General features: G+C 33.5%; 2 protein-coding genes and 1 long non-coding RNA gene across 3 annotated transcripts in view; 1 reads left to right on the forward strand and 2 right to left on the reverse strand.

The window, feature by feature from the left end:
* Positions 1-27,739: 27,739 nt before the first annotated feature.
* Positions 27,740-28,498, reverse strand: LOC128210674 (carbonyl reductase [NADPH] 2-like). The gene has a single exon (XM_052915024.1). It carries the CDS (start codon positions 28,496-28,498, stop codon positions 27,740-27,742), a length of 759 nt encoding a protein of 252 aa, XP_052770984.1.
* A 715-nt stretch (positions 28,499-29,213) lies between these two features.
* LOC128212530 (uncharacterized) lies at positions 29,214-44,973 on the forward strand. Its single transcript, XR_008257471.1, has 4 exons — positions 29,214-29,288; positions 41,573-42,005; positions 44,233-44,364; positions 44,545-44,973. It is a non-coding gene; the product is annotated as an uncharacterized LOC128212530 (long non-coding RNA).
* Positions 44,974-71,444: 26,471 nt separating this feature from the next.
* LOC128210675 (L-xylulose reductase-like) overlaps positions 71,445-72,089 on the reverse strand; it is a 760-nt gene continuing 115 nt past the window's right edge. Inside the window, exons 1-2 of the mRNA XM_052915025.1 lie at positions 71,799-72,089; positions 71,445-71,644 (exon numbers count right to left, since the gene is read on the reverse strand). The exon at positions 71,799-72,089 is cut by the window's right edge and continues 115 nt beyond it. Of these exons, the coding sequence (XP_052770985.1) occupies positions 71,445-71,644; positions 71,799-72,089 (491 nt within the window). The remainder of the gene's footprint in view (positions 71,645-71,798) is intronic.

Genomic DNA, 72,089 nt, shown 5'->3' on the forward strand with positions numbered 1-72,089 from the left:
TACCCAGCAGTAGGATGTTGCAGGATACCATAACTTTGTACAAACTTTTCTGTATCCAACAGTAGGATGTTGCAGGATACCATTTCCATGTACACACCTATCTGTATCTTGCAGTAAGATGTTGCAGGATACCATTTCTATGTACACACTGTTCTGTATCCAGCAGAAGGATGTTGCAGGATACTAGTTCTATGTACACACTTTACTCGACCCAGGGGAACGATGTTGCAGGATACCATTTCTATGAACACATTTTTCTGGACCCAGCAGTGGGATCTTGCAGGATACCGTTTCTACGTATACACTTTTCTGTACCCAGCAGAAGGATGCTTCAGGATACCATTTCTATGTACACACTTTTCTGTATCCAGCAGAATAATGTTGAAGGAAAACATATCTATGTACACACTTTTCTGTATCTAGCAGAAGGATAATGCAGGATACCATTTCTATGTATACACTTTTCTGTTTTTAGCAGTAGTATGTTGCAGGATACCATTTGCTTAACGCTTTCTTGTGGTCTAAAGCTCCTTATCATATTAAATGTTTAAATAAGTTTCCCTTCAAGATGTCGACACATTTTTAAAGTTGACATTCATTTGGATAAACTAGCAACAGGGCTGTATTCATAAAGTATTGCAAGTCATTTATTAACTTAAGTCAGTTTCTTTTCAAGGTCTATGTAAACAATGTAAAATTGTTTTAACATGAAAATATGCATTTGAATCAATCTAATTATATAAAGTAAAATAATCAGGTATTTTGAAGTTATTACATTAAACAATATGATTAGTGAGATACTCAACTGAAAAAATAAGTTAGTTAATGACTTAAGATGTTTTAATAAATACAAGCCCTGTAATATAAAAACGATTTTTAGAAATACCAAATGCTTTCCATAAAATAACATAAATATTACTGCGTAATGAGCTTTTTTGCATTTCTTCTAACATGTACATGTATGTACAATTAGGATTCATGTATGCAAGAGAGTGCTTCCATTCTTATTGCAGGTCAGTAATAAAAACTTTCAATATACATATATATATATATATATGGACACAAATGCTGAACAGATTTTTTTTTAATCATGTTTGTGCAGATCATACAAAATATCGTTTAAACAAGGTATTTATGAAATTAGATGTATGTGTCAACTGCATTTCACAACAGATGAAGTAAACAGATCGCCGTTGCAGATGTTTTGTCGCAAAGAGCAAAAACAAAGGCCGAACAATTTGTGTTACGTTGAGATAAGGGTTGATGCATAAATTTTATAAATTTTATTGATAGCTAGTTCATTCATACTCAGCTAATGAGTCAAATTCGATTTTTGTTGTGCTGACAAGTTAAAGATGATGCCAATATTCGGATTCTGTCTGTCATAAATGTCATGCCATCAATAGCAGTTCATCAACAGCATATTATTGAAAATCATGCTAAAAATGAACTAAAAAATTAACGCAGAGTAGCTTTTTCTTCCATTATTGAAAAGGCAGTCTAATAGCACTAATCAAACAAGATGACTGTAAAAGGTTATGGAAAGGCGCGAATAAGTGAAAAATTTAACATTTTGTACATAGCCTAAGCTGGATAATGCGCCACGCTTGGACATTGCCAATGAGATCGCCGTGGCAAGTTTACTCGGTAAGTGGATCCACATACGTATGGAAAACGGCAACACGAAGAGACATATATAGTTGCAGAAAATGACTATAAGTAAAAGGACTTAAAAAGATAAACGTCTAAAGCTAGTATAAAAAGATAATTGGTGGGAAACAAAAAATGCCATTTTCACGCTTTGTGTCGCCAAGGTTTTATTTTCAACGCATATTGAAGCTGATGGTCTTAAGGCGAATGTTACGACCAGAAAGGTCATATTGTTCTTTTTCCATGCTGCTTAAAAGGACAAATTGACCGATAAATCAAAACCGTTAACCGGGAAAGATATGCTTATTGACTGTACGTCTTAATACTTCAATTTGAGACATAGCAGGCCTCGTTGTTCCAATATGCCAGCATCCGTTTATCGTCATTAATCCCTCGATACAGCCTATTATTGGCTCGTACTACCATCACGCTATTTCCGACGCAGACGGGTGTTTTAAGACGTTTTAAGTGTTTATGCCCACGTCTTACACCATAATTGAGAGCAGTTAAAAACAGTAAGTGCACTTTTAATCATTCCACACTCGTATGTGAAATTGCCATCAACCATCTCATTTTACTGTAAATAAACTCGCTTCATGCTACCTTGTGATAATAATCCTACTCAGCCGTTGAATTCAATTTTCTCACTACTGCCATAATGCTACTTTGACCATCTTTGAAACTGTTTTTGTATAATTATATGTCAAACGAAATTATCAAAATGACAATGGCGCCTATGTCAAAAGACGCCTTTATTAACAGAAATATATAGTCCTCACACTAATTCTGAATTTTGTTCCCCTGCGTACTAGCTTTGAAAAGTCTTTTTACGAAACATATATTGCTGTCTTCTACAACATTGTTCAAAAGCGGTTTGAACCATTGAAATATTTAGGCACTGCTCATATAAATGCACATGTTATTATAGCAGTGTTATGTTATCAAAACAAACGATACAATACTCGTACGTGTGGTCATTTAGCTTAGCCAATATTGAGTCTATTTACTGTTATTATCATTTGTCTCGCTATGAAACTTGACCTTAAACAGACGCATCCCGTGGTTGTCTTTATATGGCGCTAAGTATAGTTGATTCGATGTCCACTGCGTTTTGCATTTGTAATATTTCGCCATATACCTCGACGAAATTGAAATTAATCCTGTTTTGTCCATTGGGATCCTTAAATTTGTCAAAAAGAGATTTTGGAAAATAGACGAAAACCGCTCTAAGTGGTGATATGGAGCGTGAACCTACCATTGCTGTTGCAGTACACAAACTTAATCAAACCGACACTGAAGCTGTTCTCATACATTTGGATGACTTTTATGCACCCGGGAGATCTCTCTCCTAGAAATAATTGATTTTGCACCACAAAAATATTTCATATGTTGAAAGAAACTAGATCAATCAACTTCCATAATTAGAACATTATTAACTGGATAAAAGGTGTTGATTCGCTCGGTCTTTTAAAAAAGAGCGTATCCGTATTGCTGTCTGGCTTTACTATACCGTTCAGTGCGTACACACGTCATCTTAAGCTAAGGTTAAGATATTCTGAAACGGCATACATATAATTATTCAAAATTCTTTTATTCTTCCATGTGTAAATCAAACGTGTTTTTTGGCAAAGCACAACATATTACCACAAACTATCCTACCGTTAAGATTATAATGAACATTGTTGGTCTATTGCAAACTCTGAAAATTGTAGACAGTTTGTTTTCTAGAAGCAAAAATGTTTTTGTAGAAGATCCTGCAATTAGCATTTTATGGACATAGTTGGCTTAGTTCAAACTTAAACATGAAACAATAATCGTTCAAAGCTTGTATTTCTTTTTTGCGAACAAAATGTTAGTTAGAAACACATTTTTATGGACACGTTCAATGATAGTATTTCCTGAAAAACATCCGGTAGTATAGAAACTGGTAATTAATACTCGGTTTGGCACATAACAAAATGCAACACGAGTGTGTTATCAGCAACAAAATACGCATCAGATCAACAACAACATGGATACTGTATTGAATTGCGAATTATTTGTCAGGTCAAAACTCAATTATTTTATTTTGTACATATGATACTGTAATTTGTTGTTGACACATGAAAGCCTTTAAAAATAAATTAGTATAAATACAGATAAAGCGGGAACTTGAAAATAGTGTCAATAAAACAATGAAGTGAAACATTTTATTACAATGAGGAGTTGATAGAAAAAGGTTCCTTCTTGGTAATGTATTGTTTAGTGGAGGTTATTTTCTGATGCTGCACACAACTAAGTATACAACAAGTATAAACCTATTTGGTATTACTAGAGTCAAAGTCATATATGTTATAATAATATGATATTGAAAGATTTCTCTGATTTGTTTGTTTCATCTGTTTTATATTTTGTTGGTGGTGTTTGGGACTCTTGTAAAGCTAAACATATTAAAAGTGTTGCAAAAAAAGTTACTGAATAAGTTCAGTGTAATAAAATATGTACTAGTACGGTACAATCATATTGGGAAAAGGTTCGATATCCGCTATATATTTATAGAAATGTAAGAAGGGTTAAATATTTCTTACATTTCCCACGCATTGTTATGCACACGATATGATATAGCAAATATACTGAACTCTATGTGTTGGTGTTCTAATAAACATACTACAAAATGCCGAATTTCAAGAAGAATGGTTGTTCCTGAAATCTGAAGTTTTTTATTCCTATATCTAAAACGGGATTATTTGACATATTCATTGGACATTTGAAAAGCAATATTAGCTCAGTGACTTCATTTGTATTGTATAAAAATTTCATCCAGGTGTCATTTATATATCATACCTCGCATGCTGGATTTTGAGAAAGGTAGATATGTTACTTAGAAAGAAATAAACGTTATTGCGTTTTATGTACAAACACTGGTGTGGGAGATGAATATCATTTTGTTGTTTAAAAACGTATGAGAAAACATAGCATTAATGAATTCTATTATGAACGCCGAAGTATGTTTTAAATGAACAGAAATAATACCACCTGGGTGGTGATGTCATTTTTGTTTTCCAGAAACTGAAGACAAATATGCCTCAGTAAGAACTCTTAATCGCTGTAGGTATTTCATTGACATTATACTTATTAGAGAAGGGATAAGTTTCTTAAGTATTTAGGCGGCATGGTATCATATCATATTACACGTGTAAATGTATTTCAGGTGTAGATCCTCCATCGAAAGTTGCATAAACTTATATACAACCATTTCATCTAAATGGTTTTATTTATGTTGAAATCTCTTTAGGATGCTGATGGGATATATTAGGGAATTAACGCATACAGCATCTGTTTCTAATTTGGTTATTGATATGACTTAATTTGAACATTTGTTATAATGTTCAACAGTGTTTGTATATCACGTGATAAATTGCGTCATAAATGCTACTTGGGAAGAAAACATTTTTCTTCGAATGAAGACTTTAAACAAAGATAACTTTACTATTTCTGCACCATTTTAAATGAAGCATAGCGCAGTCTACACCACTTACAGGAGCCCCGCCTTTGGTATTTTACCAAAGTTTGAGTGAGAGTTTAGTTTCTTGAAACATTTCGATTAACCTCTTCCCAATACGGCCGTCTGGCGGAGCACTGTCAAAACATTATTTTGGAAACAGGTTTGTCGAAGTGTCTGATAAAACTTCTCACCTTATTAAACTCCGGTAATAAAACGAAGGCTGGGCTCCTTGTTCAATTTAGTATGAAGTAGTAAAAGAAAAGTTACTTGAAGTTGTTTTAAGTGTTCATTTTAAGCAAAATATTGCCTTCCGACGAAGCATATATGACATGATTCATCACGATGTATACACAAGCTGTCCAAGCACATTATAATGAAAGATTGGTTCTTTTTCCTCATTCCAGCTTTTTCTTTCCTGTTGTATTTTCATAACTAGAAAACATAACTTCATGCATTTGAGTAATGTCCACTTAGCAATTCATTCAACTGGGCTGGACCTCTTCCTGTTGTTTTAGTGCCCCAGACATCTCGAACATAATTTCTCTCAAACTATTGTCTTGAACTTTACTGTTTGAAACAAAAAACTGAAGTTGACAACCCTGATACTGTCAAACTGTGATACTAAAAAGGCCACATTTTTTAGTTTCTGCCTCCAGAACAATAGGTGACATGTCATATTCAACTACCTGTGTTGCCTTTTGTTACAGACACACATGTGTTGTTATGTCACTATTATGATGCATCAATAGTTCGAAATCCATTTCATATTCTCAGTCAATTACGAACTCTGCATTGATGACCTCTACCCGGATATTCTACATAATTTTAATTTATTCAAGTTTAAAACAGGTAAACGTAAACTATTTTCCATTGGAACAAACTTGTTTTCTGACATTTTGATGGTTTTATATGTGTTAATATTATTTCTTATGTTTTAGTATCTTTTGTGTAAAGCGTTCACGTCTCCTTGTGATGTTCATCTATGAATTTCGTACACTTGGTTGACCAAAATTGTTTCGCCTGCTTTTATGTATTTTTTTCTTATTTATAGCCATGGTGAATATCAAATCAAATTAAATGTCAATATATTAAACAATAACCTACAACACTTTTAACTCAGAAACAGGCTTAGACAATTAAATTGATATAAAGGTTTGTTTTGGAGACTGTTTCCTTTGGCCCTCATACTTTTTCTTCTCGACACGTCATTACCAATAACTTTTACATTTGTTTACCGTGTTTACTAACAACACTTGCCAAAAGTTTGAGTGTTTACTACACGATTTTATTACTGATTTTTCATTGAATCGTTCTACAATGACATATTTATGAACGAAAATAGAAACAAAAATGCTAATTAGCATAACTTACCAGTCATAATTCAGTTATAAAGTAAATGTTTTTCAATTGAACGTTTACTTTTGGCACAGAAAGACAACCGGAAGGAAGAACGTACGCAATGCAAATAAATCCTACATAACATATTGAGAATAAAAGGACGGTGCATTTTTGATAAATTTCGGTGTCATTAAATATTATATGTTTGGTATGTTTACATTATTAACTGATTGATTTTAACGTTAATAAGAAAGATTTATAACTTTTCTGGTTTACTCTTGGAGCGTCAGACATAAATAATACGGTCGAATGTACGCGTACCTTTCTATTCGCGTATTGATATCTTACTGATTTGACTGTCACGAAAAAATGACTGAATGCGATAAGATTAATCTTCAACTTCAAACACACGTTCCTTGTTTATTAAAAACGTTTAGCTTACCCCGTTATAACAGTCACTACACAAATAGTTTTCAGTTTAAGGTTGCGATTATTTTATTCGCGATCACCTCCTTATATCAGTTAAAACATGTTAAACGTAAATGTTTACGTTATTTGTTTACATTTTGTTTTATGAATTAACAAAACATGTCGGTTGAAAAATATTACCACATACTTTTTCATTGACTCATATCTTTAAAAATACGTCAGTTAGAACTTCAACCTCGCATGACATTCCAATTCTTTATGCTAACTAATATGTATATTTTCATTTTTAGGATAACCAAATATCTGGGCAATGGGGAAAAATGCAAATAGAATGTGTTGCGAAAATATATATAATTTTTTAACATTTACAAGGTATCGTATTATAATTTATATTCCCATTTAATGAGCTTCGTGGCAAACTCTCAATAATCAATTGAATCGATCTAAAAGGATCGGTTCCCTAAAGCTGAATGCCTTTACATTAATATGCGCACGAATTCCTCGTGCTTATTAATTACCACCTGGCGGTTATTTCATTATTAAACTTAGGAAATTACAAGGTTTTGCTTATGGCAAAAAAAAATCCAACTCGTAAACAGCTTGTTTCGGTTGACTGAACTAGTCGAGATTCATTGACTAATATGCAATTTAATTGTTATTAATATTTTGTTTTAGCCTCCGTTGTTATCGGCACAGCGTGCCTTTTTACATAATTTGCACAAATTATTGACATAAATCCATGTTAACGTTACAATTTAGGAAGAATGTTTCTCATTACAAGTGTGATCATTTTAAAAGCGAGCAATTCATTTTAATCTCATACGCAGGGAAACATTTTAGTAATGTCATAAGACAAGCGGGCGGCATGTTTTATTAACTCATGATCAATACATCTTCTAATAAAGCTATTTAAGGAATGCTTGCTTGTTTTTGATTTTTAATGAAACCGCACATAAAGGTTTACAGCAAAAACAGCATCAGTTTTTCTTGTCAGGAACGCTGTTAAAAAAACAACACACATATCTGTTCAATTAAGCCTATAGGTAGCTTGACCCCCAAGGAAAAGAACTACTTGCGCTGTTATTTATAATCATTTACAGAAGACAAACATTCCAGATATACATAGAGTAAAAAAGAGAGTTACACACAAGTAATACAGATTTGTGTGATGAACTTACCAAGTGAAGGCGTTGGGGTACATCGTGTTTAAAAGGTCATGACGCATTTGTCGCAGCTCTGTGGAAATACTGTTTCTGAATTACCCGGATCTGAGAACAGAGAGCCAGTATTTCTATGCACAAATATATGAACAGATGGGAGAGGAAAACACAACTACACAGCTTTACAATCAAATGAAACTCGCAAACATGGGGATTGCAATGAAGTCTTTGCAGTACATGATTCAACAGATAGAGAATGGGTATTAGGATTAAAAGAAATAAAAATATGAATGTTTCGACTATTGTCTTCAAACGCTTCAAGTGACATAAATAACTGTATCTCAACAACTGTGGGAAATATAAAGAAATGTCAGAAGTTGATTAAAAAATACCATGTCAGGTTTGCTAAAGTATTTACCTAAAAAGGTGAGATCAGCAGTGATGGACTGGTCCGAATTGTGTGCTAGTGTTTACCCGGATGGGGAGATGAAAAAAGTGGATGTTTCTTTAATTTTATAACCTATAGAAATAAAACAGAAGATACTCTTGTTCTTTAATGCTGAGATGGTTTTCGATTTGCCTTATTGCATTTGTCAATTATTCAATTAAATAAATAAACCACCTCATATACTTCAGCAATCTGTGAACTATAATATCATGGAAAATCTACATATGGCAGTCCTTCCAGCATAAGCATAGCTAATCACATCACCTTTTGGAGGACCTTAGAGAAAAAAGAATGCTTTTTGAAAAGAAACTAATCAGATAAGCTGTGTGAAGTTAGTTAAACATTCGACTTTCATTTTTCAATGTCAAATGTCGTGACAGATGAAAGCACGTCTTTCATTGTTGAATGTCTAATGTCGAATATCTAGTTAACGTTCACAGCTAATCAGATATACCAGTCTTTGTACAGATTTCTAGAAAAAAGAAGACGTTAGTGATGTTTTATGCCGTTTGGACGTAGCCCTTCAAAACATTGTGAAGAAGGATGCTGTATATGAAAGACTGATGAAGGCAGATGACTATTTACATACAGCGAGAATTCCAATTGATGACATATTGCTCCATGGACACTGGCAATATCCTAAAACTGTTAATAACCAGTAAATAAACAATTTAGTCGGAATCGAAGAAGAAGGCACTCACATGCCAGCTGCACTTCCGAAAAAGCGTATAAGAACAAGAAGGAGATGAAAGGTTGTTTATATACTGAGAAAAGGGGGTGAAATATTCATAAGTGAAGTTGACTGAAAGTGTCAAAGCATTGATAGCGTCCTCTTTTAGTGTTAACAAGGACAAATTAGAATCACGCTTTCTGGGGAAAAGAGTGATCCACTACCAGTTTGTCAGTGGTTATCGAACACCATTTAAAAGCAAAATTATTTCGATTATGCTAATTTCATGAACGGCATAATGTAATTTATTATGATGATTCTGCCTTTTATGGTTGTATAAAACTGTCGGAAGACTATGTAGCAGAGGATCTAGAGTTTGTATCAATCACTGTCTATATGTTACAAACTTATTTCAGTGCTTAAACGATAATGAATATATCCAGTTGATAGTATGATTGTTTTCAGGTTTCTAAATTCCCACTGCAATTAGCTACTCAAAGTTTTTTGAAAACCTAAATTTAGCATGACAGTTCATTGTTTATTCAATTAATAATAATATTGAGCTAACATTAAACAAGTCTCTATCTTGTAAATTAATATCAAGTTAACGTTATGTATCTTTTCTGAAAGATTGACATCACAAACCCCGAATTCAAACGATATCCGTCCGATAAAACAAACTAAAACAGTAACTTGAATTACAAGATAGCATTACAAACATGGTTTCTGTAAGCATGAAATTCCAAACACAGTCAATTATATTAGAGAAGTGTTGCATTCCTGACAAAATTGCCAATTCAATGCGTTTATCTTGCTAACAATATCGGACCTAGTGCCTATTAGACAATAAATCGAGGGGCATACTGTCATATCACAACAATATATTATAATCGGTTAAAAGAATTCCAGACATCTGGAGTTACAACGTTTCTTTTGTCATTGTGTTATGATACAGTATTTGTAGCAGTTAGCTGCACATATTGTGAGTTTAGTGTTCAAGTTCTGAGTATGTCGTCTGCGATAATGATCTGTGGGGACTCGATGACTGATAAGCAATAAGTGGTTCAGCATTATGTTTTTGCATGTTGTTCGAAGTCTGAGTATATTCTATATTATTGTAACGACTGTTCTTCTAGACATGTATTTAAGAAATTCCTATCAGTGTGGGTGTCTGGTAATAATTGTTGTATGTTAAGACATCACGACAAGATATATATAAATATCCATTTTAAAACCAGTCTTTCTTGATATGTAACTTGTAAAATTAGTCTTAAAAATGTTGTTTTATTGTTATTTCAGCGAAATTTGCAACCGGTTTGATTGAAAACTAGATCACACCACAAATCGTTGTTTTATACTATTTTGAGGAAATATATATAACAGCGCATGCTTCTAAAATTTACTTTATATGTTTTTTTAATCATTTAATACAACGAAGCATCAATTCTAGTAAAGACGTGTGCAGATGACCCAGTTTCAATGTTTTTTATACTTTAATGAATTCTAATTTTCTCTCATACGGAAACAAATTAAGTTTGCGTCGCTAATATACTTTTTATTAAGATGATACCATTACAAACTGCAGGTTTAGTTTGTTATATTTCTAAGAGGTATTAACGCAACAAAACCAATTATGCCGAATGAACATAAATAAACATTTTGATGAAGCATCCATCAAGGGGCGAAATCAACAAACAAAGAATAATAACTGCTCATGAAATCTGAGTGAAATTAATAATTGAAAGTTAAAGTGATTGTTACAGAAAGAAAAATTGCAACACTGTTAACTGAAGTCCTATTTGAAGTATATATCTTATTTTGCAAACCATTTTAAATTTATAAATTAATCGTTTCGAATAGTTATTTTATTCTGTTTGACGCATTTACGTATAGTGAAAATAATGTTTGCGAGAACTTCCCTTTACTAGACGGTGGGAGGCATTCTTGAATGACTTTATGGAATGTTTGCAGTTATTTGTATCATGGCTTTCCCCCGTAGATCCCTTTGAAGGTGACCTGAGCGTGAACTACAATATACGTTAATAAATTGTTGAATATATTATTAATGTTATGAACTGTGAGGAAAACCAATCCGTAATGATTATATTAAACAAATCTTATGAATATCAATGACAGAAGCAAGGACGAGACACTGCACTGACTTGATCTGACTTATCAATGACTTTGTATGCTTTAGTTAGGTACATAATCGTAAATCCCCATCCACTTTAAGTTTAGTTTTCATAATACGTTTAAATTCTAAATCATTCTTATGCCTTCGAAATTTATAACTTATATACATATCCCGCTATTTTTATTTGCTCCTTCTGACTTTACCATTTTTAGTTTTTTATATTTATCACACAACTATTTGCTGGGTCAAGCGCAAAATTCTTTAACTAGCACGCTGACGATATCGCAAATCATCAGTTCCGGCTTGATATTGCCTCTTTTTTGTGGACTTATATTCCTATGCATACAGGAAACCTATGAGCTACCAATCATTCTCCATTGTTTTTGCTTAAAATATCTGGTTGCTGAACATTTTACTCCAGCATTGTGTCCGTCCTGAAATTGAATTAAGTATCGATCAGCTCTTCAAAGACAATGTTTTCGTGTAATACGTTTCATAAAAGCTTCTTATTTGTAACTTATAAATATTAGTTCCTATGGCAAAAAATAGACTATTTTACTATTTTCTGACTTTGTACTTAATATTTTAATACTGAATTAAGTTGCATTAGCAAAAAGTGAAAGAAAATCATTTGGTAGTAATCAATGTCACTTTACGTGTACTCTAATTCAATAAGCGGACTTATGCTGCGTTTCTATTGTGTAACGGGTCGTTTATATCATCCCTATATGAAACCTCATGTTTGCTATTATAGTTGAATCAGTGTTTGCCTTACATTTATATGAAACTTTAGTTAGAAATGCGGCTCAATACCACGGTTCGGATCTTCTAACGCGGTCTATGCTAGCCGATTGCACATACGTTCATATCTGGTCGGGATGACATTATTGTGGTAAACATATCATTGGTTCGCTGAATCATGATGCGCAGCTTCCGGTCTGATATGCGACATTGACAATATGATGATCTACGGAATTGCCGAATTACGAAACCTGAACACGCGCTGCCAAATCAGGACAATCGTACCATCGATTTAGTTATCATGATAGTAATGTAATTTAACGCATTAACATGTAATTGACATTTGAATAACATATTACAATTTTATTTATATGAAAAGTCCATCTATACCTCATGTTTCTTGAATAGTGCATGAGCTTGATACCATATGATTTCAAAATCGGCAAATTTAGTATTTCCTGAAAGCAAGTCTTGAATTATCAATCCGAAGTAGTATGAGGCCGACAACACATCATTTTCCACATCACTTCCCGTCTCAGCTGGGTTTACCTATTTAAAAAAACGAATATTGGTTTAACACTTTATAATGTGTATATTTAGCATGTGAAGTCACTTGATTAGTACAGATAATGAACCGACGTTATTTTGAAATTGAACAAGATGTTGGTGGTAGACAAACCCAGTAAATTTAGAATTGGAAGAAATGAAAATAAATCTGCAAAAGGTACTTGTCGTAAGTAATGTCATGCAGAAGTATATACTATTCAAAGATTTTCTTGCAATGGTATCATCTGGTGTCTAGTTCCATAAGCATGTTTGTAATATGGTATTGACTCGAAAGAGCTAATAATTCTTTACAAAATGTCTCCTTTAGAAATCAATAACTTTGATAATCTTATATTTACTTCACACATACAACTGACATAAATATCCTTTAGTAAATAAATACATATTTAATTATACAACTTAGCTGGTTTCAATTTCTGCTTCATCCAAGTTAAATGCCAATACTGCTGGTACTGAAAATTTTATTAGTGTTTATATTGTCAATGATAAATGGTTAATACTGGCCTTGCGCATTCAAGTTATACTTAATTCTAAAGCGAAGACCCCACAGCATATAAGTAATAAGTCGAAAGAAAACACTTGATTAATTCGCACATTGGTGCCATTGTTTGATTGTGTTAATAAGTACAGTGTGCAACATGCGTCTTTTAATGTAGGACATATTGCGCCTTTTGTTACCGTCTCATCCCTGGTTATTGTCATAGCGTATCACTTTAAATGAAAAACCTTTCTCCCATGATGAGAGCATGGCATCATGTTTACGGATAGTCTAAAATAAAGATTCAAGTGGCCTACCTGCAAGCCTTTTGTTCTAGTAAAATGATGAGGAAAGTTGTTAAATTTTATTACTGTTTGACATTTGTGCAATCATTAACATTCATTTTTATAAAAAGTTTGGTATTTAAATGATTCTTTGAAAAATGATAATTTGTCTAGACTTGGACTTGAGTTTGTACGTAATCATGAGCCAAGATAATCGTTTAATTGGATAACAATGTTTTTTATCCATATAATATAAATAAGATAAAATATGTACTCTTAAATGATAACATTTAATGATGTAAACATTTTGTTCAGATACTTTCAGTATAAGTGATAGTGCTTTTGTCAGAATTTAAATTTACATTGGTTAAAGAACTGATTGGTACAAAATAATTCGTCTCATAATTTTCTGTTATGCAGTATTTTTAAAGTCGGTTAAAAAAAGAAAGATTATTAAAAAACACCAAGGTTACTTTTATAACTATTCATGCTAACATTTATTTCTTTTTCATAGTAATTAACTTCCTTACCAAATACTGCTATTAATAAATCAAAGATTAAATACAGATATATGACAATTCTACTGTATCTTCAGCTTAGCTGACATTGGCATTTATCGACAGCTGATCCAATTTCCCGCCTTTATTGCATCATTTTATTAATTATTTTGAAATACGACGTTCGTTGATGTTAATCTCTGTTTGTTTGTTTGTTTTTTTCCAAATTCAGATTGTACTTTAGCCTGTAGATCTTCCGCTCTCCTCAATTATTAAACAACCTGGAATTAATTTGAAATACTAGTTGTTTAAGTGTTTCTAAACATTATTGCTGAATCATAATAATAAAGGTTAGCAAATAAACATTAGCATAGTTTGTGAATCGTTTTGAAAGTCGTTCTTTGTTTATTAAGAGTTCAATTTGCTTTCATATTGAAGTAATCAAATAAGATAGAAAAGTCATACAATATATCCGGCATCAGGTATCGTTCCTGGGACCTTTGGATTGCTAGTCGAGATCTTTACTGCTGGATGATTAAGACATCGATGTGTAACAGGTGCTATGTTGCATTAATAAACAGAGTAAGTTGAAAGTTGGCAACATTGAAATGTTTATTTTCATAATGTACAGGTTAAGTGAATATTCTTTTGATCAAAGTTTTGGATATTTCGACACTGTCCGCTAACAGACAGATGGTTAATGAGAAGAGGTCTAATGTCGGCAGTGTATTGATTCTACTTTCATGAATATAAAGTAGTAGAGTGTCCAGAGCTTTAAAAAAATACATTTAAAACAACATTAACCCTATTAATATGAGGACAAAATCAATATCAAATTCAATTAAATTGTAAGTAAAACGACATTGATTTGTGGTCGACAGTGTATATGTGTAAGATAAAGGGAAGTAATCATTCGCAATTTTATCTTTGATAATAACTCTTTTCTCGATAATTCTAACTGTAAAACAGTTTTTGTTTATATTAATAGTTGCATAATTTTATAATTGGTTTACGAAATGTTGGGGTTCACATGCTAGCTGGTCTTTTTTCGAAAGAAATATTGATCGCATCCAAGAGTTCAAGGGTTAACACACTTGTTCTATTTTCAGATATGTTTTTCGTTAGAGAGTGTCTGTTAATCACGTAGGTTCATTGAATATATATATTGACTTGCTCAAAATAAAAAGACAGAGCAAGTGTAATTGGTATACACTGTAGCATATTAATAAAGGGTTTGCGAAATTCTTGCATTTGAGTAAAACAGTCGTTTGCGAAATTTAACTTGAAACCTTTACTTGTAGACTCGCTAATATTCGCTTAAATCGCTTCTCTGTATGTCATCGTTTATGTCAATATAAACGTATACAATGTATTTTCATGGATGATATAGTGTACGTACCGGTACAAGTATTGTTTTGCATTTTCCCTTAAGGAACCAGCACAAAGCGGTTCTGAAATAGTGGAAAATTTTAAAGTGAAAATGGAATATCATTAAGACCGTAAGACTCTGTTGAAACTATTTATTGTTTTGTTTTCAAGGATTTATAGCGAAATGGTTTGAATGACACGTTTAAACTCTTTAAATTGCTATATATAACTGTGTTCGTTGATAATAACTTTCTGAGTAATATTGTATATTATCGTAAAATTTTCATGAAAGCGGTTTCCGGAGAGAGCTACCAATCGATGGAAATCCCCCACATTAACATGCACTGTACACTGAGTATTAATTTACAATTCTTTTATCTCAAAATAATAAAGCAGAACGATGCAAATTGCATGGATACTTTCTATAAAAATATCATATCAAAGCTAACAGTCTAGATTTGATGGCAACTATCAATTGAACTTTTTAACCACTTTTGACTATCTACAGTAAATGCAAGCGCCCCCAAGCACCACTTAAGCAGTATTTCTACTAACAGCAATCAGTATTTTAATTAACAAAAATCGGAATATCTGCCACCGAGGACCGGAAAATAAATACCTGCACTGTAAGTCAAGAGATAAAACACCACAAAAATATGTTTACACGACATTGTTGGTTCTACAGATTAAAATGCCATGAACGACCTCGAAGGAAAGATAATCTAAACAACTGTGAATTATAGTATTCCCTACATACTCATTATTTTTGAATGTTGGAATGATTATCTTTTCATATATAAACATTATAAAAAGTATCCGGTAAACATGACAATTTTTTCACCAAAGGTGAAAATAAATAAGTGATATCCGGATATGTATATTTTTGATGATGATGTTAAACATGCATATCTAATTGAATGACCCCATATATTTGCTAGATCAACTCCTCACGCGCATTCTAATAAACTAAAGGGTGTGTTAATATTAATATAAATAACAATAACCCACCGGTTGAAACATATCATTGTCACGTGATTATAAGGGAGGATTTTGCACCAATGCAAACAAGAACGGTGTTATTTCAAATAATCTTATATGACATGTGATTTTGTAAATAATCACATCTCCAAAACTTGATGTATGATTCCACCAACATAAATTATGACCTTAACCACCGATTTTAATGAACAGTTATCACGTTTTAAACACGTCGTACGAGGTTTGTTACATTCACTGAACTCCTGAAACAGATAAAGACATTGCGTGATATTTCTAGCCGAATAAAACGTGTTTAATATCATTAAAACGTTAAAGAGTCATAAATAGAAACAATAAAACATCAGTTTACATGACGCTAACCATGTTCAGATTGCACATTTTGAAATGTTCTGTTTGCATACTCGTTTTCAAGACCGAAAAGCTTGTTGATAATATTTTTTTCAGTAGAGAAATAACATATTATTTTTCTTCACACAAAATCTATCAAATACTACCACAATAACGTGGGGTCATCAAGCATGATCCACAAAGCACATACTTGTAACTCTCATATCGTATTGCCGTCTTAGTTTGAATAGAGAAATTTGAACACTGTCCGATTAATTAAGATAACTGTGAAATCATTGATGTTCGTGGGGCATTAATGTTCGTAGTTTTTGTGGGTGAGGGGATCCACGAATTTGAGATGCGACGAAATATAGTCCCTTTATTAACTTTTTCAATTGCCTTGTTATGTACATACTCTAGTATATTCTTCTCAGTATACAGCGTATAATTGTTTTTTGCCGAATTTGGTTTACAGATCCTTCGTTATTAACATACATATGATAATTTGTTTTCGAATGTTTACTTAATACATATTCTTTTAATGTTGTTTTCTGTGATGATTTTACGGCAATTAAATAGTAAAACGTAAATGCCAGTAGTTTAACCATGTCAAGACAATAACTTTCGACATTAAGTGTTTATTTTCTTGCATGTTAACGGTGTTATTTTCGCATATGTCAGTTCAATTTTTTTGCGAATATTGATAGGATATTTTTTATTATCATACGTCCTGATAAAATCTTTACTTAGTGCAACATTCAATCAAAGCATTCCTAATCCCAGCAGAAATGAAATATGATTGTTCTGCTTTTATTGCTAAGCGGACATTGAATGTCTACAATCAGTTTTGCAGACGACATTATCGAAATGGATACAATTAAATATCAGTGGCGATATTCTTATCATGTTTCATACTCGAATGTCACGTTTGAATCAACATATAAGTGACAGGATAACCTTGAGTATTGTTGTTTGTTTGTTAAAAGGTTTCATAACCATATTTCCTTTTTGTTCATATGTCCATAACTATAATAGCCCTTCAAAGTGTGTGCTACTTAATATTCATAATTGAGACTTAAAATCAATCTTAACTTGACCTTTAAAATAATTTATTATATAACCAGAAATGGAACTTAGAGTTGACCATCATACAACTGAGATCAGTAAATATAAACAGTACACAATTGGTCGAAAGAAGTATATTATGGCATGGCTTGATATTTGAATTACGAAACCACGTTCATAATTCAAAATGTACATATTTCATTTTTGGTAATGGTAATATACTCTAACCTTTTACTGCAAAAATGGCCAAAAAAGCTAAGATTGTTTTAGCGCAGTATCACAATGAACGCTTGAAATGCCATACAATTCTTGTAAATGTGTGTTTAAAATGAATACTGATGTGAAAAACTATCGAAACAAGCTCAGTAGCCAAAGGTTGAAACATAAACCCCGTTTTTAATAATAACAATAATAATAATAATAAATCAACCTCATTGGAATATAATAAAACAAATATGTTCTAAAGGTTGTTGTTACATATGACGATCTGGATTTGTACACTTTCTACTACTAATACAACAACTGTCTATTAAAAACAAATATTTCGGGAACAAATAAAGCGTCCAATGTTATTTAACATCATTGTTTATGTTTATCTAGGGCATATTATAAAGATCAATTAAGATATAAACGCAAGGTTAATTCCGTACTTAACCGCCGGTTAAATCAAATTTTAATGATTTCCGATGATGGTTTATGAAAGCATTATTTTATGTTATTATTTTTATTTCTACTCCTTATATTTATCAAAATTTCTATGAAAGATATGTTTTTTTATGAGGTTTACATAATTGCTTTGCATGCTTTTGATAAAACTAAACAAACTGTGTCACTAACAGAACCGTAATGGTAAGAATTAAGTGCTATTATCTAGAAACACATACATTTGGAAACAATCAAACTGTTATTTTTGTTAACAGACGGGTTCATATTCTCGCTCCTGTTTTATTGAAAAATGAAACACATCAGCAAGTTCTCTTCATCTTCAAACATGCCAATTACGAATATTTATGATCCGATTTGTGTTTGTATTTCAACCAACCTGCCTATGCTTGATTTTTTATCACGGTTACAATAACTGCCAATTAGCAGTTTCAATAAAGCAGAAACAGCGATATCGCACTTTATACTTTATTTATGAGCTTATTGCTATATCTTCCAGAAGGGTTTTACTTTTTCTTTACAGCTTTTAGGGGCTTTACTAAGTGTTCAAAGTGTAGTTAATCTCTTGTCTAGTCTTTGGGTATAATCTATTATGCCTAAATGTTCCTTGAAAATATAACACTATTCAAGCCAATGTTTCAAATAATCCATAACATAACTGCAGTTATAATACTTTGAAAGCACTCGTGCTTCCGATTGATCTCCATTACGGAATAATTTTTCTAATAGATACACACCGAACCAAGAGAAAACATTTAGATTACATTATAAAAGTATGAACATTATTGGATGTCGGTTTTCTTCATAAATCATATTAAATAGTTGCATAGTGCTTCTCAATAATATGGACGAAAATGAAAAACGAAATATAACAAGATTGTGAACACGCGTATTCATATATGTTGTCTCACAGCATAAGCCAACAACGTTTATTATTTAGTCCTTTGCAGAGGTTCTACAGAAAGTAAAACCATTAACAAATAAACTCATTTTCAGAATGTTCGTAGATTTAAAAGGTATGTCTGGAATTTGTTTTAGTTTGCGGCTTTTCTATGCATTAAACTAGAATAATTACAAACATAAATAGGATCTCGGTTAAATATTCGTATGTCCGATAAAACAGTCGGCACAATGAAAGATATACTCAGACGAAGGTAAAAAAGATCTTTTTTTAACTAGTAATTGCGAAAGGGACTCTAATTCCCATTGCTCATGATAACCGACTAATCGGAGCTGCAACAACAACAACTATGGAAATGTGTGTGTGTCCATTGTTGGTAGCGTTAAAGACGTTGGAATCGATGTTAAGTAAAAAGAAATGTCCTAAATTGGCATTTATATCAGGAATGCATCTGTACTCTAAGATAAAAGACAGGATTGACCCTACAAAAATGCATTGTAAGTAGGCAAACCTTTCATAAAGATTGTTCAATCATCATCGTTCGTATGTTGGGTTTGTATTGTAAATATTTTAAAATATAGATAACACATGGTTGTATTGTAAATATAAACATTAAGATAACACATGATTGTATTGTAAGTATTTTAAAATATAGATAACCCATGTTTGGATTGTAAATATTAAACAATATGTACGAAACAAATTCATTTTGCTACCGTTTTAGTAGTCAAAAAACTGTATTGTTGTCTCTTTGCTTGGTACTCTTCGTTTTTAACAAACAAATTACCAAGTCAAAGTCAAAAATTAGATGTAAATGTGGCAGCTAATAAATTCGAACTCCTGTGCATTGGAATATAAGTGGGAATCTTATTGAACGAAAGCCCCAAAAGAGAAATGAAGGTAATTTGAACTAGGCAATAAGACATCTTACATGTATCAACTGTCTAAATTTGGTTAGTAATAGTGTTTGTGGTTTCTGTAAATGTTATCAGTTGGTTGTTTATACGGGCTTCTACCCACACTTTTTTACCGCCTCAGACCTCTTGATATAGTAATTCAAATTGTAGAGGACATGTAATTATTTATTTAAAATGCCTGTGATGTTTCCATTCATTTGCCATGTTCAAAAGAACAAACCCGTTTAAACTAGTTCCGTCAATATGGCTGTGATTAGAGGTCTAGTTGTACCCTTATATCAATGACCCGATACCCTCTTCCCCCGTTTATTGTGGTATTACAAAAGTTTTGGAGTCTAATGTGTATTTGTCTCTTGTGTCTAATACCATCGATCAGATCTCGGATAATTGAATGTGGATTACTAAAAGCATAATCGGTGCAGCCCTTTTTCTTTGAACAAAGCCCTAAATGACAATTAGCCAATATATATAATACGGAGGGAATTCGGCTTCTTGCTGCGGTTTCAGGCCCATAAAATTTGTCAAATGGGCACTTACTAGTATTTCTTTAAGACTTGTTCAGTTACCAATTAAAAAAATGGTCTTTTACAATCAAACATTATTTCATGTGCAGTCAGTATGATTAAGCCTCCCCGTGGTAGCATGAACCAATGATTTAAAAATATCAATATTTTCTACAAAGCACGCATATTATACAAATTTAAGACTATTTCAAAACAGTTGTTTCATTTTTTTAACGATTTTTTTCAAGATTAGCTCTAACATTTGTTTAAAAAAGCCAATTTTTCTACCCGAAAAATGATAAAATGGTTTCAAACGGCTCTCTTTCATTTTTAACCAACTTATGTTTACATTTTTAGCTATACTTTACTATATTTCACGATAAAAGTTCATATATAGCTATTTTACAAAGGATTCTCACAAAAACAAACGTATTTTAACATCAATGAAATGATGCAATAAAGGCAGAACATTAGATCAATGGATGCCAATGTTAGCCAAGCTAAACTTCACAGGGTCCTTGTAGTGTATTGCTTTTCTTTCTTTGTCTCCTGCTCTTTTACACGGTCTGAAACAACATCGGAACTGATATAAGATCTGTATTAAATACTTGATTTCTTTAACCATATATCGTTAAGGAAGTAATTTAGGATAACTAAAACATGCTATCATAACCTATACTAAATCACAACTTAGTATCTGTATAATTTAAAAACAAATAATTGTAAACATCAACATCACTAATAGATACTGCACCCTCTTTTAACTGTATTCGAGCAAACTTCATCTTCTTCTTGTCCTTTAAGCATTTTCCGGAACTGCAGCGTGCATTTAAGTGCAATCTTCTCAAAAAACTTTATTGCTATTTTACTGTTTTTCAACAGTTTCAGGATATTGCCCGAGTCCATATGACATTTAATTCATTAGCTGTAGATAATTTTTGTTTTAGTTAATTTCATTTGCTTCTCTATTTATTTCGAAGACCCACTCTTATTGAAGTTTCTATCTGTTTAATACGTATGTCAAAAACTACAGAAACAAGCTCAGTAGCCAAACATATAAGACAGTCTTTATTATCCTTCCTTATATCAATGCCAGTGAACAGAAATCTAATGTTTTTAGGACTGATATATGTAGAGTTATCCGGATATCATAGTTCACAAACTGCTAAAGACTATTAGATGGTTCTTTCACTTTATCGAAGAATTCACAAATGTCATAAGCCAAATCGAACACCAACTCATCTTCAGCGTTTTTATTCATATAGGTCCCAAAATGAAAGAAACATCCAACTCTGGAATTATCGTCTCTAGCCATGATTCCACATTCCTGCCTTTTCAATATGTTCTTCAAGCATTTTTATTTAAAGTTTTATTTCCGTCTTCTGTCAATACATGTTTACTTTTCAATAATGCAACTTGTTCTTCAAGGGATATAATGTCAGCCTAACATGAAGTTTTCAGTGTCTGTGTCCGACTCGGTTTGCAAATAGATTTTGGTGAATAGTGTACCTTCAGTGAACAGTGTGTCAAGTAGTTGCTGCTTTTTATTTGTACATGTGCCGTTGTCAATTTCTTTTGGAGCTTTAACACATTTATTCTTAGCAATGAACAATCATATTTAATGAAAATGATAACTCGCAAAGAACCAAAATGTATTTCCTAAATCTTCAGCAGACATTTTACCCGACTTGTATTCGCTAAAAACCTTAATCCCTTATATACCGCCAGTAATCGATTTTTGAGTAGACACACCAATCCTTCGTATTATCTCCTGTATTTTTTTTCAGATAATGATTAATAGGGATACTTAATAACTACAAATATATTATTGTAATGTGAAAATAATATGCAATGTATGATAATTGCACACTTCGCTATTTTTTTAATAAGTTATGTTAATCTAAAGCAAATATCAAGAAATGCTTATAAGTACGCAGTAGTGACATGTCCAAAACAAAGTGATAACATATGAAAATATGAAGATAGTTTATATAAAAACCAGAAAAAAATACGTGATATTAAACTAGTTTATTATTACTAAAACATGATTTTCTGTATACCTTGCTGGAGGGAGGACTTGTATTGACTATATTGGGCGTGGATGGTCGCTTACCGGCTCGTCTTTGATCGACATGGGTGGCTTCAATGTCTTAAGGAATGGTGACCCCCATATATGAAGCCTGCAATTCACAAACTGGACATTTGGACATGAAATGAACGATTGCTTGCATGTATGAACATGCAGTTACTTTGTTAATTGATTTATTATAATGGTTTACTAGAAAGGTTTTGCTTATTATGTCAATAAAAACGTTTGAACATGTTGGTTGAGTTTTTTGGTTATGAAAAACCATTTTTATATATGAAACAGTAAGCCCTGAACTGGATTGGGTGTTTGTTTTTTTACTCAGTAAGGTTCCTTCTGAAGCCTGTGTATCAGGAGGCAGGGTTGGTCAAAGTAAATTCTGAGCCAATATAAACTTTTCACTAGGGCGCTGTTGCGGCAGATTTAGTCCCTATTGAAACATCATCTGTGTCAATACATCCCAGATTAAGTTGAGGAAACTGTGGCTACTACGTTTCAAAGTCACTGGTCGGGGATGGAGGCTGAGTAAAATCAGAGTCATTAGGCTAAAAAAAGATTTGATTTGACTTTTAAATTAGTACCTGTTATTTTAACTCAATACAAGTAAACTTGTATTAAAAGATATTAGTCAAACATGTTTATAATTACAAGACAGTATTATTCAGATATATCGAAATCTCGATGAGCAAACTATTTCAGTTTGCGTCCGAATACTTGTTCGCCGCAAAATACATTCCGTGTTTCTTGCTTTTCTTGCGACAATACTGTAATAAATGTGAAATTTTAAAAGGCAAGTTCGTTATACATATTGACCTTTTGACAGTGATAAGAAATCGGCTAAATTCTACATTGTAACGCGGTTTGTAAAATTAATTCAGCATTAAAGATTTGGTATTGAAACATTCTTTTCAACATCTATGCATTGGTGCGGAACGTCTTTAACAAAGTTGCAAGTTTTGCGAAACCTCGTTTACTGTAAATTTATGCACAATACATCGCGGGAATGTCTTTCCCCTAGGAAAAAGCCGATAATATTGACGTAGAAGTAGATTGGCTAAAGCATTAATTTTTGTGGGGTGTTTTTAGATCTGTTCAGTGAAAATAGATCAAAGTCTTACTCTTAAATGAACAGATAAGAGTTTTTTTAGTTCTAGTTTATATACAGAAACACATGATTATTAGTAGTTTTTGCTGTAAAACGTTTTAATGTTTGTTTTCAAAACCCCAAGCAAATTATAGCTTTATTATAAAATGTATTGATCATTTTTTAATAACATGCCGCCCGCTCGTCTTTTGACAAAAACATTCAGTTCAGTAATCCCGGTAAAAGGCGAATCAGCAGAACCTGAAATGAAATATATAAAAAAGCGTTCATGACAAGGGAAAATGAAGCTGTTTTGCTGTGAATTTTATGAACGGTTTCTTTTAAAAACCAAAGCAAACATTCCCTAAATAGATTATTAGAAAATGAATTGATCATTTTTGAATAACATGCCGCCCGCTTGTCTTTTAACATAACTAAAACGTTTCCATGCGTATGAGATTAAACTGATTGATGAATACAATTGCAATGTGAAACATAATTCATCAATTGTAACGTTAACATTATGGACTTGTGTCAATAATTTTGTGCAATTTATGTTAAAGGGCACGCTGTTCCGATCACAACGGAGGGCGGAAACAAACTATCAATAGCGTTTAAACTGAATACAAATCAATGTAAACTCCACTAGTTCTGTCAACCGAAACAGGCTATTTACGAGTTTGATTTTTTGCCATAAGCAAAACCATATAATTTCCTAAGTTTGGGTTATACGAATTAGAAGGGAATTATTTTCCCTTGTTTAAAATGAAATAATCGCCAAGTGGCGATTTGTAAGCACGAGGAATTTTGGCACATAATTATGAATGTAAAGGCAATCAGCTCTAGGGAACCGATCCATTCACATCGATTCAATTGTTTGTTAAGGGTTTGCCACGAAGCTCCCAGAGGTAATTAGCAAAATATTGAAAATTACAAAATAAACATTTTGGCCAGAAAGATTGTATGTTAAGGTTACCTACATAGCAGACATGGGCAATTTCATTAAATAGGAATATAAATAATAAAATAATACTGTGGAGATGTTGAGAAATGATATAATTATAGCAAAATATTTATAATTCCATTTGCATATTTCCAAATCCCCAGATATTTGGTTATCCTAAAACTAACAATAAACATAAAGTTGGCACATTGAACTTGAATGTCTTGCGAGATTGAAGTGATAACTAACGTATTTTCAAAGATATGAGACCAAGAAAACGCATGTGGTTATATTTGTTTTAATGTTCTGATTATTAAGCAAATAAGACAATTGCTCAGCTCGTGAGTTGATCATGTTTATTTCTTAAAACCGGAACTAGCATGGCATAATATTATAGCATCGTGAAAATCAGTAAGCAAACATATAATTAAGCAAGGCATCGATTGCGTCCCTTGGATAAACACTACATTTGTCAACCGACATTTTGTTCATTCATAAGAAGTGTTAACAAATAACGCAAACAAGATACGTTTGACAAGTTTGAACTGATAAAAGGAGGTGATCGCGAATAAATTTATCGCAATCTTAAACTGAACACCTTTTGTTTAGTGACAGGTTTAACAGGGTAAGTCAAACGTCTTTATATACCATGTAACGTGTGTTTGAATTTGAAGATTTACCATGTATCTTATCGCATTCAGTCATTTTTTTCGTGACAGCCGAATCACTAAGATATCAATACGCGAATAGAAAGGCATGCGTACATTCGACCGTATTATTCATGTCTGAAAATCCAAACGTAAACCAGTCAAGTTTTATAAAAAAAATCTAAACGTTGAAACCAATCAGTTATTAATAAGAAAATACCGAAAGTATCCTTTTAATAATTCAACGAGAAGTTTTGGTTAAAGGCGAATACACGTGCAAGCATATAAACAATTTATTCGTAAGTTATACTCTCTCTTTAAATGTGTGACTATAATATAATCAGATTTTTTCCTTCAAGAATTTAAAGGGAATGTCGGAATATTTTTCGGCAGTTAGTGTATGATCAAATGGCTGTTGCAAAAGAATAGTACTTATATTTATAAGTGTAGGGTACAAATGTGGTAAAATATACATGTATATGTTTATGAAATAACATACACAATCTATACCAAACTGCTCTAAAATTTATAGAGTGTTCAAGTATTGAAAAGTGTTTTAGAGTTGCAATATCTATCAATATGTGATTGTAATAGAATTGGAAAATTATGGACCACATGTGATACCTCACATTATCAGGGTTGAAGTGCTAAGATTTAATTTATAAGTTTATTTGTTTTGTTTTACCTCCTGCTGCTTGGGCTTGTTTGTTCAATTGATAACATCTGAGTCAATTGTTAGGATGAGTAGCCATGAACTAGCTAAAATGCCTAGTGTAGACCTGTTTTGCTACCCATCCAAAACATTTATTATCCCAGATATTCTTATGAGTATTTAATCCAGTTTTGTTTTAATTGTGACGTTCTGTTATCCTTGTTTAGCAAAAACTGAATTTTAAATTGCACCACGTTTTTCGCAGTGATCTCCTACATCTAAGCCATTATGAGCGAGTAGTAGCCTATAAACGTTTGTGTAAAAGGTTTATTTTCTTCTCTCTTTTTTGGATGTTTTATATAAACCTTCAATCATTCAATGTGCATTCAAAATTTAAGTTATCCTTTAGCAAATGATAATACAACACTGACTTTTATCTATTTCAAGCGTACCTGTACCTTTTTTGTATCAAGGTAGTTTATAGGTTTACTTATTTTAAAGTAATTTGTGAAATAGTAAGTATAAAACAATGATCGAGTTTAACTTAAAATGAATTGTCTGATTTTGCCAATAATAAATTGCTATTTCATTGAATCCACCATTAATTTAAGGAATGATTTGCGGGGTTGATGTCATTATTGGGGTATGAACGCAATTGGGTTGGTCAATGTGTGTGGAGTCCGAAGGACTCCACGCGTACTTTGACCAACCCAATTGCGTTCATATCCCCGATAATGACATCAACCCCGCAATTCATTCCTTATATTTACACCAATAGTTCATTATTTCATTCAAGAATTGTTAAAAAATTCTTCATTTCATTTAAGAAAACCTTTAAGTAATCCGGTCTTACCCATTCTGTAAATAGAACGACCCGACTATAACCGGAAACATTTTTTTTCAAATGACGTCACAATAACGCGGGAAAAGATCAACCACTTGAAATCACTTTAAAACGTAAAATTGAAACACTTCTGGTACCATTATATTTAAAATATAATAAACTTACACTTTTAAAAATGTTGATCTATATTTTACGGGACCTGCAGACACAATACAACCAATAACAAGATCAATAGCTTTCATGTATATTGTTATGCAATGAATTACGATCCGAACATATCCGAAGATGTTGCGTTCATCGATTGATGAACGCAATTGCCGAAAGGCAGTTCATTTAAGGAATGGAAGTTGAGGTGTAAATATATGAAGATGAAATGAAAAGGAGTGCAATATAACAGTATCAATCTATTTGTATGTAACCCAATGTGTCAAATTATTATGAGAACTAATTCAAAATCAACAAAAACTCAGCATCGTATTGTGCTTTTAGGTTTATTCAGTGAAACATTTCCATTTGCAGAATTATACTCTCCACCTTAGTTTTAACGTTTTCATCAATTTTAGAGACGATAACATCAACAAACAAATATTGAAATGGCTTGAAACATTATTTCCAATTATCGTTTATTATTCCTCAACCCCTATACAACAGTTAATTTTTATGTTTACATATAGCATTAGTCGTATTTGTTTCGTATGTTGTGTATAAACGCAAAATACACTAGCGAGCATTGAACATGATTTATTTGTCGATATACTTCCTTTACTAAAAATACGTTATCAACATTTTATTAAAGTCGTTTCAAGCGGAACCAATGAAAATGTAAGTATTTATTAAGTGACTAGTTATAATCAGTGTCATCAGAGTTGGGTAATGAAGCTGGAGAGCATCCCACCGTCCACGACCTGAGTGGTTCCCGAAACCATGGATGACATGTCGCTCAACAGGTACATGATTGGAACAACCACTTCCGATACCTCCGGTACACGACCGCCCGGAGTCCGCGACGTGAACACTATGTCCAAAGGAGACCCTTCTTCTATATGCCTCTTGACATCGTCTGTAAGGACCAACGTTGGGTTGATAGAGTTTACTCGAATGTTGTGCGGTCCGAGCTCCAATGCAAACTGTTTCGTAATCATATCGAGCGCAGCCTTTGTAAAGCAGTATGGCAGCTGTCCAGGGTAAGCCACATGGGAAAGGACGCTAGATACGTTCACGAACGACCCTGGCCGACCTGCCTCTATCATCTTTTTTGCAACGACCTGCATAGTGTTTATCGCCCCGAACACTTGACAGTCCACAACCTTATTCATAAACTTCTTACTGCATTCCAGCACAGACGTTGATGGTAGGTCTGCTAGCCCCGCGTTGTTCACGACTCCATCCAGTACCTCAATACTCTCCAGCAAAGCCCTGGTTGCCTCCCAGTCTTCAAGATCCACGTTTAAGGGTACTACGGCAGGTAATTCTTGCACAAGAGTATCCAAGGGCTCCTTAGACCTGTTAAGCGCGTACACAATGCATTCCTCTTTGTTTAAAGCTTTAACAAGCTCTCGCCCGATACCTCGTCCTGCTCCCGTCACTAAAAACTTCTTGCCTTTCAAGTTCAGTGACATAATTATGAGTCAAATGTTCTTGCCACAATTGATGATCAAATTAGTTAATTCTGCCGTCGTGATAGCTTGCTTACACGCTTTAACTTGTCCGTCTATTCTTATAGATATGCATGCACATTATCTAACGTTGACCTAATTCCACTGATGTAAAGTATGAGTCACCTTATTGTGCGGCCGATCACGGCCGTGCTATTTGGTATGGCGTTGGTACCATGATGATTTTGAGAACAATTCTAGCCTTTCGATTGATTGTTTTTGCAAATGTTGTGAAATAACCATGTGAAATCTGTATTTTCTTATGAATGAATAATAATTCAATAACAAACAGTAAATAAAAGAGCCGATTCAGAAATACATTTAAAAGGATACATGTAATCAAAGCCGAAGGTTCCTCTAGTTTTTCTTTGGTCGAATGATCCTTTTGTTGTCATCGTCGGCGTGTTCGATTAAACACAGTAGGGTGTAATCATGGTAACATGGTAATCAAGTATCCTACTTATATCAAAGTATATAACACAAGGTATAGACAATAGTGAGTTATATTAGGTTCTGGTAGGACTGACTGTTATATAAGTATTTTTGTAAGGTTGGTTATAAAGAGAAAGTACCAAAGTCCTCGTCATAATTGAATCGAAGTCTCCTGTCGATCGTTACTACGCATGTGCGCAGAAGTTCTTCGAAGGGTCAGACGTTCTACATTTGTGTACCTATTTGCAGTTTATTTTAAAGGTTATACGTGTTTTTGTGTGTTATCAGTGTTAGAATATTACTGCTACTGAAACTAACACAGGTATATAATATTGATTTTTATTTAATTCATCTAATTTAAATTGAATTTTCGCGATTTTATAGTATGTAAACAAGCACAGTGACTTGGAGGGTATGTGCTGAATTTTGACCTCTACAAAATTTAGTGACATTTTACCTAAAATAAACCTAAAATATATATTTTTCTTCAGATTCATCAAACGGGGTATGAGTGACCCCTTTTTTGATGAAAAAAATCAAGGAAAAAGAAATATAATCTTTATAGAATACCTTATTGTCTTATTTCCTTCTCAGTCTCTTGGGTGGTAAACAAATTCCAAGAGTCAAAACTTGGAAAAATATGTTCTGACTCCTATGAACGTATTATTTATTTAATGCATGTTGAGTGAAACAGGAATTATGCATGTATTACTCGTTATGTAACCCTATGCATCCTTGTCAGACTCATATGCACCATCGATTGTTTTATAGTTGCAACAACATATTTGTACTTTCGGTTTCACTTTCAAGTTTTTCATATTTTTTCCTAAAGTAAACAAAAACATTCAACGTCCCTATCTCAATATTGTAACATAGTCATTGTTTTTTATTTTTCATTAATCACATAACAATAAAACTCTTTTGTTATAGAACTATACACTGACAACGATTTACGCAGTTCTTCTTTCACTTCCATTAAAATTGACAATAAGTAAGCGTGCACCTGTTTCCGCGCTTTTTAGATCATGTGCTACGAAAAATCTTTATTCCTTTCTGTTACACATTAAGAACGAACACAAATTTCATTAATTTCATATAAGACAAGATATAAAAATACAAAATATAATTTAGCATTGTTGTTTTTCAAACCATCGTACTTAGCGAAAAAGCCGAAGATATCCGTTAATTTGCATAATGGGCGGAGTTTATAATTACGTCATTAGTTTGAGTTGGTAACGGTCAGATTCAAGGTTGATAATCACTTGTCACTTCGGCAGTTAATTGCTTTTGACTTTAATTGATTAAACAAACATTTAGAGCTTGCCTTGCTGCTCCTTTCAAATGATACCGACTCTTGCACTGAAATTATCCCGGGTTAAAACTGACGCATTGCACAAATTAATGATGTTTTAATTCCGGGTCATTTACGATTTCTGTGCGTCAAAACCGAGTCAATTGAAAGCCCTGAATTTATGTTGTAAACATAGGTTAGTTAATTAAATTAACAAGAAACACCTTTGACACATAATTAATAAACAACAGATTTTTCCCTAAAATTGTTGCCAGACACGCGGGCCTACAATATACATGCGATTGCCGGACCTCGCCATTTATTACCGGCGGGAGCCGAGGTCCGACGAACTTTCGTACAGACTACAGATGAGTGTGACGAGTATGACATGTGTACTAATGCATCCAAAGTGCAGTCAAAAAATGTACATTCTGATCCATTATCTGAGCATTCATATTGTGGTATGAAAGGTTGTAAGCGTAAAAGTCAAACAAGTAAAGGAACACAGTGTGAAGTGCTGCTTGTTGATGAGGCACTAAGAGTTGATGAAAAAATTTCAAATGGCGTAAATGACAGTTCTGACTGTTTGATTTGCAAGTTGTTCTTTACCTTTCGAAATAGCTGCATTTTGTGATGTTACCACAAGAGAAAATTGTTCTTTAGCAAGTAGCAATTCCCAACCAGTTTTCAGGCTTGATTTGTATGGCACACAATGTCTGTATGAAGAGTATATTCGGAAATGCCCTTGCCACTACTGTCATTGTTGTGATCGCATTCTCTTCCTAAATCAAGTATTTCACTTAGGCAATGGACATTGCAATTTCTTAGACTTTGACTGCAATACAGACCTTTGCTGTACCTGTTGTTCTTGTATTCGAAGTGGCAAAATACCTTCTTTGTCCTCACAGCATAACTTTTTAGGCGTTGAAAGTATACCAAATGAGATAAAGAAACTAACGCACCTTGAAAAAAAGTTATTGGCTCTTATCCAAATTTGTATGACAGTTATTTTACTACCTGGAGGCCAGTTTGCTGAACGTGGATTGATCGTTAATCTGCCAAGAGATATTTTGCCTGTAATGGAACAGTTGTCAGGATTAGATCATATGTGTTTGATTAATTTTGAGTCTGGTAATGCTATAGGTTCAACATGTGGTTTTTTAGTCGCTCCCATCAAGGTCATGCATGCGTTCACTTGGCTTAAATCTAACAACATGCTTTTCAAAAATGATTCATGTATCACAATGCCAAATATGGAGACTATAGTGGACAATTTCTTTCTACCTCTGATCTGCAACAAGGAATGTCCTGCAAATGTCGACTGTTTTGAACATATTACACTTGCACCTGTTGACTGCAATACTGTGGCCAATGATACTGTTCAATCTGTGATTACTACCAACAGACCAGTAATTTCCATTCCACATAATACAAACACACCAGTATCTGTGTATGAAATACCTTATGGGGAAGAAAAGGCATTTCCATGGCTTTTTTCACATGGTAAATTCGGTTTCAGTTATCCAAGACAACAAAAAATACGGCCTAGTATGTACTTCATATATCGGTTGTATAATCGTCTTGGATTTTGGCGAAAAGACATGTATCATATTTGCTTCACGCGGCTGTTTCATATGACAAACTTTGCCTAAGACAACAGATAGGAGTCTGCATGAAAATGTACAAAGGTTCACGTGATGGCGATTCCATGCGACGAACAACAGCAGCTGATGTTCAAATGGGTCAGGTACAAACCCTGACATTATGCAAGACTCTTATATGTTTATGAAACAAACACGAGGAACTGTAGCATACTTTTGTAATGCTCTGTATAATTTATTGGCTATGTTTCGAAGTTTGGGCCCACCCACTCTTTTCATGACTCTCTCTGCAGATGATATACACTGGCCTGAGTTAGGCATGACTCTTGAAGAAATGACTTACGATGATGCTGTAAAGAAGAAATCTTTTTACACAAGCATGAGATCAGATCCCTTGATGAAAGCAATTCATTTTGATCGTCGGTTTACTGCATTACTCAAGTTTGTTATCAATGGCCCTTCTAAACCATTGGGAATTGTTAAAGACTTTTTTGCACGAGTCGAATTTCAAAACGGGTTCTCCCCATTATCACATTTTTCTTTGGATTACAGATATACCTACAGATTTGAATGCGAACACCAACAAATTGATTCTGAAGTACTGTGAAATCATTAATGTTCGTGGGCATGAAATTTCGTGGTTTGCCGAAAAAAAACAATTTCGTGGGTACAGTACACTCAACGAGTTAGACCCACTTTCCTAGCTCACTCCGAGGGATAAAGTCGATGATCGCGGGTTTCCTCCGAGGGTAAAACTGTTGCCGTCGCTAAAATCCCCCCTGAGTTCCTCCGAGTGGCTGGCTTACCGCCGAGTTTAATATGAAAGATAGCGTTGAGAATCGTCCGAATTATGATCCCGCAGCGGAACTCCGAGTCTAATCAGATAACCAAGAAATCATTCTTGTTTAAAAGTTATTTATTTTTATGCTTATCCACATTGTTAAGCGTAAAAGATTCTTACCAGTACATGTACCAACGTTTAATTTGTATTTATGTCCGTAAACACCAATTGAATATTGTCTTGAATTATAAACATTGAATCATTAAAGTATATCCACTAAGTTATTGCATCATAAAGCAGCCGACTATTTACATGATTCTGAACCATGACCTCTTACGTCAAGCGCGTGATCAATACAATGTAGAATATACTATTTATTATTGGTGGTTAAAAATAGCTATGATGTTTACTGGAATTTTCCACAGAAAATGAGGCAAGAAGGCCTTCAAAACCATGCGCTGTGAATTTTGAACACATGTTTGACCTCCTGATTTTCCGAAAATGTGTAACCTAGATTTTCTCGGAAGAAATGTGTTTATCAGTCATTAGCAAAAACACGTTTATAAGATGCATGTGCAACTAGTGAAATACGACTGCATTCTTGTGGTAAGCTAACTTCATGCAAAACGGGCGGAGGAAAAATAATAATAGCAATTTACTGGAGCCGTCGTTATCGGTTGAAAATTTTAATAAAATAAATATAACTGTAGCATAGATTCTTATCTAGTGTCCGCAGAGTTTCACGGAGTTAACTCCTCCGAGGAACGCCGAGTTCGTTATTTTTCGGTCGACTGATCACCCTCCGAGGGCCTTAAATTCAAACTCCGAGGAACGCGGACAGTCGATAAAATTATTGTGTTGGCCGCGATAGCAAAAATCTGTGGAGGGAAACGGAAAGTGGGTCTAACTCGTTGAGTGTACTGTACTTGAATTCGTGGATTTTCATTTTTGAAAAAAACAACAACCGAAGATGCGATCGTCTGCATAATATCCACGCGCTGGCCCGTGATTTCCGCCTTCTACGTCACTCGGTTTATGACACTCGCTAATGTGGTACAACATGCCAATTAGTGCATATACTCATGTCACTTATCGATTTAATTGGGAATAAAGGTAATAAAAGAAGATGTACCCTGATCATAAATACAGATAGGGGAAGCTATTGAATACCAATTAAGAATTTTGCAAACTGTGAAACCACCGAAAAAGGTGTGTATTGTCACGTTCAGTGCTTAGTAACCTTCAATGTACTAGTAATCGATTAATTATTTCATTAAATAAAAAAATCGAGTATGGACACTCATCACGCACATCTTGTAAACTTGGAGATTTTCATTAACAGCACACGTTTAACCACGTGCTTATAACTGTCATTTGCTGCATAAAACACATTTAATTGATTTGGTTCATTATTTGTTAAGCCCTTCCCTAAATTTGCCACGAATTGGACGTGGAAAATGGGTGGCAGTTGGTGTAGTATTGGAACGGGTGGCAATTGGTGTAAAACGATGAAAAACAGAAGAAAATGGGACTTTGATCTAATTTTTCACCATTTTCCACCAAATGCCACCCCAATGTGGCAGTTGGTGGAGTATTGGAACGTTTTCCACCAAATGCCACGTGGCAATTTTTTTCACCAAATGCCACCCCAACGTGGCAGTTGGTGGAGTATTGGAACGTTTTCCACCAAATGCCACGTGGCAAATTTTTCCACCAAATGCCACCCCAACGTGGCAGTTGGTGGAGTATTGGAACGTTTTCCACCAAATGCCACGTGGCAGTTGGTGGCAAATTTTTCACCAAATGCCACCCCAACGTGGCAGTTGGTGGAGTATTGGAACAATTTTCCATCAAATGCCACGTTCAGTTTCTTTGATCTTTTTTTCACCAAATGCCATGCCAATGTGGCACTTGGTGGAAATTACGTGGCACTGGGTGGAAATAAAATCATGGGATTATGAAGTATGCATACAACAACCTAAGAACAAAAAAAAACACATTTCTTTGCAGCCATTTAGTTTCATATGTACACAAAATTACAAAGGATCACAGTTGATGGTGAAAAGCTGTCTGCATTTCTACATTTGGAGAAATCCTGAAAACAGTTTTAGTATTATTTATTTTGGAGGTTTCATTTTAGCTATCATTATTCAAAATATATTTTAAAATTAGAGGCATTAATAAAATGACAACATTAAAAACATACTCTTAAATATGTTTCTTCAGCTTTGGGCCTAACCAGATTAATACCAAGTATTACAACAAAATGATATACCATAACTAAATATAGAATCCAGCCTCATACATTGAATCATTGCAAATATGTTTTACAAGAGCACTCGTCTGTTGTATTAGCAATGACAATACAGGTAAATAGTTAATTTAACTACCGGTTTTGGTATTTTGAATATTGAAATGCCAATAACCTGTTTCTTTTCTTTAGTGATGCACATCTGGTTGTTGTTTTCTGCAAGTTTGGCTATACTTCTTCTGCTATAGAAGTCCTCTATTCATATTTCTTTCTGAAAAAGGGATCATTTTAATATATCTGTTCAATATAACAGGGTTTGCCTCACAGAAGAATGCTATTTGTTCTACAAATGTCTTTGGAAACATGTGTACACCAAGATTCACTTGAATATCTTTATTTTTTCAAAATCATGTAGCCAACAACATGAATAACACCAAGGTTTTGTCAATACCTCAACAATTTCTCTTAAAAACACACACACCCTTTAGATCATATACATCTTTTCTTGACTGGCATTTAATATTGTTTATCTCACCCTTTATAGCACTTAGCACTTTTAAATAAGTATTAGCTAATATATTATGATAAAACTATGAGGTTAGTCATCATTTAAAGTTATTGTAAAATTCAAATATTTACCAAAAAGGTCTTAGAATCTTGTCCAAGTACATTGTCATTGTTATGGGGGGTTTTGTCTGGAAAAAAATGTGTATAACATTTTTTTATACATCTTCAACTTCATTGTACAAATTGAATGATACTTTTTAAACTTAGTACATTCCTTGACTAAGTATTTGTCAATTCTTTTGGAATAATTTAGTTAAACATACTTGACAGTACATGCATGAAGCTTATCTTTACCTTTGGGGAAATAGCAACAGAGCACATGTACACAGAAAACTTAGTTTAACTCATCATTATCATGATCATGATAATCATCATCACATTGTAGTTTTTATCATCATCATCATCATCATCATCATCATCATCATCATCATCATCATCATCATCAAAAACAACATGTTGTTGTTGTTGTTGTCACCACCACCACAATCATCATGATCACTATCACCACCACCACAATCATCATCATCACCAATACCACCACAGTCATCATATTCACCAACACCACAATGAACTACCAACAACACCACAATTGTCAAAATCAACCACCACCACCACCACCACCACAATCATCATAATCACCACCACCACCATCATCATAATTACCACCACCACCACCACCACCATCATAATCATCATCATCAAATTAAGAACCACCAACATCATAATCATCATCAATAGAACCACCAACATCATAATCATCATCAATAGAACCACCAACATCGTAATCATCACCAATAAAACCACCAACATGATGAAGAGTAGTAGGACATGTAGTTATAGTAGTAGTGGGAGAAATCCCCAAAAGTAGTATTACCAGTTAGTTTTAAATAGTAGCATATGTAATGATGCTAAAACAGCAGCATGAACAGCAACTGTCGTAAATGCTATTCCCATTCCATGATGATAAGTAATGGTTCCATTTTACAGAACTCTTACTTTTTCACCAAATGCCACCCAAAAAATTAACTAAGTTCAGTTTTTCACCAACTGCCATATGAAAAATTAACTAAGTCCAACTTTTTCACCAAGTGCCACATGAAAAAAAAAACTGAGTTCAATTTTACACCAACTGCCACCTCCAGTTGGGTGGAAATTTCATGGCAGTTGGTGGAATTCTTGATATTCCACCAAGTGCCACCCATTTTCCACCAAGTGCCACCCATTTTCCACCAAATGCCACCCAAATCCATGGCATTTGGTGGAAGTTGGTGGCAAATTTAGGGAAGGGAAGGCAGTTATAATATATTAACAGAATAATGATCGTAAGTTATACAGTGAGACAGGTTTTAACTCTGTATACTGCGACCTCTGTTAAGAATATACTAGAGTATATGTACGTAACAAGGCAATTGAAAAAGTGAATAAAGGGTTTATATTAATTTCGTGGAATCTTGAATTCGTGGATCACCCAACCCACGAAAACCACAAACATTAATGCCCCACGAACATTAATGATTTCACAGTATGTTGAGAAAACTGTTCACACACATATTCCTAGTGAAATAGATGACCCATTCTTGCATAATTTGGTTGTGAAACTGCAAACACACTGTCATTCTAAATATTGTATGATTAGTCAGACAGACCTCCTTGTCGATTTGGTTTCCCCAAAAAGGAATGTTACAAATCACACATATTGTCAAGAATAACAGCTGTGAAGAATAGAGACCTCAATTTTATGAAACATACAGGCCTAAAAATGCTACATATATATTAATGCTTACAATCCAGTTGTGCTTCGACACTGGCGAGCTAACATGGACATTCAAATGATCAATGATGCTGATGGTGCTGCATATTATGTTTGTCACTACCTTTGTAAATCTGAACCAGATGAACTTCCCTGTGCGCTTGGTAACCTCATAAACACTGTGTTTCGCGACAATCCAAATATGTCAACCTTTCAACGCCTATGGAATATAGGTATTTGTGTATAGAAGCATAGGAGATTGTCGGCTCAAGAGGCTGCATTCAGATTGAGTAATCTTAATCTTTTGCAGAGTTCCCGATCAATTGTGATGTTAAATACAAGGCCAAAAGAAATACGATTTAGGATGCTGAAACCTATAACTCAACTACAAGATAAAGATGACGATGACACAGACATTTTCATGAACAATATGATTGATTATTATACAGCACGACCGTCAAACATGGAAATGGTCTCATTACTCTACTTTGCATCATGGTACATCAAATGTCCACCTTCAAAAAACGTCGTTGTCAAGAACGATTTTACATCGAAAAATACAATATATGGCTTAGGAAGAAAACTATACTCAATTGTACGGTTTCCTATGTTTTCAGTATCTTCTGATAACTACTACTTCACTTTACTTATGCTTTTACTTCCATTTCGAAATGAATGTGAATTAATTGATGATTATTCTTCTGCTAAGGAAGCCTTCATTGCAAAAAATGCCTTACTGGATCATAGCATGGAGATGTACAACAACTTCCTGGCACAAGTAGAAAACAGTATCAGACGCATTCGTTTTGCACAGGATGAATTAAATGATGAACCCATTAATTCCATTCCAGCAGATATTGATTTTGGAATACATGCACCTTCGTCCAATTCTCATGTTAGTTGGCAGGACATGGACATTGACAAATTGTTTCGTTCCATTATCATCAGGTCACATCATGTCTCATGAATGAGACTGAGTTTCAAACACATTTAAAAACATTAACAAATTGCCAACAAAGAGCTTTGGATATTGTCCGACAACATATGGGTACTCAACATAATGGTCCTCTTAGAATCTTTATTACAGGAAGTGGTGGTGTTGGCAAGTCTTTCTTACTGAAAATGATAGTTGCATACTTGCAGCTTTACACATGTCAGAGACCAGGCGTTGACCCTGTCAAATGTTGTTCACCCACTGGCACTGCAGCACGACAAATTAATGGTCATTCTTTACTTGGAATTCCAGTAGTCAAATATCTCAACTATGGTAGTCTTTCCCCATTCCAGTTAAGGTCGTTGCAATTGAAGCTCATAGGTGTACACACAATAGTTATTGATGAAATCAGCATGCATGGTAAGCGATCGCATTTTTACATTTATTAGTAGACGGCTTGGTGAAATTGCCGGAAATAGCTTTCTTTTTGGAGGATTTTATACAATTTTGTTTGGTGATTTTTTCCAAATTTGTCCAGTTTGTGGTTCATATGTTTTTACAAACAGAATTATATAACTTTGGGATTTGTTTCAACCTGTATTCTTACGGGCCAATGTTCGACACAGTTCAGATCCTACTTATGGACAGCTTCTTAATAGAGCTAGAGTTGGTATGTTGACTAAAAGTGATGTAACATTGTTAAAAAGTCGACTGTCTACATGTTTGCCTTCTGCTGGACTATGCATATATATACCCATTAAGGTCAAATGCTCTTTGCCAACATTTATCTTCAACGATGCATACAGTTACAGCTTAACATTATTTCTCATCTGACAATAACCATGCAGGTGCTCCGTGCTCAACTGATTTCATTCCTGAAGATGACAGAGATGCTGGTAACTTGCCACATCATTTTCAGTTTTCTGTTTGTTCAAGAGTGATGCTTCTTTGCAACTTAAATGTCTTTCGTGGACTGGTAAATGGAGCTATGGGTACAGTATTAGAAATAGAAACTAACATTGACAATAGCATAAGAACCATTCTAGTCATATTTGATAACATAGTTGGATTAGTTAATAATTCGGGTGCAAGCGATCAATGTCCTGTGGAAATTAAAGAAATAGAGCATAAGTTTTTATTTGGTGGAAGATCTATTGTTCGCAGAGCTTTTCCATTGAGCATAAGTTGGGCATGTACAATTCACTAAGTTCAAGGCATGACTACCAATGAATGTTGGGTGGACCTAGGATCATCAGTTTTCCAACCTGGAATGGCATATGTTGCTTTAAGTAGAGTAAGAAGCTTACATTGTTTGCATTTAATTCGATTTAACCCAAATGTCATACATGCAGATGACCGTGTACTTGAAGAATATGAACGACTACGTGAAAAGTCACAACATTAACTAATATTTCATTATGCTGCACTCTCACAGAGTGACTGTTTTTGACAACTTTTTTATTTTTTGTCTTGGATTGAGCCAATTTTTGTGCACATGTTTGGAAACCAGTGATATAAGACTGCTTACAAATGATCACATCGCAGTTTCTCATATTTCTGTGAAAATTGATGTTTTATGTCTAAAAGCGTTACTTACGCTTTAAGAAAAATGAAATTTTTTGACAGTTTTTCAAACAATGGGGCTCTGTTTTATCTTGAGTAATCTTATATGACTGAATTGAAAGCATTGATGCAAAACTCAGCTGAATCTTAGTCAGAATTTTTAAAAATGTCAAAACTGTCAATCTGTGAGAGTACAGCTTTAACATCTGTTCACAATATCATACTATTAACCATGTCAGAATTTGCTTCTTTTGTTTGAACTATAGCAGGGTTTCTTCAATTTGTTTTAGGAATAAAACCCATTATATCATACTATTAACCATTTCTAAATTTGCTTCTTTTGTTTCAACTATAGCAGGGTTTCTTCTAGTCGTTTTAGGAATATAACCCATTCTCACATCTAATTGCGAATTTTTAGGCATAAATATAAAAAAAAACTGTGGTATAAGTACAAATATTTAACCTTTAAAGCTGCACTCTCACAGATTGACCATTTTGACAACTTCTTTTTAATTTTTTTCTTCAAATAGGCCAATTTTTGTGCAAATGCCTCAAAACCAGTGATATAAGACTGCTGACAAAATATAAAATCACAGTTTTTCATATTTACATTCAAAAATTTATGTTTTATGGCTAAAAGCATTACTAACAATTTAAGAAAAATTTTCAGCAGTTTTTCAAACAATTGCGATCTGTTCTATTGTAAGTAATCTTATATGACTAAATTGAAGACATTGATCTTAAAATCAGCTGATTCTGACTCAAAAATTTAAAACTGTCAATCTGTGAGTGTACAGCTTTAAACATTAAGCATGAATTGGTCTTTGAATAACATTTTATTACTAGTTTTTTAAAAGGTTATTCAGGATAAAAGTCTCCGACTTGGTCAACCTTTGTCCAAACTTCTTTTTTTTGCATTGGATACATAACTGAATAAAACAAATTACTAATGCTTTGCATTTTGTTCGCTTCAACTTTAACCATGATTGCAATAAATACATTCTTTAACATTTCCCTACATTTTTTCAACTTAACAATTACTTATATTTACATGCGTTAATGTTTTCAATATTACAACTGATTTCTGTATCTTTAAAGATATTTCTCAATTATTTTGTAATGTAAAACTGGACATGTATATTTCAGTTATCAAACACACTATTTTCAGAATTTCACAAGTTTCACCCATGCATTAAAATATGCCTCATCGTTTATCAATACAGCTTCTTGATTTCAAAACACATATATTTTCAACATCTCTTTGACCTGTTTTGCTCTCATTTGCAAATGTTTGGCTGACTGCAATTATTATAACCATGCTTTTTCCAACAAATGATTTCACTACTTAAAATTTGCTCAATTCAACAGCTTCACACTAAGTGACATGCAATGCTTTATAAATGCCAAATTCCCATTATCTTTGTCATAAATTCAGCTAAATTTCTAAATTGCTAAAACCTGTGCTACAACTACTGCATATAGAGGTAAGTTTTGGTTGCATGCCATCCATTCATGTTATCATTCATGTTATGTGTATATGTTTAGTGAGAAGAAAATAGTGCACACAATATATTGCAAATCACTCCACTTATATTGTAAAATATTATTAATAAGAACAAAACATAACACCGCATTCAAACAATTTATTACAAAACAGTTCATTTCAATTTTTCGCAGTGAACAAATAATGTGTGACAATTTTTGTAATTTGCTTATCCTCCACACAAAATACACTCATTCTTACTTCAACTCGCTTGCTGTAGTGAAATTATTTTTATTTTCAAACGTTCTTGTAATATTGTAACTTATGTATATATGACTTGCCCATACTATTCCTCTATTGTAGAAGAGGTACTTTCTTTTTACAGCATGGATTTCAAGATCCTCCCATTAAGAGAGGCACTGGATCTGCCAGTTGAATCAACAGCCAGCATAGCAGTCCAGGTGCTTACATGCAGTGAAATCCAGTCATATAAGAATCGGCAGCAAGAAGAAAGACGGTTCTTCACTGTTGAAGTAGCAGACAGCACAGCAAGCACAGATGTGCGATGATTCATGCTAAAGCATCTTGAAAACTTCAAGCCTGGCAGTAACGTCTTGTTACAAAATCTGCTCAGAAAATCTGGAGAGTAGCCTTCCTGGGCTATCAGTACAACAAAAGTTGTGCAGTGGGCAAATGTTGTCGTGCCAGATAACATCAAACAGGCAGCGCGCAACAAAACTCCGACAAAATCTGTCATGAATCTCAGCGAAGCTCTCAATGCAACTTCACCATCCAATGTCATTGGAAAAGTTCTTATGGTATGATTCATATCTCTTGCATAATTTTAGTACTGGGATTATGTTAGAATTTCTTTATTTCTACAAGTACAAATGACTTTGTGAAACGGTCTTTAATTGAGATCGTATACATTTTGCTATTAACTTAGTATTAAAGCTGCACTCTCACAGATTGACCATTTTGCCAACTTTTTTATTTTTAGCTCACCTGTCACTTTGTGACAAGGTGAGCTTTTGTGATCGCCTTTTGTCCGGCGTCCGGCGTGCGGCGTGCGTTGTGCGTCGTCCGTCAACAATTTACTTAAAAGACATCTCCTCCTTAACCGCTGGGCCAATATTAATAAAACTTCATAGGGATGTTCTTTGGGTGGTCTTCTGTCAAAGTTGTTCAAAGAATTCAATTCCATGCAGAACTCTGGTTGCCATGGCAACCAAAAGGAAAAACTTTAAAAATCTTCTTCTCCCAAAGCACAAGGCTTAGGCCGTTGATATATGGTAGCTAGGATCACCAAATGGTCCTCTACCAAGATTGTTCAAATTATGGCCCTTGGGTCAAAATTGGCCCCGCCCCGGGGGGTCATGGGTATTCTCTATATGTTTATAGTGAAAACTTAAAAAATGTTCTGCTTTGAACTTACTTGGCCTAGAGCTTAGATATTTGTCATGATTCATCGTCTAGTGGACACAAATTTGTACAAATTATGGCCCTGGGGTCAAAATTGGCCCCGCTCCGGGGGGTCATGGGTATACTTGATATGTTTATAGTTAAAACTTCAAAAATCTTCTCCTCTTAACTTACTTGGACTAGAGCTTAGATATTTGGCATAATTCATCGTCTAGTGGACCTTTACAAAGATTGTTCAAATTATGGCCCTGGGGTCAAAATTGGCCCCGCCCCTGGGTGGTCATGGGTTTTCTCTATATGTTTATAGTAAAAAAAATCAAAAATCTCCTCTGAACTTATGTTGCTTAGAGCTTAGATATTTGGCATAATTCATCGTCTAGTGGACCTTTACAAAGATTGTTCAAATTATGGCCTTGGGGTCAAAATTGGCCCCGCCCCGGGGGGTTAGGGTATTCTCTATATGTTTATAGTTAAAACTTCAAAAATCTTCGCTTCTGAACTTACTTGGACTAGAGCTTAGATATATGGCATGATTTATCGTCTAGTAGACCTCTACAAAGATTGTTCAAATTATGGCCTTGGGCTCAAAATTGGCCCCACCCCCTTGGGGGGTCATGGGTTTTCTCTATATGTTCTCTAAACTTCAAAAATCATCTCCTCTGAACTTACGTTGCTTAGAGCTTAGATATTTGGCATGATTCATCGTCTAGTGGAACTCTACAAAGTTTGTTCAAATTATGGCCCTGGGGTCAAAATTGGCCACACCCCGGGGCTGATGGGTTTTCTCTATATGTGTTATAGTGAAAACTTAAAAAATCTTCTCCGAACTCACAAAGACAAGTAACGTCTTAATTTAAACTGGATAACATATTTAGTACACATACCAATTTTCAATATGGGCCACATACAACAATTAATAACAAATATACATATATAGATACACACGTAAAATCAAGTAGTGACAAGAGCTTAGATATTTGGCATGATATATCATCTAGTTGACTTGTACCAATATTGTTCAATCTTTGGCCCTGGGGTCAAAAAATGGCCCCACCCGGGCGGTCATGGGTTTCCTTATATATGTATATGATGAAAACTTAAAAAATCTTCTTCTCCGAAACCAAAAGGCGAAGGCCTTAGATATTTGGTATGAAGCATTGTTTTTGGACCACTATTAAGATTGTTCAAACTTTAGCCCTGGGGTCAAAATTGGCCACGCCCCGTGTTCATAGGCTTAGGTTTTCAATATTTGTATATAATGGAAGAATGTGCAATATATGACAGGTGAGCGATTCATTGCGGCCGTGCACCATCCTTTGCTGCACTCCGTGCAGCTTTTCGTACTTGTATATTTATCAATGCACTAAATTGACTATATATTTAAGGTGCACAGCGATCTTTCCATTCCTAGGGGATAATAATTTATAATGGTTATTAAAACCAATTCCTGGGACATATCCAATATTGGTCTTTGTCTGTCTGTCTGTTCAAAAAAAGCAGAATGACGTTTGGTACTTTATTTAAACACTGAAGTTGATTATAATACCTTATTATGTAAAAGAAAGCTTGTGTTAAAACAATTGGTATTATATCATAATATAAACAACATGTTTATTTATTCAGACCAAATGGAGGCAGCACACATCCTTTGTGGATTGATGACCTTGGCAAAGTGGTTATATTCTTTGACTGGTTGGAGAACACCAAGTGACCCCTGAAGTCCATTCCAAACTTGAGGAAATATCATCACTTCAGGTATAACAAAAGTATTATAGACTGTATCACTGCCTGTGTATGTATATCTATGAACATAAGTCAAAAACAATTTTAGATATTTTGTCCATTTTATTCAGATGTGAGTTTTGATGTTCAAGTTAATTTGCATAATTTATTCCAAACACTAAGTAATGTACATATATGAACATTATTTTGCAGAACCAGTGAGTGAATTCATGAGAGAGCATGCCAAGGACAGTGAGATTGAAGTTAAAATTGACAAGCCCACAACAATGGCTTTTCCATGGAGAGTACCCTGAACGCAACCAACTAAAAGGACTTAATGCAAAAAGGCTCTGATCCCTTAAATAAGTGAAAAAACTAATATACTGATATGTGATCTTTATAAACTAATTATAAGATTTGAGAATGAGCCCGTTACTGAGCTGATGAAAACGTGTATCAATTTTTTATTGACAATTATTTATTCAATAGAAACATGTTCATGTGAAATGAAGCTACCAGTGATTTTGAGTGGTTTTAGCAAATGAGTGATAGAAGGGTGCTACACCCTGTCTTTTGTTGGTAGAGCCCCTCTGCCATAATGGAGACCACTATATGATTATTATTAATACAAACTTAAAACAATCTGGCAGTTGAAGCCTATAAATGCTTGAATTGAAGACATATATAATATTGTTTGTCAATATTAGTTACTTCACAGCCTGATAAAATGTACCTTAGCAACCTTTCAGATTTTCTTCAATATCTTTATTTTTAAAACCTTCTTGAACCCTATAAACATTTTCAGCTTTTACTTTTACCTATGAAGAAGCATCGAAAATATAATTTGTCATGTACTATGCAGGGATAATTCTATGTCAGATTTTCAATGGGAGAATTGCTCCCATTTGTCCAAAATTGGTGAGAGAATTTTAAATTCAGTGAGATTTTTTTATAATACATGGATAACGCAGTGATAAAACAATGCATAACAGTAACATGTTTCATAAATATCAATATATTTACAAATTTACAATATATAGGTATATAGATATAATATATACACTTGTTTGACTAGAAGGAAACACTTGTTAACAGTTCAGACAGCATGAACATTCATACTCCTTATATTTGAGCAAAAAATAGGATTAAGCCATTTTTGCTGAAAGGTGCATTGACTTTTTTGGGAGATGAAGGCTTTCCATTGTTGTTTTCATCTGAACCTGGTATTTTATTTTGGTCCAGAGGCTTTTTTCAAGAAATGCAAACAACATTTTCTGATTAGACATTTTGACGCTTCCGATATTGTAGACGCATTTAAAATGCAGTTGTAACCCGCGTAAAGGAATGACGTCACCATTACGTCATATGTACTTCCGTTTTGTGGAAAATTCTCAATAAAAAAAAATGTTCTTATGATTGATAGACATGTTTTCACATGCTCAATACACTGTAAATCAAAACTATTATTATTCCTGAAACTTTTATAAGTATCTATTCTTGCTTGATTTATCATTTAGAGTAGAGATTAAAGCATAAACCGCTGCCCTATAGTTGAAAGGTCATTTTGGAAGAACTGTCATGGCGGACGGTGCAATTTTTAGAGTTTGTTTTTCAAGTGGAGTGACTTTTCTTAGGAATAACTTGACCCCCCTTTTTTATTGGCTTAAAATATAATTTAAAGCTTGTACTTTAAGAATATATGTGGTTATCATAGCCTGCATTCGCTCGCAATGCCTTTAAATGTTGTCTTAAAATTATAATTTTACATTGAATTATATAGGGAAAAACAATGGTGGTGTGTAACTTAAAAGGGACCAAACTGCTTTGTTTAAAAAGTCTTATTTTTGGTAAGAAATGTATTGCGTTTCATTATTTCTGGCAAGTTTTTACAATTAAATGCATTTATCTTGTCCGGTTGATCAAAATATGCTATTTCCTGGTTTTCACATCTTTCGCCTATTTTTTTTTTTTAAAATGAGTCCTCTGCAATCTTACGAGCACTGAAAATGTCCAAATTTGGTGAAAATTTGACTGCGAGAACTTAAAATGTGTGCAAAGATGTGAAGAACTGCCCCATTTGATGCTTAGAATGCCATTTCAGTCAAGGTTCAGTTGAAAAACCTCAAAGAATGGCATTTTGGGCCAAAACGCCTTAGAAAATACAGACGCACAGGCACTTGGGTGACAGGCAGTGAAACTGGAAAACCTGACACAGACTATCAGATTGAGCTAGCTTTGGGTGTATTTATGTATGAAGGACTAATCGAAAGTGTTTTTCATAAAAAATGCAGGGAAGGGCTTAGTTATAGGAATGACGTCACCATTACGTCATATGTACAAGTTTCCGTTGTGTGGAAAATTCTCAATAAAAAAAAATGTTCTTATGATTGATAGACATGTTTTCACATGCTCAATACACTGTAAATCAAAACTATCATTATTCCTGATACTTTTATACCTTAAGTATCTATTCTTGCTTGATTTATCATTTAGAGTAGAGATTAAAGCATAAACCGCTGCCCTATAGTTGAAAGGTCATTTTGGAAGAACTGTCATGGCGGACGGTGCAATTTTTAGAGTTTGTTTTTCAAGTGGAGTGACCAGGAATAACTTGACCCCCCTTTTTTATTGGCTTAAAATGTAATTTAAAGTTTGTACTTTAAGAATATATGTGGTTATCATAGCCTGCATTTGCTCGAAATGCCTTTAAAAGTTGTCTAAAAATTATAATTTTACATTGAATTATATAGGGAAAAACAATGGTGGTGTGTAACCTAAACAAAATTATTCCGGGTCACAAAACCACTTTAAACAAGACTTAGTGCGTGGACGATATCGATCAAAACATTCGATAAGACAAATGCATTCAATGTAGGGGAGGCAATTCGTGAGTAATTCAATAAATATAAACAAGAAACTATCTGCGACTACGATGCTTTATTTTGTAAAACAACAAAATGGAAAAGGCACAAAATACTCAAACTGCGATCAAGCGGGAGAATATCTCGCATTTAAGTGATTTTGATGCGATTTGAGCGATTTTTATGCGAGATATCGCGGAAATCGCTTACTAGAATTATCCCTGACTATGTGACCAATTGCATACCTCTTGAAACTACATAATGACGTGTACATGCTAAGTAGTTAGTATGTTAAATAAATTGTTTTCATTTTTGTTAAATGTAAATGTGCCCATTTATTAACTGATCTAATTTTCCATAGTGTAAATTGTGTAGGATTGTTATGTTTATTAAATTAAGAGTATATATACTACCATTTCATGTTTTATGAGCAATGAATGACAATACAAAAAAATCACATTTGAGGTAAATTGGTAAAGTTGGTGTGATTATAATCATGTTTGTGGCCTGTTGCCATGGTAACCAGGATAAAAAAAACTTAATGACCATTCAAATAAGATAAATTATAGTAAATTACAGGGGTAACATAAATAACTTCTAGATATACATTGGTCTGTATTAGGTGCAAGTTCCAACCTTATGTCAATTTATTGTGAAAACTTGCCAATAAACTATGGTACTTGGCGAACAGTTTTTATTTATTCTGAATTTTTTTGAATGTCAAATACAAAACACCATATACAGTAAGGTTTGAGGATATCAATTAACAAATCAATTATTATTGAATGCTTCATATGGCATTTATTGTATATTTAAATGCAAATTTAACACCAAAACGCCTTTTTCAATAATGGTTGCCATGGTAACCAATTAACTTTCATTCATAATATTTGAGAATGGTTTTGAAAATATATTGTTGTCGTCATTATGTGGGAATTGTGTATATTGTAGTGATGAATATTTATTGCATCTGTGAATACAAATGTTTCAATAAATTCTTGAACTTTACCGAATTTCCAGCTGTTTCTTAACCAAGTGCCCTTCTAGTTTTTGTTATTATTAACCAGAATTTTTGCAAACTTATTTTTTTTATTTTTCACCCAATGTTTTTTATTTTTGTATTTTTAAAATGTGTTAGGTAATACTAATAAGAGATATTTTTTGTTTCCTGAAATTTAATTTAGAAATATGTTCTTTTGGCATTTAAAGTCAACTTTTCCAATGGGAATCCCATTGGAAAATGGCTTTTTCAAGCTTTTCCAATTGGAAAACTGGCTCTATTAAAATTGTGGGAGAATTTAGAACATAATTTTTAAAATTGAAATTGATTGTTTAATTAAGAATATTTTACACTAACTACATGAAAAATAGGAGTCGGAGAGGTGATGGAGATCTATTGTATGAAAAGGCTTAATTTATGGTATTTATGGGTAAAAATAGTGGTATTTATGGGTAAAAATAGTGAAGGAACGACACCTAACAGACAATTAAGATATTACATTCAAACACGGAAAAGTAATATGAAAACCTATCGCTGTCGCTTAAGTAATGCACCAGTCAATGGTAAGCATGCCCCCCCCCCCCCAGGTCCGTAGGGACAGTCGGTGGTTTTGTGTTCGCGCCAAATTAGCGGGGAATTGGCCTTGGAACGACTGTGTAGCTCAAGGAATTTGGTCGAAGCACTAGTGGTTTAAGCGCCCGGCGTGCGCCACCTCTAAAATAATCAAAGTTTACTGTTTTCATCAATATCGGAGAAACAAAGGTAATGAAATACGCTCATAATGCACCATTTCCGACTACATACATGAGGGAGTAACCCCAAATTCCCGTTTAACAGTTTATGCCATATACTTTCGGTTCTGAGGGAGGAGCATATGTCAAAAGTTGCGCCCCTAAGTTACTACCCCTCTAACATCATTTCCTGGATCTGCACCTGCGATGTGCCATGTTTCCACAACCTGGGAGATTTAATAAAAACGCTTCTGTTTCTGGGGCTGTGATTACGAAGTTTGTAATCACTGCTTCTGCTGTAATAAACCAAGATGATACTTGACTTCTACTACTACAAGTTACGTGCATTATTTAGCGCATTATTGCTATGTGTTTCACAAGATTTATACCCTGTGTACTGCTAAGATTTAGCATTCTCAAACATTTATTGTTGAATAAGATTTTAGCTGATAGCTATTTTCTATTTGTCTGAAAATGATGAAAAACATAATCTTATATAATCAACCTCAAGTCAGTTTTCTAGTCTGAATTTTGAGAGGATACAAAAAGTACTCCTGGTGGGTACAACCTTTAAGGTAAAAGACAGACACAAATACATGCATGCCATATTTTTGAGAGGCTTTGCAGTGGATTTTAGTCTGAATTCCAGGGAATATTGGTCTAAAGTCAAGCGGGTTTTGATCTTAATTCCAAGAGATTTTGGTCTGAATTCCAGGGGATTTTTGTTTAAATTCCAGGGGATTTTGGTCTTAATTTCAGGGGATTTTGATATTAGACCAAGGGATTTAATGAAAGTAAGCGCAATATCAACATTTATTATTTAAGACTAAATACAGAAATCTGAATGCATATTTACTTATATATATTTAATGATCTAGAATATACATACAATAAAAGAATAAATAATATATTATGAAATTATAATCAATTGTCAATGCATATGATAAATAAATAATACATAAAAAAACAAGACAGAATTTTTACAAATTTTACTCAGCACATTTACTTATATTAATAAGTGAATTATTATAGCACTGCGCATAGTAATATAATTTTCATTATTAATTTATTAGGTTGGGGATTCCCCCCCTCCCCCCACCCCCGGGGAATATATGGCATGCACAAACCAAACTTACACTCTCAATTGTTTCAAATGAACATTATTATTTATTAACTATTTTGATTCAATTAGCATTCACATTTAGTCAAGTCACCATGATTTGCATTTGAATTTTTGCTATTTGTAACATTAGACATACCTTATACACTTCATTTGTACCAAAATTAAACAAATAACGATCTGTATTATAAGATAGCAAAATTTGAAAAAAAGAGAAAAAAATACTTTTATTACTTAATTAATTGCTTAAAATAAACATGTACATTTTTTCCATCCTTTTCTTTTATGAAATTCAAAAGCCATTGCATTACTCTTCATATTGACAAACAAGAAATAAAAATAGTTCATGTATGTAATCATCTATTTTATTTAATTTAAACAATCATTTGATATCAATATAATTTAGTTCTTACAAATCATGTAAGTAATTTCACTTTCAATAAATTGAGAGTTAATAAACAGTCACATGCCAAATTCCTTTTATTGGACCCTGTCAGATGGAAAGCAATTATTAAGGACCCAAGTGATGTTTGTTCCTGCATCTGAACTGCCTAATTGCAGCCAATTAGAAATTTTGCATTGAATTTTACATATTTGGGTTAATTAAGGGCTATAATCCCTGTCCTGACAATTTTGAAAATAGAACTTAAGAAAAGTTATTGACTGGCTAAAAGAAAAATATAAAGTGAGAAATATAGGCAATGTAATCTTTACAGATATACAAAAATGATTTAGACTTATCGACATTTTACTTATCAAAAGGTTCTTACAAATTATTTATAATATTGTTCTTCATATATATACCCATTATTTAGTAAACAGTACTGTTTCAACAATTCGAACAAATACATAGTTACAAATCAAATGTTGCTGTACTATGGCAAACACTTGGTGTTCCATCAGTACTTTAACTGAACTGGAACCTCAGATCAACCCATAAAGAAATGGAGTAACTTCCCACTCGCCTGCCTCTTGGAACAACTGGGCCATGATTTTACCAGTTACCAGTAAGTGTTCTTTTAGACCATCATGTTGGTCAGAAATGTAATCAAACAAATCAAGACTGTCCGTAACTGGAATGTCGGACCAGTTTAAATACATAGGCCACACTTTTTTTATCCAACTCCTTCCAAATGATGGGTAGTGACATGGACATTCCTCAATCCAACTTCTGCAGTGACTTCGTTCATTCCTTTAGTCAAATACGGACAGTGTGAGCTGTTGAGATTTTGAGACAGCTCCTGTGACATCACATTTTATTGTGAAGAGTGTCCAGCATAGATGGCTTGTCATCTAATGTAGCTGGCAGCCTGCTCTGAAGCTTGTCCATAGCCCCATATGTGTGGCCAGTCATCCATTATCCCCATTTTAATGATAATCTGAAAATAATCCCAAGCACATTTATATGCATATTTATTATATCATATCCGCTTCTATACACTTATCTTCACTAGGATGTTCAAACAGACTTGATGTGACAATACAAAATGTGAAGACAAATAAACAGTGAGATACTACAAGTATATTGAATTTTCTGTCTGATTTGAAATGATTTGTAATATAAACCGGACAGGTGAAACTTCCTATTCGACAAATATCTTTCTTTATTGTCATTTCCAAGCATTTTTTATGATTAGATTATTTAATATTTCACAACTTAAATACTATCAGGAAGTCATAAGATTAACCATCTATATATATAATAATATATATATATTTGATCTATAAAAACAAGTCATTATACAATTGATATACACAAATTAAAAAGGTATTTATACTTCTGAAACACTGTTGCACAAGCCACTGGGCACAAAGAGGTTGATGAAGGTTTTCCTGATGCCCTTTGAGGTAGTTCCCCACAATAATGAAAAAGACGACCTCTGAGAGAGATGGTGGTTATTTCCTGAAACATGAATATTTATACATGTTGTATATAATTTTCAAAAAAGGACACTTGACAACATACAGAATGCTGTACATAAAATTTATAAGTCCTATAAATAAATGCTTTGAATAAAACCAAGAACGTATAAACAGCAAAACCCAAACCTCTTGATTTTGTTCTCAATTGGCCAACCGAGGAAGTAATTTTTTATTATTTTTCAAGAATCCATGATCTTTTATCATATAAGCAGGTATTTACGCAAAGAAATTCTAATACATAAAGTTTAATTATTTTTTTTTAAAGTTGGAAATCAATTTGACTAACATATATTTTGAATAATAAACCTTAAATTACTTTCCAAAGAATGCATTTAAGGAAAAGTTACATACTGAAAACAAGACTGTAACAATGCATTTATTTTAAAGTGAAAACGCACATATTAAATGACTGGTGGATTCTTAAAAATAATGAGATTATGTATTTTAAAAATGTAATCCTTTATACTTTTTCTCTTTCTGTTTTTAAAAAGGATGTAACCCTAACTAAATCATTTTATTTTTGGCCCTACTATAGCACAATCAAGAATTTAGCCCCACATTCCAGAATGCAGGGCTTAAATGGTTGTGTTATCATTTTGATCACTGACATGACATCATTGACAAAATAAGGATTAAAAATCGTTGTTTCCGCCCAACTGACCCTATTTTTATCCTTCTGATCCTTTTTTGTTTTTGGTGTTTTAATCAATATGTGCTTATTTTGTAAAGACCTTAATAATACCCTGATATAGGTCAGTTTGCTAAAGAAACATGGTCCTCAAAAAAAAACCAAAAAAAAGTTACCGTATGCCTACCTTTTTTGATATTTAAATGGAAACTGTGAATACTTTTTTTTGGCCTAAGCAACAATTTTTTGTTTGAAGCTAGATATGCATACTGTGTATTTTTTTACTTTAATAATGACATTGTATTGTCTGCGAATTACCAATATCAAATCCATTGTCCTTTTTAACAGGATAATGGTTTTGACATTGGTCCCATGAATTATCATTATTAGAAATGTAGGAATTTTATTCAAGACCATTTGCAAGATGTGTCATGTTTGGTGTCAATATTATGCTTGAATTATCATATTTTACATTTGTCATTGTTAGATATTTAATTTGTATAAGAAAATGAGGAATAATAAAACTTTTAAAGTTTTTTCCTCAGTTGGTAAGAATTACACCTGTTGTTGTTGTTGGGTTCATAAAAGTCTGCTTGCCTATGGCTCCATTATGGCTTGACCCTGTCATACCCCCTAGTGTGACTGAAACATATTTGTGAGGCCAAAGGGGGATCCACCTACATTGAATGTCAGTATTTATTTTAGCTCCACCCCTTTTACTTGACCTGACATCGCCCCTTTCACTGAACCTGACATCTGATTGGCTGAATGAATATGCCTTTTAAAGGTCTTATGACTGACAGCCCCCCCCCCCCCCCCCCCCCCCCCCCCCACACACACACAGAGAAAGACTGGTCAATTGAGACAATCACAATCATATTTTGAAGGGGCTATATGCATGACTATGAATTGGCTTGTTATTGATTACTGTCAATTTAGAATTGAACTTAATTTCCATGTAAATATCCTTAAATTGTATAACATGTCGAAGGCAAAATGTAGATTTTCACAGATTGATACAATTGCTAAAAGGCATGTTCATTTTTTAAAGATAATGACATTAATAGAAGGTTTCTATTTTGTGTAAGGTTTTCTGAATTTAAACATTTTTTTTTGTCTTCAAGTCTCTTAACTTTACCAAATAAAAAGAACTGTCCTCCAGTTTGTATTATGTAGAATAAGATGTTATTTGGAAGTAACTGTAATTTGTTACAAAGATGGTTTAACCAAAACTTAATGAAAATCCCACATTGATTTCGTGCATTTATATATTAATACATGTGTACATATAGCCTGGAATAGTTGTAGCCTGGAATTATAGCTATTCTGGTTTTCCCAACCTAATCCTACGGTACAAACAAAATTAAACCGTTGTAATATACGCACGTTACTTCAGAAACAATAGAGTCATTGGACTGTTACATGAATTTCAATAGCTCAAAATTCACCTTTTATTTGTTACCGGCATGGGAAAACCCAGTTATGTTAATTCCAGGCTATATGTATTAACATAACAGGGTTTTCCACTGCCGGTACAAATAAAAGGTGAATTTCTAGCTATTGAAAATATTTAATTGGTTGTAAGCGGACCATGCACGTTAATTTTGAGTAACCCCACCAGCCAATACAATTTGGCTATTTAGAAAGGCTTTGATTATATTTTTTATCTAATGTTTATCTTTCCTAAAATATTTATAAATCTATTTACCAGTATAAATCTGTATTTATTTATTTATTAATGCATTTATTTGCTCACTAATATATACAATACACTTATCGTTGTATATTGTCTAGCTAATACATGTATACAAATATGCATAATATCCATAATTATGGGAGGGGGGCATAATTACCTACGGTGTACTGTCTTGTTCTTACGAATATATGATTTTGACTAAAATCCTTACTGAAAAAGCAGTGCAGACTGGCCTGTTTAAATAATTAATTAAATCTTCATGGGTTTAAATGTATTTTATTTTATTTTTAAAGATATTTTAGAGTTTAAAAGGAAGAGAGTCAGTTTTAAAGACTTAATAATTATATAGTCAGGATAAAAAATAATTATTTTTCAAAATCAAGTTCAAATAATTTTCCATTATTTGGCAAATGGAAAAAAAGCTTTATATATTAAGATAAAAATAGTTATGATTCATACAATCTTTGATATGATGTCAGTTTTTTTTTACATGGCATGGCTTGACTTGATCAATATAAATTTTATATTATATGACTTGCACCATCCACATGACTTTTCATATATATTCTTTAAGTTTTGTGTGATAATAGATCTTTGATCTAAATTTGTGATTCAAAGCTTAAAGATATATATATATATATATATATATATATATATATATATATATATATATATATATATATATACTACTTCGGAATCACACTTTACACACAAGACATGTTAAAATGGATTATTGTACTCACTGTTTTTTAATTTAAGTTTATTCATCAAACTCTGTCACTCTAGCTGTCTCTGTATTATCAGCATCACACATCAACTAAAAAAACAAGCATTTTCAGTGAAAAGATATCCCCCGCCAACGATGGCTTGTTTGTGCTTGATGGCTTGTTTGTGCATGAAGGTTAAAACAATCTCAGAAAGAATAAGATAAGCACATTGGTTTTACTGAGAAACGGCTGCAAACAATGATTTTTTTTAATAAATCAAGGGCAATAACTCTAAGGAAAATTGACCAATCCAAAAGAAAAATAGACAGGCATCATCACAGTATGTTGGTTCTTATTTATTCCAAGTGTCATGAAATTTTACCAGCTAGTTGCATAGAAAAGGCTGAAAACATGGATCTTTTAATAAATCGAGGGCAAATAACTCATATAGAAATTACACAATCCAAAATATAAATAAACAGGCATCATCGCAGTATGTTGGTTCATATTTATTTCAAGTTTCAAGAATTTCTACCAACTAGTTACTGAAAAATGGCTGTAAATAAGGTTTTCAAAAAATCAAGGGCAATAACTCCAAGTGCAATTGACCAATCAAAACAAAATGAACAGGCATCATCCCAGTATAGTAATAAACAGGGATCATCGCAGTATGTTGGTTCATATTTATTTCAAGTTTCAAGAATTTCTACCAACTAGTTACTGAGAAATGGCTGTAAATGAGAGTTTTTCAAAAAATCAAGGGCAATAACTCCAAGTACAATTGACCAATCAAAAAAAAACCAAGAGGCCCAAAAGGGCCTATGCTCTACTGGCATGGCTTTTGTGGTCATATCAATCCAGAGCATGTATGTATGGGTAAAAGGCAACCGACATATAGTTTATGTTTTGTGTTTGGGTTACCTGAAAACGTAGCACGTTCAACATCTGAGCCCAGAAAGTATTGTAAGCAGATTAGCTGCATGAACTATTTTAATATGTGCAAAGTAAAAGTCATCCGAAAAAAAAAATGCTTTCAAAACTGTACTCATAGTAAAAATTTCTGTAGTTTTAAAAGTTAAAAAAAATTGGTCAAAGTCAAGGGCATCCTAGGACAACATTGATCAATTTGAACAAACATTCACAATCAGTTGTGCTGAGATTGGATGCACGAACACACAAAAAGATTTTCAAACCTTTCCAGATTTATGTTTACCAAACCTGTGAACCCTGGGTGTGGCCAGTAATGACACCAGGTGCATAACATAAAAATTCACAACCAATTTTGTTAAGATGAATGCGCAAACTACAGAACTTAAAGCTAAAAAATGGCCTTTGGGCTTTCAACAAGAACAAGGCAGAGTAATTCACAAATTCAACTGCAGAAGCAAAAAGCAAATTGTCTCTCAAAATCCTAGACTTGCAAATTGTCTCCCTTAAATCTAGACTTGAATTTACATGTACATGTAAACTTGGCTAAAAATAGAATTCGCTCATGCAGACCTGGCTAAAAATAGAAAGCATTTCTTTAAAACTTTCATGGCCCATAATCTAGGCGTTCATGGGCGGATCTTGCTGGTTTTCGAAAGGAACCGAGCTCTAATGGATATCTAGATACTGTACAAGTTTCATAGAGATACAATCAAAAATAAAGACTGTATCGTGTTCACAAGCAATTGTTTACAGACGCACGAACGCACGACCGCACGGACGCACGGATGCACATACTACGTACACATTACCATCGCATAAGCTCTTCTGGCCTTTGGCCAGTAGAGCTAAAAATGAACAGGCATCATCCCAGTATAGTAATTCATATTTGTTTTAAGTTTCATGAAATTCTGCCAGCTGAGTGACTGAGAAATGGCTGTGAATGTGCATTTTTCAAAAAATCAAGGGCAATAACTTCAAGGACAATTGACCAATCAAATATTTTTTTTTGACGGGCATCATTCCAGTATAGTGGTTCATATTAAGTTTCATGAAATTATACCGGCTAGTTACTGAGAAAACGCAGGTGACGGACGGACGTGCGGAAGGAAGGAAGGACGGACGGAAGGAAAGACGGACGGACGAAAGGACGGACGGACAACGCCATTTCAATATCCCCCTCCCTATTTCATAGGCGGGGGATAATAAATAATAAGAATTTTAACAAGAAAGGTTCAAGTAGTTAAAAAATATGTGGGCTGTCATTGGACATAATATAACAATTTATCATGATTCCATGAAATATTTTTACAAACTAGCAAACCCGAACTCTTTAGTATTTTTTTACATCTTTGTGAGATTTTGCATAAAGCATCTATCTAATTCTTTGTTAATTTACCACATTAAAATTAAAATATATTGATAAACAGTACTTTTATTTATTTTATAAATATCTTATATGTTGTGCACCAGTCAATTGTAACCACAGCACCCCCAGGTCCGGGGAATAGCGGGGACTTTGACTTTCGGTCAAGCCAACCCTGGGTCTAATCCCCCTCCCCTGCGGGGACGAACTATGGTAAAACCCCGGCCAAATGCCCCCGCACACCAGAGACTCTATATAAGGCCCAATCTCGGCTAAATTTGGCTCAATTAAGACAAAACCACCGTGGTCACCCGGCCTTGCGTGGCCACATAGAAAGTAAAAACACGGCCCATTTCCCAGACTATTCCCGGTATACTCCCGGACCTGGTGCTCACATGACTGTGACATTTTGACCTTTTAGCAGATTAGAACAAAGAAAGGATTTTTAAGAAATATACTCAATGAAACAGTCAGTGAAACTTTATTCAGGGGCTATACACCGTATGATGAAATAGCGAAAGAAGAGAAAATTGTCGAAAACTGACATGAACTTGGTATCAATGTGTACAATGCATTGAAACTAATTAACTGAAGTACCACATAGTTTACAATTAATTGATTTTTCACATTTTTTTTCCATTAAAAAAGATTACTAAGTGTGTATACCTAGTATAATTAATTTTTATGTGTGATTGGCTAGTCGATGTTATCACTTAATGTTACTAAGCTAGGTATATATTAAAGATGCACTCTTACTCCCAAATAAGATTTACCACAATTAATAATATTGTTTTAATATTCAAAAAAGGATGAATAAAAGTTGAAAACAATGGTTCTTATGAAGGAAACCGAGTTTAATTTGAAAGGAATGAGCATAAAACACGGTATTTCTATCTTATGAGACTATAGTAGACCACAGTAAATCTTTTAGCATTCACCAATCATTTAATATTTTTACCCTTTCTGCTATTAAATACATGGTTATAATCTTGTTATCAGTAATTAATATTTTCCATTTAATGCATTGTTTAGTAAGTAGTTAAAGGCTTATCAGTCAAATCTGATGTTTGTTATACATGTGTATGCATTGATTTTGAATAAGAGTGTCACTTTAAATTAAATAGACAAATGTAAACTTTCGTAGCAGTGGATACAACACTGGACTGCAATTTTGGCGACCACAGTTTGAACCCGGTCTCTGTTATTTTTTCTTTACATTTTGATATTTTTTTTAACAATTATGATATCAAAAGGATAAACATTTTATTGAATAATTGTCCTGTATACTGGGACTGACCCTGCTGTTTGTATAGTCCATTGGTTAAAGAAAATAGATTAAAAAAGAGAAAAAATAATTGTAAAGTGTGTGCTTAAGGTAGCACTAACCCTAATGAAAACCTCCACTTGAAATGTTCATTTTAATGCTTTAGCCTTTATTGTTAAGCACATAACCTACACATCTTTTGTGGGTTCATGTGAGCAGTTCAACTTTAAAGCAACCCAGAAGCATCTTTTTATTTTCCATTTCATTAGCTTACATTTTTCAACAGTAGTTTTATTAAAAAATAGTTATTTTCTTATACCAAAGGTAAAACACACTGTTTTTTTTTGCATAATGTTCCAAAAAGGTTAAAGATATTTCATATTGATAAGGAACAGGTCTTGAGTATATTTTTAACTTGTTGATTTCGCTGTTAAATGACATTCACAAGGACCCATTTTTTATGCTGTCAAAATGTTGTGTTAAAATTTTAATTACTATTTAAGTACAGTTTGATTATATTTGTTGATTTGACAGTAAAATTCTTCTAAATTTTAAAACCAGGAAATGATACACATAATAATAAGAAATTATCAAGCTGATCATAGTTTGAAATGATATATGAGGGGTATTCTACCTTCAAATATACATGCAGTTTAAAAAACCTTAAAAGCTTAGTAAGGATATTACTTTTTTTAAAAACGTTGTTCCTCAATGCTTTTATTACATATGCCTAACAAAAATAAAACAGCTTTCCTTGTTTTAGGTGCAGGTGATAGCAGAGACTTTGTCTGAAATAGCTCATTTTGAACTAGTTTAATACTCTTTAGTCAACTATATTAAATTATTAAATAAGTAAATTCTTACACAATTTTAGTGGGAAATGCGCCATCTCCCCCCCCCCCCTTGCTACAATAATGCCCGGGTTCGAATTTAGACTCGCATACTCGAAAATGCGAGCGACATTTGCAAATTGCGAGTGACTTTTATTCAAGCTCGCAAAATTCTGCGAGGGGCTTTTTCTAGACCACAAAGTATTAAAAGGAAAGTAGAATAAACATGAACTTAACTCCGCTACGTAGTCGAGTGTAAACAGCCTATAAATGGCATGTTTACACTACCAGTATAAAGAAGACAGTACGGAGTCACGCTCTAGTAAGTTTTCAAAAATAGAACAAGTATGGAAAATACCGAGTTTTATCTGGAATCCTTCCGGGATGCTCCGAGGCGTGCATAATACAAAGTGAATACAAATGACGTAATCACCTAGCTCAATCATTGGAAAAATTTAGCGCTTTCGCGCACTATATGTAAACCCCATCAACCTTTGTATATATTTCCGCCCAACTGTCAAAGTATAGACGCTACATTTACTGTTGCTTTATTTACTTTAAATTTATTATGCTTTTGTTTTTAATACTTACAGACTTAATGAAATGTGTAGCGTGCTTTCCGAATCGGTATTACCCGATGGCGAGGGTAAATATACAAAGTGAACAATGTCAAATTATTGGACAGCTTTGTTATCAAAAAGTGGACAGCATCTGATGAGTCTTTTCGTATCCCCCAAAATGAATAAGCCATCAACAAGTTCTAGTAGTCGAGTCACGTAAGATTGATACTGACAATATTATAAGAGAATAAAGCAAATTATAAAATTGCATTTTCATTTTGCGAGTTGCCTCAAAAAGCACTCGCAAAATTTTGCGACTCAAAGTTAAATTCGAACCCTGAATGCACCAGTCAATTGAAACCATGCCCCCCCCCCCTCAAGGTCCAGGGAATAGCTGGGACTTTTACTTTCGGTCCAGCCAACCCAGCTAAATCTTCGCCCTGCGGGCACGGACTGTTCAATGGTCAACGTGTGAACTTCAAAAATTTAAAATAAAAATTATCCTGTTTGAGCAAATTATTCTTTTTCAGCTAGAAGTAGACTCACATGTAAGATATGAGCCTGTTTTTTGTAACATGAGTTCCAAGTTTCATATGGATACCTTGACCCGTGTTTAAAAGGTGTCTCCAATCCTCATATGTGGAATTTCCCATTTTTGAGTTAGGATTGGAAGAATCCTGTATTACACGTCTATAATTTTAGACTGGGGGGGGGGGGGTTGCTACAATAATGAGCGATTAGGGATACTTTTTTATTATTTTGACATTTCATGGGTATCACTGTAACTGCCATAGTCTAAAAATCGTCAAAAGACTCATTGACGGTCATTTAGGTGGACTATGGGGGGCGTGGTTAGAACTGACTGGTGCAACCACTGTGACACCATTTTTTATTATTTTGATATTTCTTAAAATACTCGTTGACGGCTATTTAGGCAGAGTATCCCCACTCCCTGTCGCAGTGTGGATAAGAAGAGGCCTGTTTCAAGTGAACGTTCTTTACGAGATGTCCTACTTCTTGACTGTCTATATATTCAAAAATCAAGACAAAAAATTATATTGACAGTAAGCTGCTCAGTCGCGACGGGCTAAATTTTTGAAAAGTGTAACCGAATTCTATCACTTAAAGATGAATGGTCAATATGTACTATATTTTGTTTAGGTGATTTTTATGTGTCTACATTAGCCCTTCAGCATTTCATGTTTAAAGAAAAACCAGCAATACCCATTGCTTTCATGATACACGAACGTAAATTTCAAAAATGCCATGAATACTTTTTAAACGAAATAAAATCTAAAATTCCGAAAATGAACACAGGAAATGTTTGTATCATTACAGACAGGGAACCGGGAATTATTAATGCATTTGTAAATTGTTTATCTTCGGCACAGGTTTTAATATATGCTGGAATCACATTTTAAGGGATCTTAAATTTTGGTTAGGCAATCATAACGGAACTACACATGTAGTGATGATAAAAAGATGTTTATTGCATTGTGAAAGTATTGAACAATTTGAAAAAAAATACGCAGAAATGACAAAAAATGGAGTCAGGCAATGGTAGATTACTTCGAGTCAAACATGTACGAAACAATACAAACAAAGGCCGGCCTTGAAAATTTTGACAATTACAATCCATATTCTGGTATAACTAATAACGGGGCTGAAAGTATTAATGCAAAATTAAAAAGACTGGATGAATATAAGGAAAGGGAAATAGATAGTATAGCATTATATTTGAATTATTTACAGGGTAATGATGTTTCAGAGTTGTTGCGTGCATTTTGTGGCGAAAGCGAATGGTCATTAATGAACAGATTTAGCTATGTTAAGAAAGATCCAGAAACAATTCAATTACCGAAATATGCATGTCCCCCTGAGAAAATGATTGGTATTATCAAGGGTAAACTTGAAGTTATTTGCAAACCTAAAACTCAAAATGTTGAACTTAGTAACGAACCGACAACATTGCGAACAATTGAACCCGACGAAACAAATCCCGTACATAACCACGATAATTCTAATAAATTGGATCCGAAATCACAGTGTTCTTTGGCCGTCAAAACCATACATGAAGAAGGAATAAGTTTAGTTCCTGATATGGCCGTTTTCGTGGTGAGGGGTTCCAACCAGCGTAAGTATAATGCATCATTATTTCCAAAAGAATATTGTAGTTGTCCATCTACTTCTCGTTGTTACCATATCTTAGCGGTTATGATGGCCATTGGTATGTCTATACCAAAAGACAAAAAAGCGTACAACTTAACTCAGTTGCGTAGAAATTTCAGACCAAAAAATAATAAAAAATGTGGTACAAAAAAGGGTAGAAAGGGTGATACCGACGGAGAAACTGCTATCAATCCTGCCCCAGATTCCGCTCTTAAAAAATTGTACTTTGTCAAATAATTTATCTATTAACAAACACGACGATTCATTTTTGAACGAGTCCGATCTCGTAAAAACAACACCTAAAATTAGAATTGGCGAATCAACACCGAAATCAATCCTCCAAAAGACTGTGAGAAATACTGGAAATAAAAGAAAATTACAATTCAATGATGAACAAATAGAAAAAATTCCCAAAATTTCCGAAACTTCCTTTGATGACGACATGTTAGAACTTGACATTAGTAGGGATGATGAAACCGGTGAAGAAAATAACTTTTGGAAAAAAAATCTCAATTTAAATGAATCGGACAAGGATGATATATAACTTTACCGAAAAATTTCGTCAAATCATATACAAGCTGTTAATATTCTTCTTAAAAAACAGTTTGGCAATTCGATTCATGGCTTACAATTACCCGAAAAGGTGCCTGTTCGGCTCGAAAAAGAAGGTAGGTGGATTTTAAAACTACCCATGGATCCAGTAACTTCTCCCGCTACCCAAATTCATCACACTCATAATGATCACTGGGTCTCAACCATTTTAGATAATGAACATATCTATTTGTTGGATTCTTTTGTCAATGAGCGAAAAGATGATCTGGTAATTCCAGATGGATTAAAAATTCAACTTTCGCAAATTTATGGTAGAAATAAAGCTGAAATAAATGTATTGATTCCAGACGTAATGAAAGAGAATAATAGTATCGATTGTGGACTATATGCCATTGCTTTTATAACATCTTACTGTGTTCGTAAAATGTTATGTTTCCAATAAATATTCGATTCAAACAATTTGCGATCTCATCTACTCCAATGTTTAGGAAACGAAGATATAACTGAATTTCCGCTGACAAGTAAAACCATCAGTCTGCGGAAAAAGAAAAGCGTCAAATCTATAAATATAAAAAATTATTGCATTTGTAACCTTCCAGAATGTTTTGATGATATGGTTCAATGCGACGACTGCAACAAATGGTACCATAAATATTGTGTAAATGCGCCATCTGACGTTTCGCTAGTAAATGCCGAGTACATGTGTGGTCTGTGTAAATAAATTTAACCAAAATGAGTCCAATAAAGCATTATTAAATATAAGGTACTTTATTTTTTATTTCAATAGCATTTATACCGTACATCATAATTCCCGAGATATTTCTTCATCCAAAATTATTTCGTAATTGCGCCATGTGTACAACGCCTTTCATATGAAAAAGTTTTTTATGTATTGTATTTTCGCATACGTTTTATTTTCATATCCATTATGCATCTGTTTATGAAATATATGTCAAATGACACTCTTGAAATATTGAAATGTAGTGTATTTTGATCATACTTTGTTCAAACTGTTATGTTATTACATGCTCGTTCTTCAGAAATACCTCCGTCATTTGTATATATTTGTTCAATGAATAATGTACATTTCTCAAATATCTCTGTCAATATGGTTTTTTTTAATAAATGATTTCAATGTTTGTTTGTTTAATCAATGACACTTGTACCCCTTAATATGGCCATTAACACATTTTCCCTATATGGCTATATTGGCTGCGCTACCGCTGCGTTTTCCCTATATGTTTATATTGGCTGCGTTAATCGCTGCCGTATATACCGACCCGTTCGAAGGTACATTCACTCGAGTAATAAAGATGTCCTCTTAAGTACTCCAAGATAAGGTTTACCACAATTAATAATATTGTTTCAATATTCCTAAAAGGATGAATAAATGTCGAAAACAATGGTTCTTATGAAGGATATCGAGTTAAATTTGAAAGAAATGAGCATTACACACGGTATTTCTACCTTATGAGAGTATAGTAGACCACAATAAATCTTTTAGCATTTACCAATCATTTAATATTTTTTGCGCTTTCTGCTATTAAAAACACGGTTACAATCTTGTTATCAGTAATAAATATTTTCAATAAATGCATTAGTATGTAGTTAAAGGTTTATCAGTCACAATTGATGTTTGTTATATATATATATATGTGTGTGTGTATGTATTGATTTTGAATAACAGTGTCACTAAATTAATTAAACAAATTTACGCAATTTCACAACCTAAAAGGTTGTCCTGTTTTTTCCAGTTCTTCTGGATTACCCTGTATCCCCTACCTCGAAACGAAAAGTTAACTTGGACGACATCGGTACGTTGTGGTTGGGGGGGGGGTCACCCCCCTCCTTCTGGTGTAATTGCACAATTAATTTTAATGCGTGAGGGATATACTTAAGCGACGATGTTACCCATTGCTTCAATATTTATGCATGCATATGTACTTGTTGGCATGTTGGGTGCATGTTTTACCTCAAAAAGGCTCAACCAGGTATGAGTTTATTGTATAAGTTATAGCTCGTAGTTTGTAAAATGTGGTTCTTTAGCAGATTTGTTTTAAATACGAAATAAAGGTGTTGCTTCCAAGGAATGCATAATCAAAATATCCATAAATTATGTATGAGTCCCTTTTGCTGAGTGGTTATGCTATTTATTTGTCCTTGACGTAACAAGCGTAGGTTAAAACAAGACTTTATTTTTATACTTTCATTGTATTTTGTTCTGCAATTTCAGTATCAAAGAGTTAACTAGTTATTTCAGACACATTACCTGGAATATGGTTATTTGGTGCCAATGAGGTACGAGTCCCTTTAAGAATGACAAAAATGACGTCTGAGGAGATGAAACTAGTGTAAAGATATTTAAAAATTGGAATTTGTGTCACTGGTTGAGTAAGAATACTTCATGTAATTTTTTATATGATTTATTGCATTCAAATTCATTAAAAGATGCTTAAATCTTATCGCTAAGATATCGGCACAGAAGTATTAGCTTGGAATTGGATGGATACAATGTCAGGACACAGGTAAACAATAAAACAAAACTTCAAATATATTTCTAAATAAATAAATAGGTATTCTTTTAAGAGATTTTGGAAAGTTGAAATATTTTCCCATTAAAATGTATTGCCAGAACCTCCAATTGGATTAAGCCCATTACCAATGCTACCAATTGGAAGATTCCAATGGGACAATGTTCCAATTGGAGTTTTCCAATTTCCTGAATTTTCCCATATTGAATTGTGGGAAATATCCAATTGGAAAAATTGGTCGACGGGATTTTTTTTTACAAAAAATGATAAAAAGTACTATAAACGCACTTTTTCTAAATAATATTTTAACCATTAATGATAATGATTGTTATTAATCACTAATTCCTTTTTTGAAAATGTTGGAGAATTTTCCAACAAAAAATGTTGGGCTGGTTTTCCAATTGGATAAACCATTTTCCAATGAGAAGGCCATTTTCCAGTGGGAATCCCATTGGAAAATTTACTTTAAATGCAGAAAAAAACATATTTCTTAATTAAATTTCATGGAAACAAAAATATCTCTTATTAGTATTACCTAATATGGTGATAATTAAAGAAGTCCAACTTCAACACAAATTATTTATTTATGAAACGTTTCGGCCATTCGGCCTTCATCAGGTTGTATGTATATAATGAACAGGAAATGACGTCAACATCAAATGACGTCAACGTTGATAACGTCAAAATATAGCATACATTTTTGCGCAAAATAATGTCTTATAGGATCTAAAGAGATACAATTATACTGGTAAAATGCAATATAAATGCATAAACAAACATCAATAAACCAGTATAAACTATGCAACATTAAATAGGTTAAAACAGTTATAAACCAGATTAATTCTGTGATTTTTTTTTAATTCTGCAAGAAGAATTAAAATAATATTTTTAAATTCATACCATTAGGAATGACTGTGCCAAGAATGTGCATCCATTTACTCTCCTTTAATAATCGTTTCCAATTGTTCTCAATTTTATCAATTGGCATAAAAGAAAAATCATTGATACTGTGGTCAGGAGCATTAAAATGTTCAGACACATTTGTATATGAATCTGGAAAATGCTTTATATCAAACTTATGACTGTTCATTCTCTGACTACATTTTTGTTGTGTCTGACCAACATATTGCTTTTTACATTTTTTGCAATTGATAACATATATAACACCTGTAGAAGAACAGGACAATTCATGATTTATCTTATATTCTTTGCAAAAATATGTACTTGAAAATTTGTCATTTTCAAAAATAGTACAACAATGTGAACATCTGGATCTATTACATTTAGTAACGAACCCGTTAGTGACAACATTTGTAAGTTTAGAATTCACAAGTATATCTTGAATATTTTTAGGCCGCTTATATGCAACGATTGGTTTGTAGTTAATGAGATCTTGGACAGCTTTACTTTTTGAATATCTGAGTAGTCCCCAATATTGGTTTATAATTTTACCAATGTTTGGTAATGATTGATTAAAAGTACACACAAAAGGAATAATTTTTTTTTCCGATGATTTAACATTTGGCTGCAAGGCGTCCCCTGCACTGATGGAAAATGTTTTCGAAACAGCTTCATCTATAACAGAAATTGGATAGTTTCGTTCTTCAAAATAGGTTTTTAGTTTATCACATTCCTCATGGAAACGGTCATCACTTGATGTTATTCTTCTATAGCGTTTAGCCTAGCTGTAGGGGATGCCGACCTTGCACTTTTTTGGATGACACGAAGAGTATTCTATGTATTGGTGGCAATTTGTTGATTTTTCAAAAACGCTTGTTTCCAAACAACACTTTAAGTCTTTTCGATATGGACATCCAAGAATGAAACACATGTTTTAGAGACATTATTTGTAAATTTAATATTTTGTGGACTTTGTTGATATCGTGAAGAAAAGCCGTTAATTCATCTTCAGAATGTTCCCATATGAAGAAAATGTCATCAAGAAAACGCAACCATAGTAACGGTTTTTTGGAACAGTTTTTAAGAAAATCTTGTTCAAACTTTCCCATAAACAAAGATGCAAAGCACGGTGCCATTTTCGTGCCCATAGCTGTTCCTAAAATCTGTAGGTAGTTTGCATCGTTGAATTGAAAATTGTTCTTTGTTAATACAAGTTTGATTAAGTTTGAAATGTCCTCAATATATCCAACAGAGTTAGACTTGTCTTGTTCAAGGAAGGAGTCTCACATGGAAATCTGTCTCAATATATAAAAAAGGCAATAAGACCCAGTGCTTTACTATTAATTTCAATTTAAGCATGGATATATTGTAAAGACAATATTCCTCATAGTAACGTGCAATTATTCGAAGACCAAAAAGAAAATTATTGTATTCATCCCGTAACTTAATACTATCACAAAAGTAATTTTTTTAGACTAGTAAAAGTAATTCATCATTTGAGCATTTCGAAAAATTGGGTCAGGTCTATATTTGAACCTCTTGAAGCAAATGATAAGGTTGTAGTGACTTTGACATTGAGAATTAAAAACTGAGATATGCATTTTAGAATTTAAAAAAATAACTCACGGAAACATGTTCATTTGTTGTAAGTCGAGTGTGCGTGTATTTTAATATAAGTTTCGCACTCAAAATCTGATTTAGTTATTATTTAACACTAAATTTTGAGTACAAAACAATGAATTACTTAAAACACACCTAAATAGTTATTGCCTTCGACGCTGTGAAACTGTTGTTGTTTACTGAAGACTATAATCCATTGACTATGACACTCAATTAAAAATGTGTATTTTACATTTACGAAAACTGAAAGTATCCTGCAAGGTGCAAATTTATACCGGAAATAAATAACAACGGTGCGTCCTGCAAAATATTCCCGACAAAAAAGACTGTCAACAAATATCGGCTGTTTTGCGGTTACCCGGACCTGATTTTGTCCTGACACGAGGAAAGTTTGCTCGTGGGGAATGAAAGCATAAAAATTCCTTCAAAAAAGGGCGAAGTCGACGTTGCAGGTTTAAATTTTAAGTAAAAAAACTTCAGAAAATAGAGGAAATTCAGAAGTAAAAAAAATAATAATATGCGCGGCCAAATAGTATGGGCGGGCGCAAAAAAAAGTTTTTTAATTTTTTTTTCGTTTTTCGAATTTTAGGTGCGGCAAATCCGACGAACAAATGATCAATTTGTTGTGGCCTAAGTGTTCAATAAGGTCTTAGAGTGACTGTATTAGTAACATTTAATTGCATTGTTGATTGTTTATCTCAACCTGACAGTATAATGCTAACAATGCTTTTAAAAATTTAACAAACTAAAACCATCACCAACATCTTTTGATAGCCGGACATATCCATAACCAATTTAGAAATAATACTGTATGCGTAAGTACCCCAATATATCCTACCAGCAATCTAAAAGGGACTTTAACATAAATAATACCATACAGATCATATGGTTAAGAATACGTTTGTGAAACCTACGATGGATGTACACTGTAAACACATTTGCTCATTTAATATCATATAATATATTACGAGACTCGCTCCTACCGAAAACAGATCGGCAAGAGTTAAGAGTAGCAATGTTCTTGGGAGCTAGGATGTGCGAAAATATGAGTGTTTAAATGGTCGGTCAAAAGTAAATTCTGGGCCAGTATAAACTTTTTCGGTAAGGCGCTGTTGCTGCAGAGTCAGTCCAATTGAAACATCACCTGTGTCAATACATCCCAGATTACGTTGAGGAAACTGTGGCTGCTACGTTTCAAAGTCACTGGTCGGGTATGGAGGCTGAGTACAATCAGAGTCCTTAGGCTCAAAAAGGTTATGATTTGACTTTTAGATAACCACTTGTTATTTTAATTCAATACAAGTAAACTTGTATTAATAATATTAGTCAAACATGTTTATAGTTACAAGACAGTATTATTCTGATATAACAATATCGTGATGAGCAAACTACTTTAGTTTGCGTCCGAATACTCATTTGTCCGCAAAATACATTCCATGTTTCTTGATTTTCTTGCGACTATACTATAATACATGTGAAAAATTAAAAGGCAAGCTCGTTATACATATTGACCTTCTGACAGTGATAATAATTCGGCTAAATTCTACATTGTAACGCGGTTTGTAAAATTAATTCACCATTAAAGATTTGGTATTGAAACATCCTTTTCAACATTAATGCTTTGATGCTGAACGTTTTTAACAAAGTTGCAAGTTTTCCGAAACCTTGTTCTGTAAATGTATGCACAATGCATCGCGGGAATGTCTTTTCCCAAGGAAAAAGCCGATAACATTGACGTAGAAGAAGATTGGCAAAAACATTACTGTTTTTTGGGTGTTTTTTTAGAACTGTTCAGTGAAAATAGATCAAAGTCTTAGTCTTAAATGAACAGATAAGAGTTATTCTAGTTCTGGTTTATATGCAGAAACACATGATTATTAGTAGTTTTTGCTGTAAAATGTTATGAACCTTTGTTTTCAAAATCCCAAGCAAATAATAGCTTTATTAGAAGATAATTGATCATTTTTGAATAACATGGCGCCCGCTCGTCTTTTGACAAAAACATTCAGTTCAGTAATCCCGGTAAAAGGCGAATCAACAGAACCTGAAATGAAATATAAAAAAGCGTGCATGACAAGGGAAACTGAAGCTGTTTTTGCTGTGAATTTTATGAACGGTTTCTTTTAAAAACCAAAGCAAACATTCCTTAAATAGTTTATTAGAAAATGTATTGATCATTATTGAATAACATGCCGCCCGCTCGTCTTTTAACATAACTAAAACGTTTCCATGCGTACGAGATTAAACTGATTGCTCGGTTTTCACGATGAATACAATTGTAATGTGAAACATAATTCATCAATCGTAACGTTAACATTATGGATTTATGTCAATAATTTTGTGCAATTTATGTAAAAGGACACGCTGTTCCGATCACAACGGAGGGCGGAAACAAACTATTAATAGCATTTAAACTGAATATTAAACAATGTAAACTCCACTAGTTCTGTCAACCGAAACAGGCTATTTACGAGTTTGAATTTTTGCCATAATCAAAACCATATAATTTCCTAAGTTTGGTAATACGAATTAGAAGGAAATTATTTTCTCTTGTTTATAATGAAATAACCGCCAGGTTGCGATTTGTAAGCACGAGGAATTTGTGCACATAATTATGAATGTAAAGGCAATCAGCTCTAGGGAACCGATCCATTCACATCGATTCAATTTTTTTGTTAAGGATTTGCCACGAGACTCCCAGAGGAAATTAGCAAAAATATTGAAAATTACAAAATAAACATTTTGGCCAGAAAGATTATATGTTAAGGTTACCTACATAGCAGGCATGGGCAACTTCATTAAATAGGAATATAATTAATAAAATGATACTGTGGAAATGTTGAGAAATGATAGTTTAGCAAAATATATAGAATTCCATTTGCATATTAATTATTTCCAAATCCCCAGATATTTGGTTATCCTAAAACTGACAATAAACATAAAGTTGGCACATTGAACTTGAATGAATTGCGAGATTGAAGTTATAACTAACGTATTTTCAAAGATATGAGACCAATAAAACGCATGTGGTTATATTTTTCAACCGACATATTGTTCATTCATAACAAGTCTTAATAATACAAAACTGACTTTTATCTATTTCAAGCGTACCTGTACCTTTTTGTATCAAGGTATTTTATAGGTTTACTTATTTTAAAGTAATTTGTGAAATAGTAAGTATAAAACAATGATCGAGTTTAACTTAAAATGAATTGACTGATTTTGCCAATAATAAATCGCATTTTCATTGAATCCACCATTGATATGAAAATGAAATGAAAAAAGTGCTATTTTAAATCAACAAAAACTCAGCATCGTATTGTGCTTTTAGGTTTATTCAGTGAAACATTTCCATTTGCAGAATTATACTCTCCACCTTAGTTTTAACGTTTTCATCAATTTTAGAGACGATAACATCAACAAACAAATATTGAAATGGCTTGAAACATTATTTCCAATTATCGTTTATTATTCCTCAACCCCTATATAACAGTTAATTTTTATGTTTACATATAGCATTAGTCGTATTTGTTTCGTATGTTGTGTATAAACGCAAAATACACTAGCGAGCATTGAACATGATTTATTTGTCGATATACTTCCTTTACTAAAAATACGTTATCAACATTTTATTAAAGTCGTTTCAAGCGGAACCAATGAAAATGTAAGTATTTATTATGTGACTGACTATAAAACCTGTTATACAACACGAGTTATAATCAGTGTCATCAGAGTTGGGTAATGAAGCTGGAGAGCATCCCACCGTCCACGACTTGATTGGTTCCCGAAACCATCGATGACATGTCGCTCAACAGGTACATGATTGGAACAACCACTTCCGATACCTCCGGTACACGACCGCACGGTGTCCGCGACGTGAACACTATGTCCAAAGGAGACCCTTCTTCTATAAGCCTCTTGACATAGTCTGTAAGGACCAATGTTGGGTTGATAGAGTTTACTCGAATATTGTGAGGTCCGAGCTCCAATGCAAACTGTTTCGTAATCATATCGAGCGCAGCCTTTGTAAAGCAGTATGGCAGCTGTCCAGGGTAAGCCACATGAGAAAGGACGCTAGATACGTTCACGAACGACCCTGGCCGACCTGCCTCTATCATCTTTTTTTGCAACGACCTGCATAGTGTTTATCGCCCCGAACACTTGACAGTCCACAACCTTATTCATAAACTTCTTACTGCATTCCAGCACAGACGTTGATGGTAGGTCAGCGAGCCCCGCGTTGTTCACAACTCCATCCAGTACCTCAATACTCTCCAGCAAAGCCCTGGTTGCCTCCCAGTCTTCAAGATCCACGTGTAAGGGAACTACGGCAGGTAATTCTTGCACAAGAGTATCCAAGGGCTCCTTAGACC

The sequence above is a fragment of the Mya arenaria genome, chromosome 12 (genome assembly GCF_026914265.1).
Source record: "Mya arenaria isolate MELC-2E11 chromosome 12, ASM2691426v1".
NCBI lineage: Eukaryota > Metazoa > Mollusca > Bivalvia > Myida > Myidae > Mya > Mya arenaria.

Bases quoted from the DNA above. Each gene is read 5' to 3' on its own strand.
- LOC128210674 (XM_052915024.1), bottom strand. From the start codon at position 28,498: ATGTCACTGAACTTGAAAGGCAAGAAGTTTTTAGTGACGGGAGCAGGA.